The following is a 66,616-nucleotide window of genomic DNA, read 5'->3' as shown; positions in this document are numbered from 1 at the left end:
TGAAAGCTGCTTTCTCAGCATCCACTGAAGTCTTCACCTCGTTACTTCACTGGGAAATAAACAGGGCTTGGACTTGCCCAGGGATGATCCTTTGAGCTCTAAGCTCCCAAGGAAGGTGAGCACATGCTTGTGTTAATCCTCTGTTTAAGCACTTTTCTGAGCCTGGTTACAGAGCTGAGCACCTTGCAGGGGGGATCTGCACCCAGAGGAGGTACATCCACTTATTTGGGGATCTTTTCTTTTATTGCTGAAGTCTGTGGTGTTGGCCCAGGGATCAGAGAGGTCAGCAGTGCCTGTGAACCTCCCTCTGAGGGCTCTGAAACACCTCCTGCACCACAGCAGCTCAGCTGACCAGAGTGAGGGAAACTCTTGAGGCTGCACTGATAAACCGACACACAGAAATTGCTGTTTTAAAAAGTGGCTACAAAGGTAAAATACAGCCTCTATTGGAAGGCAAATTAGTAGCAGGCTCTCTCCAGCAAGTGTTCAGGGAAAGTGTACAGGGCCTGTGTTGTTATTACTCTCCCAAAGCTTCCTGCCACACTGAGAGAGGCACAGTCAGGGCTGAATAAATAATACATCATAATTTTCAAGTCCCAGAGAGGTGACTCGGAGGCAGTTCAAAAGTTCAATGAATTATCAGTTCCCCTTGGGTTCATTATTTCTTTTGCAAAGGATGCTATCAATCTCTATAACTCACAAGCTACCAAAAATAATAATAAGTAAAAGATCATTATGTTGAAATATGTGTTGTAAAGCAGCATAGCAATTTGGAAGATTAATTCAGTCCAGAAGGGGCAATAGCTGCTGGCTGGAGATGGGCTGGACACCAATTACTGCTCTCACTCATTACTTCCATGGACAGAGATTGGGAAAACACCTGCAGTGCATGAATAATTCTCCTTGAGTTAATATGCTTTCAGTGCTGATTAACTCTATTTATACCTCATCTATAGTGATGCGAGCAATGTGATTCATTCCTTTATTTCTGTAACTCTCTGGTAAACTGCATTTATTTGCCACCTCTGACCTCCTCATGTGCATGCTGCCCATTAATCGTTCTCAATCCGGGCTGCTCTGCCATCCCAGGCCATTCAGCAGCCATCAAACAGCTGCTCCTCATTTTCTTTCCTTCCTTTAAAAGCACCTGCTACAAAAATATGGGTCAAGGGAGATGAGAGATGGGAAATTTTTCTGTGATGATGGAGGAAAGCAGGGGGGATGGGAAGGGTGTATTTTGTGCATGTGGTATTTGGTTCTGTAGGCTCTTTGTCCTATAGGGAAACCTCAAGGTACTTCTGAAGAAATAATGATGAAATGTGATTTGTTTGAGGTATTCAGTCCTGAGTGACCGACAGCTGCAAGGTAAAGCATCCTGGCCATGCTTCAATAAGCAAGGCATGGCAAGTGTTGCCTCTCATGACATTGAGGACTAGCCTGTGTCATAGGATTTTTCTTTTCCACTTTTATTTTTCAGGTTTATTTTAATTCTTATTTCCCTAGCTTCTGATCTGAGTCAGGGCTAAAGGTTCATGACCTAGGGGTTACTCTTGAAACACATTTTGGCCAAACACTGTCTCCTGAGGCTGGCAGGATGAAGCCTGCAAAGTGACCTTGAGTGTATGAAATGTTCTTGCTTCTCCCCCATCACTACCCAAACCCAGCAGTAAAACTGGTCTTGAGCTGGGATGTAAAGTAAAAGTATCTGACTGCTTGAAGGAAGTAGAGATGTTCTTCTGCTCTGATGGAAGTGGAGGTGCATTGCCCAGTGGAAATGTTGGCTGGTAGAATCCTTCACATTCACAATGGCAGCAGAGACCCCAGGCTGAGAGAAAACTGGGAAAGTTTGACTTCTGTTTTATCATTTAACCATCCTTGCAATGAACGTTTTTTCTTTACATGTAGTATCTTATTTTTCACATATTTTTCCATGCCACCCTAGATCCAACACTTGGGACCTGCAGCATTTCCCATAACCTAGGCAAAAGGAAACTTTGCCTATCTGTTAAGCCTTGCTCATGTTCTCCCTTCAGCACAAATGTGCTTTCCTGGTGTGGGACAGGCTGGATTCCCTGGAGGAGCTGAAATACCTGATTCTCACCACTGAGCTATCAGTCTTTTTCCTCTGACTTTCTGGGGGCAGGTTCCTCATTTACATTTTCCTTTGATCATTGTTTTAAAATCTTGAGGGATTCAGCTGCCTGCTCTGTTTATCTTGCTACCCTTTTTCTCATTCAAGGTCTCCAAACACCTTCTCTAAAAATGAGATAAAAGCTTGCACTGAGACCATGGCAGTTTTGTCTAATTCCCCAGTCTGCCTGGATCTCCTCACTGGCTTAATCAGGCTTAAATGTCATTGTCCTTTTGTGCAGATGCTTCAAGATAGCTCACTGTCCTCCTTCTCTGTGCATTTCAAACCACACTTTTATTTCCTGTGTCTAAGGTCTTCCCTTTTCTCAGTAGAGATCTGTGCTCAGCAGGCCACTCTGCTCTCACAGCACCTCAGAGCCAGGTCACCCTGCCCAAGCCTCTGGTGAGAATTTATTGCAAGTGGCCTCCTGCCACTGATGGCTGTGGTTCAGATGTTGTCTCTGCTGGTGCTTTTTGTCAGTATCTGGTACTCATCAAATTACAAGTGGACAGTATGCGGGAGTTTGGGGACAAAAGGGTCAGAGCTGGCCAGGGTGGGTTAAATCCACCAGTTATACCAATTTGTGGTGGCCAAGACTGAGACCTGCCACTTACTCCTGCCCCAAGCATCTCAGTGCCTCCTGCTAGTGTGAAACAGCCCCAAGTCAAATGAAGACACATTGCATCTGGAGATGTTCTCTGCCTCCAGAAGATCAGCAGGATATCAAAGGCTTAAGTAAGAAAGAGGAGGCCCTCAATGAGCTTTTATAGCCCCACTGTTGTGTTTTGGCATGGCAGAGCAATGTTTCAGGCAGAGGTGAGGTCAGATAACTGCTGGCAGAACATTGGGTGCCAGGTCAGACTTCATCAAACAACACAGAGATCTGGACTTGGGGAAAAACACTGTAATTTGAAAAAATTCATATAATTTGCTTTTCCCAGGCTCGCTGTTGAAGGAAAGTCATCAGCACTGAGAGATGGTTGGATGTGAGAGGCAGCACAACAGTCTGCAGATGGATGGACATTGGAGTCAGGCTGTATGGGGATTAATTGCTGCGAGTCCAGAAAATAACCGTAAAGGGATAACACAGCTGCTGCTGGAAAAAGCAAACCTCTTGGCTTCTTGCACCACCTCCTGCACAGTGTTCCCCTCCCCTCCATCTCTCCCTGCTCCCTGTGTGCTGCCATAAGGCACGTCCTGGAGCCGTGCTTAATGGAAAAGTGATTTGTCTCATAACTGCAGCTTTACACAGCGTGCTACTGTGGGCGTTACAAATTGCTAAGCAGATTTAAAGTGTTCTTTGAGTTGCAAACTGCAGTATTTCTCCACGTAGTGATTATTATTCATCTTTGCCAAGACACCGTGGGCCTGATCCTGCAATCTGCACTCCTATTAAAGTCAGTGCTGTGGGAGTACTGCTGGCATACAGACGGCAGGAGTAAGACCCAATTAATTTAGCCGCAGGGAAGAGTAGGGCAGCAAACCTTTTTTCCTTTATTTTTTCCCTTTTCCTTTCTTTTCTCTTTTCTTTTCCCCCCTGTGCTTGAATGTGAATTTTCTTGTTCTGTGGCCACTTCCAGAAAAGTGTCTGGGTGCAGGCTGCTAGCCAGTGCAGCCCAGATGTGCTTGCCAGCTTCCCAACTCTCTGGAGACATGTCCCCTTCCACTCTGCCTCCTACTTTCTGTCTTTCTCTTTGGTCAGATGACCAGTAAGTCTTTTTCAATGGAAATGTCATCCAAACTGAGCTGTGAGCATGGTGGAAAGTGGCACAAACAGATAATTAAAATGCTGTCTGGAAAAGCTGGAGATCTAAAAATGTGGTGTGCATGTATGCCTTGAGCCCTGACCCACACCACCAACCCTGCAGAGGGTGATCCCCACCAAGAGCAGCCCCACATGGGGTGCTGCAGACAGGATCTATGGGTCTGTTCCCCACCCAACATCAGGGTCTGTCCATGGGCAATCTGGAAAAAAACCTCTGACACTCATTCACCCTCTTCTCCTGGGGATGACAGCTCAGTGCTCTTCAGAAAGAGAAGGCAACTCTCCTTCAGTGACTGGCCTGCTGTGCTCTCCCTGCCTAGAGGTGATGGCACTGAGGTGGTGAGCTGCTGCTGCACTGCAAGGAGCCTAAAACCCAGGATGGCTGCCCTACTGGCCCTTGTGTCACTGTTGCCTCCATCCCAGGAGGAGACCTTGCATCAGGCACAGTGAAAGCGTGTTGAGGCAACACTGAGCCTCCTGGTGTGAGGTGTTCATGGAAACACATGTTGCTAAGCAAAGAGGATATTGTGCTTTGGATCAACTGGAGTGTTTTTAGCTTGTGAGATTGTAGGGCTCCAGGAGAGTTGTAACAGCTGAGCCTTGGAGCAACAAAGACATGGTCTTGAAGCCAAGGATGAGCTGGAATCATCCCAACAGGAGGAGGATGTTTGTGTGACTGTGACACTGGGACACTTGGTGTCCTCAGTAAGGGCTCCTCAAGTCCTGCTGGGCTTTGGATGAGAGCTTTGACCATGCAGGGAAACCTGTGTTTCTTGCCACAGATCCCAGCAGCACAGGGAAATGCCTGGGTGAGAGAAAACATCTCCCCCTTGCTTCTTTATGAAAACTTTTTGGGATTTTTTTCCTGGTCTCATAGAAAGCCATGACAATTCTCCTGTCCTCTCCCAGGGAGGCAGTGCCAGCCAGGAACACCTTAGGCAGTGAAAAACACTCTGTCAAAAACATAAGAAAAAGCCTGTGGAGAATATTCATGATTTCTTGCTTTTCTGCCACGTGTATGTATAATAACAAACCTTGGGAGTGAGGTCATGTTAGCCCTAATTACAGCTCTTTAAATATTTATATAGCTTAATCTTCTCACCTTGCTTGTTGGCCCAGTCCAGCATATCTGTTGGGCTGCACTTTCCAGCTCAGCCCAATTCATATATTGCACAGGCCCCTGGGTAGCTATTACTTTGCTTTCTCTGAGAGGGGGAAACAGATCCCATCAGAAGGGTAAACCCCAGGTAACAAGGGTACAGTGTTAAATAAAAGCAAGAGGTATAGATGTGTTGTCTTGCCTGCAAAACAGGTTCATTACAATCTCCTCTCTCAACATCAGTTATGCAGATTTTTAACAAATGCAAAACCTGCAGATTTCAGGAAAATTAGCCATTGGACATGCCTTGAAGAATCAACTGAGACAGCCACGCTTATTTTCCTGTGTGACCTCCATCAAATTGTAAATGATACCTTCAGCAGTAACAGACTAGTACATTAACCTCCTCTTTCACCTCTCAATGCTTCATTACAATGGGTCTATTTGGATGTAATAGGAATGGCTGGGACATAGATAATATGCTCATGGCCACGATGTGGAATTAGTTATGTAACAAATCCCTTCTTTAGCCCTTTTCTTGAAGTCTTTCTTCAAATACATTTCTTTCAAGAGACTTAGGCATCTCAGGCTCATTTCCAAAGAACTATTTGTAAACTAGAGGAGTGAAAATCCAAACTGATGTTAGTGAATGTCCTCCAACCTTGGATCACACTCATTCCCAATCTCACACTGACCATCCAGGGAATAAATCCATGTAGTAATTGTCCCACAGTAAGTCGGTGAGAAAGTAGGCAAATTATGGACAGTCCATAACACCACTACTGAAATGGCCATCAATATGTACAGAAGAGCTGGGCAGCTGTCAGGATTTTCATCACCTTGGCAATTTGAAGAACCTCTAATGTAGCATACTTCATCCTGAGCACTCTTATGAGCCTGTTATGCAAGCAAAACAACACATCTGTACCTCCTGTTGCTTCCACAAAACCATCATTCAGGAGATGTTACACCAGAGGGACTAAATTAGTTTGCACAAAAAGTGCCTGATGTCCTCATGCTGCTCACTTCCATGCCAAATTTGCTGGCTAGTCTAGGTCTGAAATAAAAAATTAAATCAAAACAGGGACCATTCTCTGATTCTGCAGCCAAGTGACACAGATTAGCCATTTCCAGCCCATAGTACATCTGATTCTGGGTCTCATCTGAACCCCTGTGCTGTCCCTATGGCCTTAATAAAGTATTCTTAGAATTATCTTTTTATTTACTTCCCCCCTGCCCCCACTTCTAAGTGTCTGAAATAGTATTGCAGTTGAGCAGGGTGATATTTTATTTCTGTGAAAACAGGGCTATGGAAAAACTGTGGCAGTGTGTGGGGATGATAGTGCTGAAACTGCTGCAGTCTATCCCTCCCTGCCTCTAATTTGGGAATGTCCTCAGTGCATGCTGCCCTCCATGCCATGCCAGGGCACTGGCTGGCACCAGACCAGGGAGGAGGACCATGATTAAAGAGCAGGGATGATGGCCAGCCCCTGGGGCCTTTTGTTTGCTCATGGCAAAGGACACACAGAAAACCTCCATGAACAGGTGCTGGTTGACTTCCCAGTGAAGTCATTGGGTGTCTAGGGCTCCTGAAGGCTCATTTCAAGCTATGGCTGTCTGGAAACTTTCCAGCAAAGTTCAGGGCCAACAGCTGCTTTCTTCAGGACTTGAATGTCCTGTATAAAATGACTGAGGTTCAGCTGAGGCTCTGGGGTGCCTTCCTCTGGATCCCTGGCACTATCAGTGTGCTGAACAGATTACATCCCAGCTAGGACTCTGGAGGGACAGGCTGTTTTCCCAGAGCCACCCTGTTGCCAGTGAGGAGCAAGACAAAAGTAACCTCCAGCATCTTTTTTTTTACCTCAGAAGTGCCCCAAGGTCTGCTAAGGTGGACATTAGCAGAGGTAGCCAGTGAAGGGCAGAGACCTACCAGATTTGAGCAATGCTCTCAAATGCCTTGGGAAGAGCTTCATCAAACACAGTACAGAGACAGCCCCCAGAAGCAGATATGTATAAACACATGTAAACCGTAGCATATATATTTGAATATTAAGACAATATATAAAAACTCTGTTCTCCAGGTATTGACTCTTTATTTGCTTCACATTCAACACTCTTTCCTCCTGTACCTAGAGCCCCAAAATCATTAAGGTTGGGAAAGACCTATAAGATCATCAAGTCCCACCATTAACCCATCACTTTTGTGTTCACTAGTAAGTCATGTCTCCAAGTACCAAATCCCATGTGTTTTGAACACTTCCAGGGATGGTGACTCCACCACTTTGCTGGGCAGCCTGTTCCAGTGTGTGACCACCCTTTCTGTGAAAAAATGTATCCTTATATCCAGTCTTAACCTCTTCCTGGTGCAACTTAAGGCCATTTCCTCTTGTCCTGTCACTTGTTACCTGGGAGACGACACCAAATGCATTGCACAGCTCAAAATGAAGTCACCCAAGACTTAGAGGTTTTCTGCCTCCTACCATCACCCTGCAGCTGTTACCTAGGCTGGCTGCCCTCACATCCCATTCCCATGTTGCCAGCTGTTTGCTCAGCTCTGCACACCTGCAGCAGCTCACACAATGCAGGGTTCAGTGACCAACAACACAAAGATCAAATAATTAATCACACTGCGTGTATAATCCCAGTATGTGTATAATAGTAATACATCCCAGGCAGAAAAACTCTCTAGGAAAGGTTCTCCAGCTCATTATTTCACTCAGCTGATTAAGAAGATGAGCTGTCAGCACTAAGCTCCAGCAACTGAGCTCCCAAGGCTGACTAAGGTGCAGGCAGATTTTAGGGTGCTGTGAAGTGCTTAGGAAGACCTTTGTGAAACTCAGCTGATTTGCTCTGTAAGTCCTGTATAAGGGAAATCAAAGCCCAGATGGCACAGCACATCCCTGCAAGGCAAAGATACTCCTCTGTGAGACAGCTGGCTCCCCCTTTCCACTCCTGCAGGCACAAAAAGAGCTAAGCTGACTCTCCTGGTGTGGTCCTGGAGTGATGATTGCATCTTCAGATGAGACCTGTTTGGGTCTTGGGAGTTTGGAACAAGGTGATGTCCCAGCCACCCAGTGCTGCTCCATGCCCTGTAACATCTGTCCAGGAGGCATGGGCAGCACTGAGCCTTTGCCACAGGGGTCTGTCCCTGAGGAAGCAGAGGGAGCATTGCCTCCTCCTGAAGGGAACTGAGGAGTGGGAAGAAAGGAGGTGAATGGCATTCCTGAAATGTGGGAAAAGAAATGTTTTGTCATGGTTGCCATGGAAACTGGGAATGGACAATAAGTACTTAGATGTTTTGTCATGTCCCTTAGCACTTGTAGCATGCAACCTGTGTGAAAAGAATCATTAAACTGCACAGGGAGGCTGACAGGTACCTGAATGGAAAAAAATTTGTGAGAGAATCTGTGCCAGGGCATCCCAGCAGAATGCATCCTGGCGAGGGGCTGCAGAGACAACATGGAGATGGCACTTCCTGAGGTGCTCCCAAAGAATGGGAATGAGGTTCCCTGGAAGGAAGGACTGTATGGGGACTGCAGAGTCAAACATCTGGGGAGAATTGGCATGGAGAATCCCATGGAACTCAGGGCACATGCTACCCTGGGGCTCCCATTACTGCCAGCCCCACTGTGGCACCTTTCTCTGATCCTTTATGTCCTTGCTCCAACCAGACACCTTACTTGCAGCTGTTCTGTTTGTGTGCTTCCTTGATTCAGTCCTTGAGTTCTTATTCAACACATCATGTATTACTTTCCTCACTCAAATTCATTTTGGTGCCTTTGACTGGAAAAGGTCACATAGATCCAGCTCAACCCCTAAATGACAGATCATGCCCACACACTATCAATACTTCAAACAGCAAGACATTTCCTTGGTTACAGTGCATTCATAGGCCAAAAATCACTCTATGTCCTCAGCACACCAAACATCCAGTATGTTGTGGTCATGATTATTTTGGTCATTTTGCTTTCCCCATCTGCCTAAAGCATTAAATTTCTTCCTCCTGCTCCCACTCACATTCCTCCTCCAATATTTCCTTCAGGAAATCTTCTTATGGATGTGCAAAAAAATTGCAGGCACTTATCACATGAAGCACATCATGATGAGAAACACCCACCCTTCTCATGAAGTACCACCTCCCTCCTATCCATCTTCCTCAAGTACATGCCAGTGATCATCTGCAACCACTCTGCACAAAGCTAAATAATTCTTCCTTCATGCTGAAACCACCAACAATGAGCCTCCTTGGCCAGGGAAATAGAGCATTCACTGAGTCCAGATGCCCAGAACAAGAAGAGGAACCATAATGTTCATTTCTCTAGAAGCAAATAGTCCCTTTCCATTCCAGCACCCAGGCCAGTTTTGACACAGCATCACAGAGCTTTCCACTTCCCATTACTGTCAATGAATATTTCACAGTGATCAGTCAGCCTCTGAAAACCCATGGAAAATACCTGGTCCTGCTGGAAAAGACGAGATATGTGTGTCTGTCATTTACAACCCTTAAAACCAGCTCCAACTGCACATTTCCAGGCTTTTGACATGACAGAGCAGAAACTTCCCCATTTCAAATCCCTGTGACAACTGCTGTAGCTGATCTCCCAAGCCCAGCTGGTGAGCTCCTGATCAGCAGTAAGATGCCAGAGTAGGGTGGCACGGCTGCCTACTTGGATGGGCACATTCATGTTCTTCTCTTGTAGCTCTGGGCTCTGCTCACAGATCGAATTGGTCTTTCTCATCCAAAAGCTTTGCCACTAGCAGTTTCCATCCAGTTCTGAACCACTACCTGCTCTCACCAGTTGTTGCTGCCTAGGTGAGCCCTGAGACAAAAATCTCAGCAAGTAAAACTGCTTCATGCAACTTCTCCACAAAATTCTATCTCACCTTCCTACTGCTGTATCACCTCTTCACCTCAGGTCTTCAGAAACCCTGGATGTAAATTCTTCTGCTTGCCCAACTACAAACGCCATGTGCATAATCCCGTCTGTATTAATGAATCTCATAATCATAGCACTTAGCAGCATGTCCTCCATCTGCCAAATAGTAATTTGAAAATGGTGCCAGGAACATTAACGGGTGTCAGGAAAGGATGTGAATCACGGGAGTTTGGCGGTTTAATACACTTACGCCTCCAGACCAGTATTCCTGTAGTTTTGGAAAGGCATCCTACAAATTACTGCCAGTAAATTTGTAGAGTACAAAACAGAGCAAGGGACCACTGGAGATCTCCCAAGTGCTGAGAAAATAGTGTATGCACAAGGGTTCTCAAGAGAAGCACCTTAGGCTATAATAAATAAGCAGGGCACACCAGGGAGTTTGATGTAGTGTGTACAATGTAAATATATATGTACTGAAAAATACCATCCCTGTATAGACATGGCCAAACCTCTAAAAAAGTCAATGTCTTTTCTATACATGGCACAAAGACATCCTTAAAAATCCAGAGATATATGTGAGTACTAGAGAGGGAGAAAACTGCAACCTGTCTTCCCTATTGGTAGGTGGGATTAAATCCAGAATAGTTGTTTTTCCCCATGGAGCTGTATGATTATGTTCTGACGAGCATATTATTTGAATCTACTTTTTCCTGGTGGTGAGAGACATAGTTCAATTGAATTTCTGTGAGAGCAAGTCCTCTCTTTGGCTATATTAAAATACATTCTGCACAGCAAACACGATTTGAAGCAAAGGTCTGTAGAGAATTAATATGCTAGATAAACGCTTGGGTTTTGCCTGACACAGCACCAGGATGAATGGGCTGTTGTTAGGTTGAATTCTTTTCTTGTTACCAAGCAGGTCTCCCAGTAGCACTTGCAATGATAAGGAGATCAGATCTCCAAATTCAGTGTGAAAGCTGATCACTGAATCATGATGGAAATTTTTCTCTTGCTTTCAAAGTATCAGGTAGTGGCCATTACTACAGGCTACTGTGTCAGTTTGGAGACACATAAAATACCCTATTTTCTTCATCCTTAATACCAAGATTGTTGCCACTCCATTAATATGCCCTTTTTATCTTTTCTCCTTCATTTGATATGTAATGCTACACTTTGCCTTGCTTGGTACTCTGCTGTGTAACCTACATCCCAAGCAGAACACAAGTGACTGTGGGTCATATTTGTTTGGTGGCAGGTCTGGCTGCAGATAATTTTTCAAGATGTCCATACAGGATATGTAGCTGGTTGGCATATAACCATCTCTGCCTTGTAAATCTGAGGTCTTCTTTATCATACTGCTTCACAGCAGAGATAAGTTTGCATAAAATGCAAGCATATTTCTGTGCATCTGAATCTTTTTATGGGTTTGCTTTGACTGTGTTCCTTCCTTTTTTTGTGTTTGCTTTCCACAGTTATCCTAGGGAACACATTTTCTGGAAGGAATACTCACCAAGTGTGAATTTAGCGTGAAAACACATTTCAGACTCATAATAACAGCCACTTACATCACAAAATAATTCCAGAAAGTTACACTCACCCACTTAGGAACAGAAACACATCACATCATCAGAATATCAACATCTCCCAAGGAACTGGCCGCAAATGAGACACAAAGCACAGATTATTCCAATAACTTATTTAGCAAATAAGTCTGAGCAAAAGGTCGATACATAAATATTGTGATCTCAGATAATCTACAAAGATAAATGATTTAGCTATGTGTCAGATGAATTTTTCAGCCAAATACTTGGAAAATAAGTGAGATGCAAACATTTGTTCCTAAAGAAGTCCTTTTAATCAACTAATCTTGTCAGCTTCTGACACAGGAAAAATGGAAAGAGAATGAAGCAGAACAGTTTCTTCCTGAGGAGCATTGATTATATGTCAGCAACATCCTTGTTTTAAATCTGGAGAAGAAGACTTTAAATGCTAGTAACTTTCTTAAACCTTTCTTCAAGTTTGTAAAATTATACATAGCATCGAGATACTACATCTCAAAACTTCTGCAGAGATGCTCAAGGTCACAGTCAACAGATTTCTCAGAGAGATTCAAGAAATTAGCAAAAAAAGATATTTCAAGCAGCTCTGTTTGTTTCCTCTGTTGGATCACAAAATGTATTTCCTTCTTCTTGCACCTTCCTGAGCTTTATCACAGCACCCCACTAAGGAAAATATGAATACATCTAATGACTCTCTCTTTCAAAACCATATTGAAATGCTTCTCCAAGAGAACCAGCCTGCATCCCCCTTGGGCAATGAAGTCTGCCATCTGGTAGGTTTGTTCTTTATAGTCATTTAGAGGATATTAAATCTTCTTTTGTATGCAGAGAATTAGGTGGTAGAGGGACTTGGCATTCTACTGAAGAAAAAAAAAATGGAGAAAAAACAGTTCATAAAGGCATTGTGTCCAGAGAAGAATATTAGAGAGACATTAAGTAGAAAGACAAAAGGCAAGCTAGCATCAGCTCCTTTGAAAGCTGTAAATCATTCCAACTCCTCGGGTGGTTGGTTAAGTTCATTGTTAGTTGGGTAATTATTATCCTTCGTTACAACCTAAGCTTCTAAACATATTTTGAAACAAAATCATCTAAAAATAAGCTGCCAGAAAGACCTCATGGTGTCAAGGGGGAGTCATGGAAAAATGTGTTCAAACAGAGCCTTTAAAGAAACCCGCAACTTTTCATTTACATAGCTAAATTGTTTATCTTTGGAAATGAGGGCTTTTTCAAGCTGTTGTCTTTGGTCACTGAGCGAGTGTTGAAGGTTGCAGGCTCCTTAAGGGAGAAAGAGTCTCCAGACAAGGTTTTTGGTATACCTTGGGGACTTTCACTGACCCTCTAACCTGCAGACTAATGGAGCAGGCTAATGCTTCCAAATGTGTTGTTTCAGCAGATGCCAGGAGCGTTTGCCTGGCTGTAGGGCCCCTTCTGTGAAGCAGAGCCTGTTGGCAGACTCTTCCAGCTGGAGGGATCAGGTAAATCCCAAAAGAGAGTGAAGAGCTAGTGAATCTATGGGCATGCTAGAAATTCAGAGTAGTGCAAGGTCTAAAGCAAATACTGTACAATGATTGATGGCATGATATTGATTGATTGACTGATTGATTGCAAAGACATAGGAGTTTCCAAAACAGCCTTCACAACTCTAGAAGGTTTAACTACGTTAGATTCAAGTTAATTTTCTTTTAATGCTCATAGCTGTTGATGCTTTAAGCATTCTGCTTGTGAGGATACAAGAAAAAGTTAAGAACACTGAGCTAGACAGTGTCAACACAAAACACAGAATGGCCCTGCATTGAAACAGAAACCCACTGTAGCACCTGTGCTGGGGAAGTGCCCAGTGCCACACAGAGCAGCCCTGAGCTAAGTTCTTTTAGTAGCAGCAGTCAGGAGCAGCATTTTGTGCCATCCTGTAGTCTCACATTGCAAACTCATCCAGACTTGCAGGACACAGCTAGCCCAGCCACCTACCTGGGACTATACAGGCTCACGTAGGTCAGAAACTCTAAAATGGGAACTCAACTCTTCTTGGATCATGCCAAAAATACAAAAAGCCCTCACAAAAATACTGTATACTCCTGAGAAGTGCTGACCAAGCACAGGGCAGCACCTACACCACAAAGTAGATCCATGCAAGCCAGCTGGAACAACCAGATGTAAATTGGAGGAGCCCTCTGGCTCACATTGCTACCTGTAGGAAAAAACAACTCTGTAATGAGCAGCAGCAGCAAATTTCCAAACCCCTCCACTACTTCTCCAGATTCACAGTCAGTTTCCTACCAGACTCATGTGTCAGCAGGTCATAAAAAGTTTCAAGTCTCCTTTTCTTTTTCTGGCGTTCTGGAAGAAGTTGTACTAACAATGAGCCACTGCTTGACAGCTCTGAATCCCAAGCTGTTGGGATACAGTGTGACTTCCAACATATTGCTTCCAGCCCCCACCACCCACAGGGAATGGCCTGGCAAGGGGAGAAGCACAGCCTGTTAGGAGGAGCCTTCCACAAAGAGATCCCTCATTCCCTGCACTCATCACAAGGGCAGCATCCACATCAGGCGATGCAAAGGAGCCAGTTCAGCTTCTGGCAGGTCAGGAGGTCACAGGAATGGTGATAACTTCCATTTTGTGGCCCAAATCAAAGGGTGCAGAATGAAAGATACCACAGCCAGAAAGGGTGGAGGTTTTTTTCACCTTGAACTGCAGCTACAAAGCCATGGAGGAAAGCTAACCTCAGGGGGCTGGAGAAGAAAGGACAAAATTAAACACCACCAACTGCTGTCATTGGATCTGGCTTTGCTCCAAGGTGTGTCGGAGCTCAGATTGATTAGGATGTATAGTATCCTGGAAACAGTCAGTACCTTCAGCTGATTATAAAGCCATTTTAATTGTCTTGCCACCACCATGGCAACCATACCCCCAGCCACAGCCTCCAGGAGAGGAGATGGGCTGCTGGAGGACAGTCCTGTGCTTGTAGAACATGTCTGATGATGATGCAGTGATTCAGACAGATGAAACCTTGGTCCATCACCAGAAGGGACCAAATTCAGAGAAGGAAATCAGGCCAATACTGTAATAGTAGCTGATTATGATAGCCAACATTTAGCATAAAAATTTAAATGGACATTTGGTACAATAGAGGCAGGCTTCCTATTACAGCAATCTCTGCAGGTCTTATCCCACCAACAACCCCTGAAGTGTCACACACCAACATTGGGGAAGGCAGGGACATGTTCCCTCCACACCAGCAAGGAATGAAGGTGTGTGGCCTTGGAAGCAAATCAGGGAGTGAAGCTTGAGGAGAGGGAAAGCATATAAGGGAGGATGGGGAAAGCATGTAAATAGGAGCTCTGCAGCCAAGGAACAGCAGGTCTTTTTATTAAAAGTAAGTTTTCCAGTAAGTTTTCACTGTTTAGTATCAGAATGCTTTGTGTGATTATTTATTATTTCTCCAGCCCAAAGCCCAAAGAGCCCTGGCACCTGAAGCCTCTGTGATTCCCATGTTTGGTGCAGGTTAATACACCTCACCTTTCCTACTTCAAACAGAACCACAGCGTGACCAGATTTTCTGACCCAAACACCCAGGTGGGAATTGTTTCCTTTAGCTGCTGCCTGATTTGTGTGAGAACTGAGCCTGTCATTGGCCAGCTTGTTGATGCCTGATTGGATTGAAGAGCTGTGCTGCCTGGGTTTTCCTTCAGGAACCTTATGTATTATGAGGTGCTTCACAAAAACAGCTTTCAAAATAATCAAATATCTGCAAATGAATTGGAAACTCTTCTTTCCCCTGTCTCTGCAAGGACATTACTCAGTTGAATGCATCCAGAAAATTGAAGGACTGAGAATTTTCAATCAGGACTGGAGCGATTAATTGTCTCGGAGCACTCACATGGTGACATGCACAGTGAACAAGGTGTGACATCTCACAATTCACAATGAGAGGTGTGTCCAGGAGGGACAGCGATCCACAAAGTGGGGAGAGGTGGGAGAAGAAAGGTCAAATTTCCAACATTAAATTCACAAGGTTAATAATGCTTTAGCTTCATGCATATTCATCTGACTCCTTCACTTCAGCTGAGCCAGCTGTCCCTGCTTCTGATGTTTCCCTACAACAGAGACAAAAGAAACTCGTTCCTTTTAATCTATAGCAAAAAAGGTTTATGGTAAGAGAGGCATATTGTATAGATGAGCAGTTGCCACTGCTCAGCTGATGCACTGACTTGTCAAGGTGTGTGAGAGCAGCAGGACTCACGCCATGAAGAAGCAAGGTGAGAGCTGCATCTCTTGCACACAGCTCTGTGGGAAGATACCGAAAATGGATATGCATGCAAATACTACTGTGGACATCCAGTTCTGGAAATTGTATGTTCGACCTGGGTGCCTTTGGCCATAATAAAAAATCAGATTTTGTCTGAGGCTCGAGGCAGGGGCATCTCTTATGCAGCAGTGCTGGCACAGATCCTTTCCCCAAGTCTCCAGAGGTGGCATCTGCATGGAGTGTCACCCTTGGCCTCAGCACTGGCACTTCTCACCAGGCACCTTGGCCATTGGTTTTCATCTGGATTTGGTGTGCAGGATGTGTCCTTCCCACACCAGTCTTATCCGGATCTAAAAATGCAATACCCTTCTCTTGAGCCAATAATTATTTCCATGAGATTCATTTAACAAAGGCACCTATCCAATACTTGTGGTCTCCTGGCATAATTAATCATGAAATTAAATTCAGTCTGTGTAGTGTTCAGATCAGTTACACAGCAATAACATTGGTTGACTGGCACTTACCCTGTTCATCAAGAGAGCCTTTGCCATACAGCCTATTTTAGAAACTCCAGTGGCCTTCAGAAGCTACCAGTATGGAGCCTCCAAAAGCCCACACAGATGACATCCCACCCATATCCTCTGCTTTCCCAACTGATGTCTGATCAACTTGCCCATGGAGCAAAGTGAATTCCTCACTTGAGACCTCAAGGGTTGAAAACACAGCACCAAAGTTCTCTTGGAGAGCACCAGGCAAATGTTAGTTGCTTCTGAATGTTTACTCTAGCTGCCACGGACACATCTCAAGTCCCACAACACTCTGCAGATCACTGTGGGGGCTGACAGAAGACAGAATGTGCCACAGTGCCCACCAGGCTGGGTGGAGCCTCTGAGTGCCACTGAGACATATCTGCCACCCAGGACTAAACAGATCCTTGTGGTGGAGACAGAAGCTTACTCTTCTCTTCCTTGGGGCTACAAAACCAAAATAAATTGTTGTTTCCACAAAGCTCAAAATAGCTTTAAACCATTGTTTTCTCTGACAGTAGTCCCTGCCTGTCTCTGCTCTCCACCTTGCCTTTTGCAGCTCCTGGTGAAGCAGCTGGGAAAATGCACAGGCAGGAACTTGCTCGTGCAGAGTAGAAGTGAAAACAGAGGCAAAAGTCCCATGAAGGAATTGCACTCTCCCCACCGACCTCCCTGCAAGATTCTGGTGCCCTTAGAGGTGGCAGAAGCAGTAGCAGCAGTTTCTCTGTTTGACACAGAGGAACAGCTTGTCCAGCCCCATGTCCAGATCCTGTCCTGTCCTACCCAGCACAAGAGGTACTTCCCGGATGGGATAACTCCCTGAGAGGGTACACATACACCCTAACATCTCCCTGGGGTGCTGGTCCCAGGGACACCTTCTTAAAGGTTTCCTGCAATCCTGATGTTATTGGGAAGTTGGTTTTAGCATCCACAGGATCAATCTCCCCTTGCAGCTGTTCTGTCCTCAGGCAAGAGTAACCCTGGAGTCTGGGAACAAAACTGTCAGAAACAATTGGGCAGCCCATTGCCACATGGGCTTCATTCTCAGAACACTGAGGTATACACTGAAGCTGTACATTGAATATTAGGATTAAACCAATGACTATGTTTTATATGCACTTGCAAAAGGAGTGTGTAAAAAGTATGTAAAACGTAAAAGCTCACAGTTCAACAGCAGCTCCCAAAAAGCCTACAAAATGGGTTCTTGCATGGCTGTTGAGTTGGAATTTATACCCACAACCTCAGCACTGGAAAAATCCCAGGAGATACACTCCCTATGTAGAGAATGCACTCATATCTATATATATCCTTGGGAAGGAGCTGCCTTCACTCCCAAAAGGGTTTACCCAGCATGGGCACAGATCCCCTCATCTACCATCCTGGGTGCATGAAGAGCTTACTGCAGCTGTGCCAGCACTGCCCCACTGCCCTAATTGCATTACCTTCCATCATTGCCCACAGAAACAGGTGGTCTCTACCCTTAAATCAGCAGCAGCTGACATTTTCACCCCCACCAGCCAAGCATGAATCACCCTGAAATGGAGGCCAAGCTCCTTATTTCCTGACAACTCAATGTTAGATGGAGCAGAGAAGATTGAAGCAGAGGTTACACATTGCTTCCTCTTCACCTGCAGCTGTGTCTGCCCTGGATGCTCCATGCACCCTGAGCCATCCATGCATGCTGCCATTCATTTTGCAGGACCTCACGCAAAACAAATGCTGGGAGCGTTTCCCCTGGTTGACACCCATCTCCCTTTCAGTGTTCCTGCTGCTCCATCATGCTCTTGTGTGCTTGTGCTGGAAGTCTCTTGGGAAAAGCACTTAAGGAAAGGCCTGTTCCAGCAGCCATGGTGCATGTCCCTCCTTTGGGTCTGGCCAAGAGGGGACCCCGGGGGCTGCAGGTCTGCATGCTGAACCCACAGCTCCTGTTGCTGGACATGCAGAGGGAGGGAGGCAGGTCTGGGCCCCCCTTGCATCCCTCAGCACCCGAGTTTGAGCTGCTTGCCATAGGAATGGCCAGCAATGGGTAGGACCATGCATCTGTATACATCTGCATTCCTCCACCACTGCTCCCCAGGCTGCTGCCACCAGAGTGACTTGTGCCACTGAGGGTGTTTTCTGCCTCCGCCACCAGCATCACCAATGCAAGCAGAGCTGCAGATGCCCCCTGACACTGGCTCCAGAGGGTTTGAGGTGAGTCCCTGGCAGGGGGGACCTCTTATGACAGCCCTGGCACAGAGTGCCTGTCAGCCCCAGCTCTGCAGCCCCTCGGGACAAGCTGGTGGGATACTGTACATGCACAACGTGTCCCTGCCGCGGGCCGGGGCTGCAGCTGGAGAACTCACCCCTGTGTGGAGCACCAGCACCCGCCCCCGCAAGAAAAGAGCCCCTCCAGAAAGAACCTCAACAAGTTTCTGCCTCCCGCATTCGACGTTTTCTCAGCAGGGGCTGCTGCAGGGAGGGCTCGGGACACCCGTGTCAGCCCCATGCCCGTGAGCAAAGCAAGGGGAAAGGGGGAACTGCCCCGGGAATGACCCCTCCGGGACCTCCGTCCCGCGCGTGGTGCTCTGTGTGACACCGGCACCCAGCGGGGTCGGGGCCGGGCGAGGCCGTGCGGTCCCACACGTGTCCGCGGAAAGTGTCCCCTCCCCGCGGGGCGGCCGGGCCGAGCCGAGCCGAGCCGGGCCGTGTCTGCGCGCCGCCCCGCCGGCGCTGCCGGGGGAGTGGTTTCTCCGCGCTGGCGGCGGCGGGGCCGGTCTGCGGGCGGGGAGGTGCCGCGGCGGCGGTGCCAGCGCCCGGCCCGGGAGGATGCGGACGCGCTGACGGAGCTGCCGGCTCCCCTCTGCCGCCGTGCATGGGCGGCGGGCGGCTGCCGCCTCGCCTCGCCTCGCCTGCCCCGCCGGTGAGCCGGGCCGGGGTTGGGGGGTCTCCGCCGGGCTGGGGCGGTGCGGGTGGCGGGGTGCGGAGCGGAGCGGCGGAGAGCTGCCACCTGTGAGTGCCTCGCTCGCAGCCCCGCGGCTGCCGGGAGCAGCTCCCCGGGGTCCGGGCAGCGCGCCCGTGGCGGGGCTGCCGGCCGGAGCTGGGCGCAGGGGCGGCGGGTCGGTGCGGTGCGGGTCGGTGCGGTGCGGGTCGGGTCGGGTCGGGGGGTGTCGGAGCAGTGCCGTGCGGGTCGGGTCGGGTCTGCGCGGGGCACGGAGCCCCCCGAGCGCGATGCGGCGGGTCGGGGCGCTGCGGGGCCGTGCGGAGCGGGTCGGCAGCGGGGAGAAGTGCTCCAGTCCCGCTGCCGGCTGCGGGGTAACGGGGAAGAGGGAGAGGCAGAACGCGCGCCTCTGCCGCGGCGTGTTTCTCCAGATGCTTGTTTTTCCGAGTAAAGGGTGCTAAGGAGAATTCACTGAGAAAGAGGATTCTCGTTTAAAAAAACACCACCCAACTCGTTCGGCTGCCGAAAGGGCTGTGTGAAGGAATCCTGATGAATGAGCGCAGCGCTGAGGGAGTTGTTGGTTTGTGGGCTGCGATCGCCTCAGCTGTTCGTTTATGCATTTTTTTTTTTTCCAAGACAACTTTTGAGGCGAGGAAGCGACTAACAAAGCACAAGTTTAAGACAATGGTGCTTTTGCTTGCAGCCGAACTGTACTGAATACTGAAATCCTGCGTTTCCCATCAGGTAGCAAATACCACACTTACGATTACTTTTAGAGAATGAAAGAACCTACTTTGCTCTGTAAATGAGGACTATGTTTCGCTCTGAGCAAGGGGTGTGAGTATTTTCCATCTGCCAAATGAACATACCACAAAAATTTTCTTTTCATCTGGGACAGAGCCGTGTTTGTGCATCTCTGAATACGGCTACAGTCGTGGAGGGGAGTTGGGTTAGCCTGGATGTAGCATTAACCCCTCCAGCCACAATAAGCAATACAGAGAGAGAAATTTGTTTCCATTAGTCTTTTACTGACTGAGATCTTTACTGCAGTTGTACAGTCAATACAGCAGTGGAAGCCCTCCTGGCTATAGGTTCACATCTTACTGAAGGATCCAGAGTTGGTGTTCACACCTGCCCTGTAGCCTGCCTGGCTCACGGCACAATGCCTCCTTATGAGAAGCCTGCAAAGGAAGGTGAAGTGGGGAAATTCTGCCTACACACAACCAGGCTCAAGCCAGTGTTTTCCTTCTCTTAGTTTTAAAGAGCAACAAATTTTTTGCCCAGAAAAGGATCCAGCTCACAGCTCAGGATTTCGATAATTAATACGCCGTTTAAAAAACATGTTTTCAGAGTCAACATTATGTTTACAAAGAGAAAACAAGCAAACAGGGAATGACTTGACCCGGTTTTGTCACTTTCCCATTCTAGCCTGACAATTTGTCAATCAGGTGGAATTTCCTCCAGCGTCTATGGTACATTACTTTAGCAGAAGAAATAATATACAAATATAGTTACTACTTTCCCTCCCTCCCCACAATGATCTCTCTGTATCAAGCGACAGGCTTTTGTGTAGATCAGGTACCAGCTCCAGTGTCACAGGCTGAAGCTGCTCCTTCTCTCTCATTTCTGAAATTATGCCCCAGCTTTTGGGCCCATTTAACCATTTCTGTTTTGGAGAGGCAGAGAAGTCAGTCAGAGAAGCCTTGATCTGGGACAAATCCTGTTATTCAAGGCAGGAAGAGCTCTGCCAGGACTTCAAGGAGACCAGTATCTGCCTCAGCAACAGCCCTTGCCTTTGCTCCTCAGACATGCACATTGCCTGAAAATTCCTGTAGTATAATCAATTTCCTGAATTTTCTGTCTTCAAGAGAAGGCTTTATTGCAAACCCCAGGAAAGCTGCCTGCCAGTAACATCCAGCTAGAATGAAACAGACTGATTGATACCAACAGGTCCTTAAAATCTCATCTCAGTCTTTGTCCCTGTTTGATTGCAAGTCCTCAGGGACCACCTCTCCTTCACGGTTTGGAGAGAGCATGACCAGTCCCTTGAACAGCAGATACCAGTGCTGGAAGGAGCCATGGTGCAGCAGGACAATCCCCCTCTCTCATCAGCATGCACTGACTGATCCCCTGGTGTTTTATCCCATAGTTCCCATGTCCCCATAGGACTAGGAGAAAATATTCCAAGTCCAGCTCCTCTATCAAGACAGCTGCAACTTGTGTAAGATCTAACCTGAATTTTCAGCTCTGTCTCTGACATGCACCCACAGAAAATGCCACTGTGCAAATACTTCGTAGACCTCTAGATCCAGAAGGTGAATGTTAATTGGTTGGCAGGAAGACTCACAGCCTTGTTAATGCATATCTGCTTTTAGTGTTAATGACTCATTAAAAAAAAGCACACTGAATTATCATTTTTTAGTGATTTCTTTATTTTTAGCTGTGTGTTGTCCTAACCCTCCATCTTCCCTGTTCCTACTGTGGTAGGACATGGTGTTCTCATATCCAACATCTTGGGCTAGGGCAACTTCCCATGCTTGGAAATTCAATTTAGGTGACAGAGTTTTCCTGGAGAAAACCAGCTGCATCTCTGGTGTTAGGTTGTGATGTCGTGACACCTGTGGTTCTGCTGTTGATTGCCAAAGGGGAATATTAATAATCACTTAGTCTATTCTAGTAGTCTTTGTTCTCTTAGGAGTGTCTGGTGGGCTCTTGTTTGCTTTTTTTAAAAACAAAAAAATCCTAACACTTTTGCTTCATTTGCCCTACTAAATTCTCCACTAAATGCTCAATATTGTATCATGTTATAGCATTGAGAGCACTGTATTCCAATTTCCCTGAAGTTACAAGGAAATAACTAATTTGTCTTTTAAGTAAATACTATTGTATCTGACTGCACTTCCTCATCTCTGTTACCCAGAAATGAGCCCAGTGATAAACTATCCAGAGTATTCTTTCACGGTGCCAGAAAGACATCAAACGTTTTGCAACCCATTTTCCATGACATTTCCATCTGAGAACAACGTACTCTGTGTTGATGCTCTAAGATGTTTTTTCCCCATTCCTCTGCTTGTGGGACTGTGGCATAAATTCAGGACTATCCTGAAATACCTAGGGAATGTTAGAAAGAAGCACAGGAAGCCAATTTTAATCTGTCACCAATTCCCACGGGTGCTGCAAGGTGAGGGACAATTGTGGTCTGAAATATGAGTGATGATAGAATCTTCATGTTCCAGAGAATATCCCAGAAATAAAACAGTTTCTTTCTGAGAGCCTTTAGTAAGGGTTGCTCTGAGTTAAAAGGAACAACATAGTTATTTGTAAGGTGCTGGCTTTGTAAGGTTGTTATGGGAAATTAAAGCCTATGCAGAATCCCTCTGCTCAGCGCAGACATCTCTGATCCCAAAAGCAAGTTCTCAGATGAGAGAGTATTTGCACAGCAAGTACCAGAAGAGATACCTCTAAAACATTTAACAGCTTGTTGAGGCTTATCTCTAATTTTGATGGAGCTGTTTTCTTAATGAGTTCCTCTCACATCAATTAGCTGCCGAATCTGATGTTCAAAAAATAAATCCAAACTTTCTCTTGGCACATGGTTCCATGAGGGCTCTGTGGAGATTTCCACTATATCGAGGTCTACCAGCAGAGGAGCTGGCTTAGTCATTCTTCCCATCTGCTCTACTTCTTCCTCCCTCCACTGCTCTACACATGCTTCCTGGCTGTCTGCTCCCCTTCGCTATCTCCAAGCATCCTGTCTGGCTGCCCCACCTCCTCTCCTGCCGTACCTATCCCTTGTGGCATCTTCCACGGGGAAGCTCAGGTAGTTGAGTGCTGAGATCAAAGAGCTGAAAGAGATGAGCTGCTTTAAAGCAGCCAGGAGAAAAGAAAAAGCAAAAAGAAGAATCCACCAAGGAAGCACCCATAGCAAGTAGCATTGTAAATATAATTTGAAAAAGCTTTGAGTTGAATCACCCCCAAATCATGAGACTGCTTTAAAACTTGTGATAGTTAAACACAGGCACATTTTACTTCTTTTTACTTCTTCATTGACCATTTATGAATCTAGTTTTTAACTCCTTTTTGACCATTTATGAATCTAGTTTTTAACTCCTTTTTGCCAAGAGGGCCAGCAGGAATTTGGACAGCTACAGCAAACTGGAAGTTGAGGTTTGTGTGTAGCCATGGTGCTCCAGGAGCTGGGGGATGTCAGAAGAACCAGTGGCTCCCCAATGGCTCATTGTGCAATGCTGGGAGTCAAGGAGGTTGAGTTAGAGTCATCTGCCAGCACCGACCCTTTGCAAGCCTGTGTTTTGTAGTGCTGGGAGTCCACGGATGAGTGTCTGAGAAATTCCCCAGGGTGGTATTTACCCCAGTAGCTTCTTTGGAGCAGAAACAGTAAAAACTGCAGTTCTCCGCAAAGTTAGCGGTGAGAGGCAGCACGGTCTGGAAATAGCAGCCTCCTACCCCTTTTCGCTCTCCCAAACTACGTGCTGAGTCTCATGCTGAAATGCCTCAGCTCCTCACTTGGAGAGCCGTTTCATCTCACTGTTTCCTGAGAGAGATCGACATCTTCTGTGGAGCACACGCTGCTGAGGAGAGGAAGGCAGCTTTGGCCTGCGGAGAGCAGAACTCAAGTACTGCGTGGGTGGCCGAAGACAAGAGCTTCTGAAACGAGGGAACAGAACAGATCTCTAATCTCCAGACTCTGACACATATCGCACTTTTCTCAGTTGCTTAGGAAAGAGATTTGCATCCAAAAAGAAGTGGGAGGTTTAAATAGGAGTTCATACATTTATCTTCTGTGGTCCATGCGGTGATTTACATTTTGCTAGTCCCATGGAATCCACAAAACTTTGTAAAGTGCATCCATTACAAACGTGCAACCAGGGGAAACAAAGTCCCTGTCCAAGTTCCTACCCGCAGTGTCCAAAAGCTGAGCTGAGTAGAAGTCAGGGAAACTGGAGGCTGTGTGGTGTCACTGAGGTAAGTGCTTGTTTTGGGTTGTGCCAAGATGCTGAAGTTACTGTCCCACCCTCAGCAAAGGCACTGGGCATGGTCCTGCCTGCGGATGGCTCAGGCCACCTGTGTGATTCTCAGCCACAGTTCCATCCTTGTGGGACTAACAGAAGGCTGAGACATAGAAGAGTTAGATCCACAGAGGCACCTGGCTGTGGAAAATGCCAGCTGACATTCCTTGCAGGGACATGGACCTTCTTGTACTGCGTGAGCACCCCTTCATGGCTTCACCCACCACAGCTGTAGCTCTGTGGATGGGATTGCCCACTCCTCCACCCTGGCTGAACTGACAACCTGCTCTGCTCCAGCAGAGTGGCCTGAATAAGGCATCCTTTCTTCTTCTGGGTGGAAAAACCTCCTTTGACCTGTTTGTTTATTGGGACTTGCTGAGCAGGATTTTCCTGTGACCCATCGAAATTTTCCACTCTGCAAAATGCAAGCAGCTGACTGTTGCTTCTCTCCCACCCAACGCCATTCTTATGCACACCCTGTCCCAATTTCCCTTGTAATCAATAGCAGGGGTTTCTTTTTGTGTCACACACAAAGTCTTGACTCCGTGAATGAAGAAAAGTCTGCATTTATCCAGGGGCTGAGGTGGGGTGAGGGGGAAGGTGAGGCTTGGATGCCCAAGGCTGAGCTCCAGGTTTGTTTGCTGCAGTGTCTGGAGTCAGAGCAAGTGGTGTGTGTGCTGTGATTGCACTGGTGAGCACCCAAAACTCCATCCTTACGGCTCTCCCGTGCACCAGGCTGAGCCTGCAGGGCCATGTGGAGGGTGTCTATCCAGCACAATTTAAGTACAGGGCTGGAAAAGCCTTTGGGATTGTCCCATTGAAATAAGGAGGGGAGGGCTCCCGTTTCTGCCCTGCCAGAAAAATTATAGATTTTCAAGTGTAGCAGTGGTTCAAGGCCAATTTCTGCCTCCTATCTACACTTCGTTAGAAGGTGCACCTTCAATGTGGTATTGTTAGGCTGTTATCACAATATTTCCATGAGTGCTCAGTGGGAAATGATTAATTTGGGAAGCCTGGAAAGGGAGCAGAGTGTCCTGCAGTCCCTGCTAATCTAGCAGCAGCTCTGGCATCCTGAGGTCAGGTCTCACTTTGCCACCCAGTTGTCTCCAGCACTGGGGCAGCTCAGGGAGAAGGGGTGATGTTTTCAGAGTAGGAGGAATCTCTAAATAGAAGTGCCCTTATTTTGGAGGTGTAGCTGCCTGTCAGGGAAGAGCTGGGGGCTCAGAGCCTCTGAAACATGTTCCTTTAGCAAGTGGACAATCTGTGGGCTGCTAGGATTGCAACCTGTGGCCAGTTCCTGTTTCTGTCCTGCCTAATAAAGCATACTTGCTTAAAAAACATCTACTTTGTGATTCACAGTGGATTTATCCCAAAAAGAGGCCTCTGCTACTGTACCTGGTGGAATCCTCTCCCCCCATGGAGAGCAGACTCAGGAGAAACCCCCAGGCTGGGCTTCCCATGCACCCCAGCTGACCAGAACTGCTGCCCAATATCCTGCTTGTGCTCCAGCACCAGTTGTTCTCCTGTGGGTGGTAAGACAACCCTGCTGGGACAGACTGTATCTGTCCTCAGCTTGTAGAAGCTGCAAACATGCAATGTGTTCCAGGTGCTTTCCAAAGTGGGAGAGAAGCCCAGAGAGCACCTTTTGGTGCCTGTGCTTGTGACCCATGCCAGCAGCACAGGTGGAAATTCATCCTTTGTGTGAGCTGAGAGGCCTTGGTCTGGGCAAAGGGACCACCACTGAAGCATTCCTTGGTCTCACTGGTGAAAACTCAGGAAATCTTAGGATTCCCTTGCTTGATACTATGGCTCCTAAAGAGGCAAGACATGACCAGCTCATTGAAGCAGGCTCTAAATCAACTGCTCTTTGCTGGGATCTACAGCCAGGTCCTGCAAGCCCAGAGGAGGAGTGGCCAGGCAGTACCACTGTTCTCTGAGATTTGACTTGGTCACTGTTAATGGCAGTACAGCTGTGTTGGTGCTCCTGCAGCCAAGGAAGAAGCTGGTTATCAAGCTGAGGCAAAGGAGGGCAAATTATTTTGGCAGCAGAAGATGGGTGGGTTGGAAGAGGGTGTGTTGAGCAAAAGGGCTCCAGGCTGGAAAGCAGCAAAGGTGGGTAAAAATAAGGAGAGATAAGCAGAGAAAGGTTTTACTTGGGTAATTTCCAGATGGTAATTTCCATTGCAGTAAAAGCTCATTGCGTGGTCTCTGTAGCTGTGCTTTGTTTTTAAAAGATTAAGCAGTGTCACAGAAGGAAGGGTTTTAGTTTATGTTTCCTCTATTGTCAGCCAAAGAAGATAATCACATCTATTAGGTAGGTAAAGAGAGTTTTCTCTTCACAGAATAAGTGCATTCTGATAGTTCTTCTGTATACTGGAAACACTGAACTCTACAACAGTCTTGACTGGGAAGTTTTCCTGGTTTTAAATATGGCTGTGGTACTGGGAGAAGGGGCATTTCCCATGCTGCAGTCCTGAAGTGATTTCCTTTCTTATGGCAGGTTTCAAGTAGCTGAGCACCAGGGGCTGGCATGCCCTGTCACCACTGCATGCACCACAGGACAGAGCTGCCCAAAACACCAGAGAGGGGATTGGGCTTGGGTCAGTTAAATCCAGAAGTCCTTTGCTGAGACTGGAAAGCAATGGATGTGGGTTTAATTAATTCAGTGCTGCATGTATTGTATACCACTAACCAGTCATCTGAAGATGCCTCTGAATAGCAAGTGGCCTGGCTTGGATTCCAACCAGTGACCATGTGGTGCCTGGTTCCTTATCTCTTCCACCCTTTTGTCTCTCACTGACAGGTGACTCAGTGTAATAATTGTTCTTATTACATCCAGTCCTTTCTGAAGCAGACATTGAAGGTAGATAAGTTTGAGCTTAATTTTCAAAGGTTTAATAATAGCAGCTTTGTAACAGGTTGTGGGATAAAAATCTTCTTCCTAGGGCATTGGACAGCATGGTATCGGATGCTCCCTTGTTTTTATAAGAGAAAAGCATTGAGTGTAGTCATGAATTTTTAAGGGACAAAAACATTAGCTTCTCTGAAGTTGGTTTGGTCACTGGTTAGGAAGGAAAATTGCCAGACAAGAATTAAACCTTCTGAATTGAATCCTGGGGATGGAGAAGTGATTTCCTGCTTCCCTAATTTTCAATAAGCGTGGCCTGTGGCACGAGAAGAAACTCCAGAATGCAATGCACATTTTTTCCTTTGCCACTGTTTTTGAATAAAATCAGTGTGCAGTTAATCCAGTGTTATAAATCTTGGTAGGAAGGCTTCCAGAGCAGGTAGATTTGTTTAATCATTTGGGCTGGAATCCAAACCACTGGAGGATATAAAATATATACACTAGTGCCATTCACTTCACTGAAAACACCTTTTTCCCATCCAAGGAAATAGCTGTGGCTGGCATGAATTTATATTTGGAAAGCTGTAGGGCTAAACAAATTTCTCAGAAAATCATCTCTGGCCAAGATACTGACTGTATTTCTGCACTGTAACTCCTCAAGCTCATCAGCTAAGGCTTTCTGACAGAGAAGTCATCAGAAATCAGTGATTCACACTTTGAAATGGTGGGATCCTCACCTCTGCTCAGCAGGCTCCCTGTCCTGATACCAGTCAAAGTATTACCTTCAAATTGGAGTAGATCTTTCAAAAAATCACCTCCCCTGTGACTTCTGAAAGAACTGTGCAGTAATGCAATCTTAATAGATCCTTCTTTGAGCATATGCTGTCTTCTTTGTGTCGTGATCAGTAGAACCATGTCACAGTAAACAAACTGATCCTGCCAAATAAGCAAATGCATTTTTATTTTCCAATTTTCCAACCAGCAATGCAGTTTCTGTATGGGAGGATTTCAGAGTGTCCCAGTTTCAGCAGTTTTTGTGTAACTCAAACTAAGGAATAAGGTTTAGCATCACAAAGAGTCAGATTGTGAGGTGTTTTACCTGAGAGCTTTAGGTGCTTTGGTACATTAATTGCCTCAGTAATTCACAAGGTGATCTATGAGCTTTGTCCTTAGCGAGATCAAATCCCATCTCGCACAGAAAATGACACAGACTTTCAAAGAGGGAATTTCTGCAGCAAGCTTTCGGCAGAGCTCTTTCACACCAATGCCTGCCAGCGTTGTCCCTTTGGTCACAAGCTCTGACCCTGCTGTATTGTCTCTTCCAGGCACTTCTAGGATTTGACTGAGTTTGCACGACACTTCATCAGCGACGCAGACGCCTGCAGCAAGGACAGTTTTTGGAAGTGACACCCATTGATGTGATTGAAGGTAATGTGCTCTCTTCTGTCATTGCCCTGTATTGTTGCTTATCCTCCATAGAGCCTCACACTGTCCCCTTTGCTGTTCCCTTTGCTGCCCGTCCTGGCTGGGGAGCTGAGAGCAGGATCAGGTCTCGGTTCAGAGCATATCTGAGAATCCCCCAGGCTGACCCTTGCTTCAGGTAGCAGCTCTTCCTATCCATGGCTCAGCTTGTCCCATAAAATGTGTGCTCCTGTCCTTGAAGAAATGCTTCCTTGCATCACACAGCCTTGCCTGTTTTCCGTAAGGTCTGCACATTTCTGAATCCTGAAGCTGGTCTTCATTCAGATACTGTTTCTCCCCCATGAATTTCACAGGTCAGTTCTGCCCTCTGTTCAAAACCTAAAATAAAAATGTGTGCATTGTTGCTGAGGCCTTTCTCATGGGAGGTGGTTTAGCACTTGTCAGGCTATATATTGCTCTGTATGTTACTGACCTTGTTAGTGCCATCATGAGCAACAGAAAGTGATCTGTGCTTTTGCTCCATGCCTCTGGAAAAAGATCAGCATTGTGTGGTCCTGCGACTGTAGCACTTCGGCACTGTATTTAAGATAATCTTCTCTAAATGTAGTTTTCTCACAGAAATGCAAGAACAGATTTTGCTTTTTTTCCACCCCTAATTAGTATATTTGTTCTTAATTAAACCTACGGGAAGTAATGTATCTCTTAATTCACTGACACGAGAATTTTAAGGTTCAGAGTAGATGACTCATCCACCAGAACAGAATTTATCCTTTGTTTGTAAATGCTATTTATTGCCTTGTTTTGCATCACTATGGCTACTGTATGTCATTGGTGATACCAGCATCCACCGTACATAAAATGAATGCAAGACTGCATTTAAGAGCTGTAGTTCTTATAATTGTTTGTATCAGCCACTTTTCTGTTGTATGTCAGTACCTCTCACATTAAAGCAGCACTAAAAGTGGCTTAATATATTTCCATCAACACTGGCTGAAAAGTAAAAAATTCTCCTGTACATAAATCTTATCACAGTTTAAAAAGCCCTAAGCAGCACCACTAAGCCCCAGATTATATGGCTTTATAAACAAATCAGTGCTGTCCTATTGGTGATTTTGAATTTTCATGTGAACTGATTTGCAGTTGCATTCTCAATTATTTTACATCTAGTTATTTTTCATGTTAAAGACCTAGTTAAGCTTGTTAGAGACATCACTGCTTTCACAGTCCATATAGATTCTTCTGCTTTCCTTCACTGTTTCGAAGTGGAGACTGGGAATAATTAATCTATTCCAGTTAAAGCCTAATTATTTTGCCAATTGCATGGCCCCATGTTCTATTCTGAAACACATCAAGTACAATCACTTCTGCCATCCTATTCAATCAAAGCCTTAAGTTGCACAGATTTTCTGAAATGGCCTGGGCTTCAACAGCTTGGAAGCTGATTCACTGAGGCATCTGCTGTAACACTGGCAGGACTGTCACCATTTTTCTAGCCCGAATCATTTGTCTTTGTCATTTGCAAATAATCTGCAGGGTATAATGTGGTCTTAGGGAAGCACGGAGCCCATTATTGCTAAATAATAGAATTTCGTGAGGTCTTAACATCTTTGAGTTCATATGACACATTTGACAGTGCATGTGTGGATGTATATCTCTAATTTCCCACAGAACGAGGACAGAGAAATATTTTAAATATTTGCAATGTATTGAATGGCTGCTAAAATAAACCAGCCAGCTACGAGTGACAGCAGGAGTCTGCTGCTGGCTAGCAGGCTCCAGCCCCCAGGACACACAGCAGTGGGTCATGGCTTATCTGTGGTTGGCAAGACCAAGACTTCATAAATACCAGCCCCACACAAAGCCTCCAAGATTATTTCCATCTAGACACACACTTTCTCATTTCCTTTTCCCTGCCATCCAGGACAGCTGGGCATGGGGCACAGAACCCTGAAAAAGATGCCAAAAGAAAGATGTTCATCTTGGCTCAGAGTGGTGGGCCCAGTGCTCCTCCAGGATCACAGCTGGGTCTGGCTAGCACAGGGTGTGAAAGCCCTGCAAAACAACTTTTCCCAAAGAGTTGGGCTGGCAGAGCATGGTCCTGCTATTGCCTAGTGTGGTCATTCACAGAGGGGCAGCAGGAGGGGTGAAAAGGATCCCCCTGGGAACAAGCAAGAGACTGGGGTCAGAGTGGAGGTGTTCAGATCAGGGGTTTGGTTGGAAAGCCTTTTGCTGGCTTTCAGAGCCTGATTCTGCTCTCCTGTTCTGTGTATGTACCAGGAAGCATGTGAATTAATTCAGTGTTCGTTGGGTCCAAGGCTGTCCCTTCAGGGCTTTTCCCTAAGCTGATGGATCCCTATGGGATTGGGTTCTGGTGCACAGCTGAGCTCAAGTGTCCCATGGTTCTGCCATGCTTTTTCTTAAATATGATGCAGTGGGAGTGAAAGTCTCTGCACTATCATGCTGCTCTGTGCTACAGCTAATTAAAGTCATTGTGAAGGGTTTCGTAGTAATTGCAGATATTGTAAAATTTAGTTCTGTGGGGTAATTGGTAATGTAAGCCTGAAACAAGTTATCCTTAAGATGTTTTAGTTGGCTTTTCTCAGTAGGTGCAGCCTTTACAAAGAAGGCTTTTGTGTGTGCAGCAGGACCAGAATTAATGGCAGCATTTAGTCGTGCCTAAAGGAGTGTTTGCTGTGGCAGGTGGCAGGGCAGTCTAATGGATGATGCCTACATTCTGCAGGAGGCTCCAGCAGCCACTAACTGCACTGCCTGATGAATGCCAGCTAAAGAGAGTGAAAACCCCATGCCAAATTCATCCAGGGCTGGTGTATTAACATTTAAAATGAACATAGCCCCTTCAGCTCAGTGGGTCAGGCTCTGTTTGCTCCTACCCACTTAATATGCATTCTGGAGATTTCAGGCACCCACAGATTTTTCCATGGAACACTGCATCTATAAATGGCAAATGTGAGGAAAATCCCAGTGCCACGGAGACGTGCAGCTGCCTGGCCATGGGCTGGGCTGAGCTCTGCAGTGAGGGCTGCAGCCAGCTCTGTGTCTCTGCTCTGGAATGCTGCAATGCCCAGCAGAACCAGGTGAGCTCCAGGGCCAGCACTGGAGTGCCTCGGGTGCCAAATGCCACAGGGTGATGGTGCTTAATGGGCACATGAGCAGCTTAGGTCCCTACATCCCTGATTTAAATGAGATTTAGGTGCCAAACAGTCCCTGATGCATTTGAAAGTCCCACTCAACACCTCTCCGAACACTCAGGCAAGTAAAGACTACTGAAAATCTGGTCCTTAGACACCAATGCAGCTGGTGTGTCTGGAATTAGCAGTTTAAAAAGAAGTGCTGGCTCATGACTAAATGGAAGAGACATCTGGAAAGAACAAATATTGAAAATATTATGAAGAATCAGAACAAGAATTTAATTCAAAGCTGATATTTCCACTAGTAACTTTTTTTGGTCAACAGATGCAATTTCTGAGCTCATATATCAGTAATAAACTGTTTGCTGATAACATTAGAGGACTCCAATTTCCAGCTGATGACTCTGTGGGGGTCCTCTCTGCTGTTCCAGGGGCAGCTGGGGTCAATGCCTCACTCAGCATCACAACACACAGCAGTAACAGCTGGCTTGGAGGCCAAGGAAACATTGTTTGGACAGTTCAGGAAGGACAGTCTGAAACAGAATTATTTTAACCACTGTGAAAAGCCAATACCTTTTGTTAAATTAGTTAAATTTGCCCAGAGCTGAGTTGTCCCATTCTGTTTTAATATTCTCAGCATGACAGAGGTGATGAACACCCGAGAGCCGGTGATGGAGGAATTCGCGCTCAGCCAGACCCCTGAGGAAGAGGGAGGCCCTTCAAGCCAGGTAACTTCAGCAGAACTAAAAAGTGTCCTGAGTTGCTTATCAAAAGCAATTTAATGCAACCAATAACTGTCCTTTGGGTAGATGCTGAATTGCAGAGCACTGCTGCCAGAAGAACAAGCCCTGAAATACGTGTTGGATCCTGCTTAGGTTTTATTACTAAAAGTGAAGAGTTTGGCTGAGGTGTTTTGTGGGGTGCCAGGTGTGCAGGGCACAGTGACAGCAGTGCCCAGGTCCTGCAGGGATGCAGGCAAAGAGGCTGTTTGTCCCCAAGGGTTCAGACCTGAGCAACCACTGTGCCATGAGGGCATCCAGCCAGTACTGTGCCACAGCTTTTGTACAGCCACCCAGCAATGAACTGAGTTTCCTCAGGCTCAGAGGGAGCTCCCTTTTTAGAACAGAGACCATTGGAAATGATTGGGTAATTCGCAGAAATGGCTGTGGCATCATAGCAGCACCACTGGTCAGGGCCATTAGCTGGCAGGTGCAAGAGCATTTTGTGTCCCCAGGCAGTCCCACACACCCACTCCAACACCAGCCCGTGGTGCTGGTTCCAGCAGGAGGGATCACGATGTCCCAAGCTCCCCTTGTGACAGCCCCCACATCCCAGTTTGCTCTCAGTTTGCTCGTGACTGTGTCACTGCCAGGGACAAACCACGGAATGTGTCCTGGTGGACCTGAGTTGCCTCTCAACACAATGTGTAGTACTGAAAGCAGACTCAGGGAACTACCCTAGGAGCAGCCCGTTGCAGGGGAAAATCATGCATTTGGAAGCCAGGGAAGTCAGAACAGAAATTTTACAAATTCCTTTTGGATCACCTGTGCATGTAATGAAAGACTTTGTGCATTTAAAGAGCATACCATGGGCTTTCCCATGCCTCAGAGACTGCACAGGATGGATGCTGCTCACTCAGGGAGCACATTTTCAATATTATTTTTCCTCTTTCACCAAGTTCTGGGGTTTCAGTGTTGTATTAGTGTATGTTGTCCAGACTCTGTCCCAGCTCCAACTCCACCTGTGTATTCAGGGCTGTTCTGTGGTGTGTCTGAGAATATGCTCCAGACCTTTTCCCCCAGCTGCTTTACTTTTCACCTCTGGGAGAAGGTGCTACCATCCATATTTCAATGATGGCCACCTGAAGCAAAAAAATGTCAAGTAGAAATGAGATATAGCACAAACTCAGTGACTCAGTGAGAAAACGAGGTTCCTTCCAGCAACTTCCAAGCACTCTGCCCAGGAGACCAGTCCTTCTCTTCCTGCAGTCTCCTGCCCACTCATCACACGCTCCAGCTTCTGCAGAAAAACACAGCAAGGCCCAACAGGCAGCTCTGCTTCCTGCCAGTCCTGACTCATTCCTGGAGGGACATGGTAAATACTGGGCTCTGGTGGAAAAAAAATTATGTGGTTGGTGTGAGAAAAGACCATAAGAGAATGACACAAACAAAAATAGTCACAGCTGAGGCCACACAGGTGCCTTTCCTAAATTTTCTTGCAGCTGTAATAATCATCTCTCAGCACATTTTTAGATCTCTCCGTGTCATTTCCTTGGGCTTCAGAAAGCAGATGAAAAAGCAGAATTTTTGTTTTATTGCATCGCCCATCGAGGGGTTGCCAGCAGGCTTGGGGATGGGGTGGCTGTCATGCAATCCTCTGCCACCCCTGCAGGCTGCACAGTAGCCAGGGAAGAGCTCACTGTCACCTGCCTGTGCAGCCATGGGAGAAAATACAGCAATTTGCCCACAATTTTATGGCTATTTCTGCCAGCTGAGCCGTGAGGCTCAGGGAGCTGAGCTCTACCATGGGTCTGCACTGCTGCTCAGGGGGTCTGTAGGCCTGTCCTGCCCAAAGGAGACTTTGCCTCATATCTGGTTTCCAAGTAGCAGGATTGTATTAGCCACTTCTTAAAAATTCCTCCCAGTCAAGACAACTGCCTTGGAAATGTCTTTCCAAATTATGAACAGCTCAGCAGAAGTCTGTGTAATGGGAAGCTGAGTGGCTCTTTTCTGATAGGTAGCAAAAGCAGCATTGCTTGGCTGGGCTGAATTATAAACTGTGGGTTCAGCTCAGGGTGGCATCAGAAAGGTTTGCCTTTAGTGATTCACTTGGTCTAATTGTACTGAAGGGACTTTCTCACAAAAGAAATCTCTTCCTAATTGTGTCATTTTTTAACACTAATATGCAACATTTCTCACCTTTGTATGGATTTGCAAAAAGTATTAAATCTCTACAACACTACCAATGGAGAGCAAGGGTGTGAGGATGAGGGTTACTGTCCTTCCCCATCTTCAGAAATCAGATACAGGCAGCACAGCAATGTTGAAAATGTGTTTGCTGCTTCCTAGATGCACAGCCCTTCCTGAGGTCTTGCCTCCCCATGCCAGCTTTGATGCCAAGTGGGACAGCTAAATCCTCAGCCCTTAGAGAGTGCAGCTGCTGAGATGAAGGAAGATAGCAAAAGCCATGGAGCAAACACTTCCAGAGGGTTTTGACACCCTCCAGATCCCTGTCAGTGTGCTGGGGGCTGTGCCCACCTTTACTTGGTAAGGAATACCTGTGTATTTCTGCCCGTGCTCACAGCAGGAGCTGTGCTGAGCCTGTCTCTCATAACCAGCAGGGCTCGGTCCAACCACAGACCCCAGTTCAGTGGTGAACACACTGCAGATGTGTGGGGAAGTTCCCAGCAGCACACAGCAAACCCATGGCAGTGTCTAAAGTTAAACTGGGATCATTCTTGCTCTCAAGTCCTAGTTCAGTCCACTCACATGCACCTTGATTTTATTGTTAGAAATGAAATGCAATGAAATAAAAGAAAAATTTAAGTCAGTGAGCAGGGAGAGATGTGTAGCTTGTTAGCACAGGTATATGGAAGTTGAAGAATTCAGGGGAAGAGGTTTCAGTGAAGCAACAACAGAGTTTCTTATAATAATGTCCTGGAGGAGCTGGAATGATTTTTCAAAAAAAAAAAAAACAAAAAAACCCAACTCAGAAAAAACCCAGTTCAAAACAAAGTACCCTGAGAGATTTAAATGATCCAACTATGTTGAAAACAGGAAAGCACTTCTACGTGTTACAACATCCTTCACTAAAAAGCCCCTAGTTCAGCTTCAAGCTATAACCACTGCGTAGTGTTTGACCTGCAGCTTCAGTGTGACAAATGAAAATAAATAGCTGGCATCATCCTCTGTGTAAAGATGTTCTCTGGGGCTGCCTGTTTTGCATGAATGCATCATGAAATACAGTGTTTTACATTGCAGAAAACAGCTCTGCAGAATGGTGGCTTCTTAATAAACTGTCACTGCAAGAAAACATGAATGTCATACCAGAGCAAAAGGACAGCAGCCAGAGGGGCTGCAGCACCCATTTAGCTTAGCATTACAGCAATGACTTTTGTGTCCTAAAAACCCACCTGAACTGAGACACGAGTGTTTGGCAGCATAACAAATTTTGTCTCTCAAGTCTCCATTTTCACTGCTCATGTCGGATCACACAAGTTAAGGAAATCATCTCCTCAACACACTGACAAGCAATGTCCCTTTGCTCAGGAAGGGACAGCATGTGCAGGGAGAGTGTGCTGAGACCTACAGCCCCTCTGCTCCACCCTTGGCTGGCAAGGAGCTGGGTTCAGCTGCTTTGAAATCCTGCCTCTGCAGGGCTGTTGTTCTGCACCAGTTGGAAGAGGATTTTTTAATGGACATATGAGTGCATGTCAAATGTAGGAAGGACATACTGTGCTTGCTCTGCATATGCATTTCCGGGCAAGACTTTGATATACATTCCCCAAATGTCTCACCAGGCCTTCCCAGACTCACGTGAGAAGTACCCCAAGCTGTCCAAAAGATTGCCTTCAATCGTGGTGGAGCCAACCGAGTCCGGGGAGGTGGAGAGCGGGGAGCTGCGCTGGCCTCCTGAGGACCTGAAGTCAGCAGAGGACAAGGGTCTTCATGGGGACCAAAGAGTCTGTGTCCAGCAACAGCAGCAGCAGATGGATCTGGAAGGTCTGAAGGAGTAATTTTCATCCTTGTTCCCCATAGCAAAATAGCTGTTTCAGACTGTGCTGTGCGCTGCAGTTAAGAGTGAGCCAAAGAACTGTAGGTACTTGAAGGTGCCCAGAAAACTGCACTGGAGGAGTCCTGTGGGCTGACAATTTCCTTGCAGCTTTTGAGCATCTGCATCAGCCACTCACATGGCCAACAGGCAGCCAGTGCACTGCAGATGAGCAGTTCACTCTCAGGAACAGTAATCCTAGTCAATAGCATGTATCTCTCCCTGTCTGCTAGCCTAGAATTGAAGTGTCTGACAGCTGCACAGGATGATTTCCAAAGCATCCTGGTGTCTCAGGAGTGTGTTAGTGCAGCAGGAGCTCACAAATACAGACCCCTGACTAGCAGCACCACTGTGGGGTAAATATAGTTAAAGGTAAGATCTTGTCTAAGTGTAGCTTGGACAGGGAGTGCTCCAGTATGAAACTGGCCTATTTATTTCCTTTTTTTTTCATCTCAGTGCTGTCCTTTTCTCTTATAGAGTGACCTGGTTTCCATTTCAGTGCACCAGCATTTGCCACCCAAACGCCCAGACACAGCAGCCAGGACAGGGTGCAAGGTGCACCTTCCCTTCCCCTCAAAGGGGCGATGACAAATGGTCTTGAAGTGTAAAATCACCTGCTATTCCAGTTTCTGGCATTTCTGGGTGGTGACAACCATAGGGTTTGATCATTCAAGAAGAAACATGAGCCAAACCTATTTCCTGACTTCCAGGTTACATACTGCGGTTTCTGTGTTGGTTTTGTGCCTTGATTTAGAGTCATTATGTCTTCAGGCCTGACAGTTTAACCAGGTTTCAGAGACCAGGTAGCCTTCCTATGACCATGGCTGTCCACAGGGATCACCTCATCTCAATGATATCTGACCTGAGGCTCAGGTTCCTTGTAAAGCCAGACTGTGATGCACTCAGACTTCCCTATTCCAGGTTTAACTAGTGGTTTGCAAGCAGAGAAAATTTCTTGTATCAGGTCTGATCATCCTAACATGCCAAGTAGAGCAGGGAATCAGACAAAGGCTGAACCTATATGGGGAAATAAATACTGATTAGTTGTTTCTTTGCAGATACTTTAGCACACCCAGCTCAAGAAGTGGAAGACAACAGAGATACTCTGGAAAGCAGAACTGAAGAGAATGAGTAGGAACTCCATGGCCTCTGAAGTGAAACTTCATCGTGAATGTTGTTGGAAAGCTAACACACTCTGAAGACATGTCAAAGTAATCTGTATTTAAATCTGCAAGGGTTTTATTTAGTTAGTACCTGGTAAGAAGCATCTGGGCTTTAGAACTGTTCTTCTAATATTTTGATTTTCAGGCTGGGATTCATATAATTTGTTTAATTTCCCCTTGGGAAACAATGGGATGTGTTAGGAAATATAAGGCTGTCAAGGAAAAGATGCTCCTAATTTTAATTAGTGCATTTCATTGGTTTTATCTTTTTCAAGAAAGACTGCTTTCAGGTATCAACAGCAGGACTAAGGGGTTGCGTTTCTACAGGAGGAATTTCTTAAATCTAAAAACTTTCTTTTTTTAGCCATTTAAAACTAGCACTGTGATATTACAGACAATAGATGTAATATAATGTCACCAGTTGATTTTGTAACTTTTGTATAGAGACACAAGGGCAAGATTTGCCTCCAGGCTGCTGCCCTGGGGCAGCCCAGAGCAGTTCTCTCCCTTTGGCTAACCTGTGCATATTTGGAAGAACCAGCCTTTCCCTAGCTGCCTTTTCAGTAAGGCTGATGCCTTTTGAAGCTCTTTCTCACTGTACCTTGACGAAGCGATGGGCTGGTCGCTGGTGTTTGTGGAGAGGGGCTGTGTGTGGTGGGCTCAGTTGGGTGGATTGTGCTGTTCATGCACCCTTCAGGCCAGGTCCAGCTGCAGTATGGGGCACACTTCTCACCCTTAAAGCCTAAAAGTGAGATGGCTTCAGCTTCCCCCAGGGCTGGCTTTGTCCCACCTTGTTCATAGAGATCCTTGTGACATTACTTCTTTGGTATGTTTGGTGTATAACGTAGGTGCAGAGGCACAGCTGCTCCTCCCTTGCCCTGAGCTGGGTGGTGGCAGGGGGTAGGTGACAGGAGCTCCATGCACATCCCAAACCTGTCCTCCATTCTGCCTGGCTCCAGGTGTGCCCTGAGCAGTAGGAGGGGTGCAGGAGAGCTGTGGTGGAAGGACAAACACCTGCCTCCCTCCTGCCCAAGCTGGCACTGCTGGCAGGAACACATGTGCCAGGGGGTGCCCTCCTCACCTGTGGCACAGCCCTGCAGTTTTGGTTGCACCACCACCTCCTGGAGCCCAGAGCTCCTGATGGGACAAGCTATCTCTGGACACCTCTGCCCTCCAGTGTATTTTTCTTGGGAATTTTGGGGTCATTTTGACAGGAGTGAATCCCTTCCTGCACAGGGACCTCCCAGAGGCTCCCTCCCACTGTCCCAGGAGAAGCACCTCAGCCCAAAACACTACCCATTGGGTGGGCTGGTGGGGGTGGATACTGCCTGTACTCAGAGGGGTTTGACAGTGTCAGTGACGAGTGTCCCATGAGCTGCAAAGCTGGCTTTCTCCATCTCTGCAGGGCTGGATGGGGTCTGTACGTCCAATTAATGTTGCATCCAGAAGAAGCTGCTTGCTGTAGGTGAAGTGAAATAACAGGATTTCTTCCAGCATTAGCTCCTAAGTTGAATTCCAAATGCTTTCTTTTCTCCAGTAATAATTTTCGCTAAAACAACTTTTAATTGTGTGATGGTCGATAAAATTTACTGGCCAGATATATTAATAAGTTTATACCTTCTTAGCAACCAAATTTAATATATTTACTTACAAAGAATTCTGTGCAATGAATGTTTATTACAAAGGAAAGAGACTATTTTACTTCAAAGCAACATTAATTTATGTACAAAACTATAGCTCATTATTTGAGGTGTTTGGGATCTAGGACCCTTTTTATAAGCAGTGTAGTACAGTACAATGTGATACTTAAGTTAAACTTCGCTCTCGCAATCTATATATCAATCTGTTTTGCCTTCTTGATGTAGACTTTCTTGCCTACACTTTTAGAATTACTTTGTTGGATGAGTGGGATTCTGGTCAGAGCACCGAATTTCACCAGAGTAACTGAAGGTTCCAAGAGCACCTTCTAAATCTGGCTGCTGTCCCTGTCACCCCCTTCACTGGTGACAGTTTTCTGGTAAAGCCAGTGCGGCAAGAGCAAGCTGGAGCTGTGTGTTGGCACAACAAGTTGGCACACGAGCAGGGAGGGGAGGTCCCCAGCTTGGACCCACCAAGGAGGAGACAGGAGGAGAGCTGTGCTGCTGAGGCAGCCAGGCTGATGGGAGGTGCTCTTTAAATGCTGCTTTTGCATCGACTGTCAAGAAGTTTTACAAAGCTCTGGGGAGAAAACAACAGCAGTGACGACATATTTTTAGCTGTGTGATTTCCTTCCAATCTGCATCTGCCCAGCTCTGTGAGGAATGACGTTAGATGTATCACTTAATTTGCTTTTTGCTTTATGAAAGGAAAAACAGTTGTTTGAAACACTTCCCCCAATTTTCTGTGCTCTCTATCTGCTTTCAGACGCTCCCTCCCTTCCTGCTCTGGATGGCCCTTATCCTATTTCCACCTGAGGTCAATGGCACTTCCCTAAATATGTTTCCCAAAGAAACAACTGAATTCTACATACACCCTGAAAAAATGCCATGCAAGCACCACTACTTTTTTTCCTCCTTGTATGTAAAGCTGCAGCTGGTATAGAAATCCCAGATTTCTTTCTTCCAGCCTAATTGCTCCTCTCTTTACTTTCCTTTCCCCTCTTTTGCGCTGCTCCCCTGAAGTATTTTACCTGAAGCAAATGGTTGCTCCAAACTAAAGCTTTCTCCTAAAGCTGCGTGGCCTCAGTTTAACAACCGTGCAAAGCCAAACTCCTCCTCCCATTTTTATTTTTCTGACCATGGGCCAGAGGCCCTAAAACAGGAGAGCAAGATAGAGAGAAAATTGTTTTATACAAATAAGCCCTATTTATTCAACTTGCAGGTCTATGAATGTCCACTTACTTTGTCTGTGTGCAAGTGTTGTCTCTCTAATAAACTCAATAGTTGTTTTGTATTTTTTTCTGGATTAAAAGCTTTGTAGAAACTAAAAAGAAAAAAAAAGACATTCAGTCATATTTTTCTAGTCTAGCTTGTAGAATATTTCATGTAGTGCAGAAAGGAAGTTTTATGGAGTAAGACATTGTTGAATTTTGCTCTATTTCAGTTCTTTCTAATTTTGTAAAATGCCACCTGTACATAATACTCGACTAATGTATGTCCTGTAGATGTATTACACCATTTAGCCTATTAAATGCCTATACTGAACTGATTGGAAGAAGCAGTGTATCCACAGTGTCTTTGTTTAAACATGGAAGGGGTTATTTGTGGTGGTGTGTGTCCCACCACTAATGCAGGGAATGAAGCCCTCTCTAGGGCTGCCTTTGCTCCATGGCATGCAAATCCACACCCAGGCACTCCAAACCTCATGCTCCTACACAGATAAATTCAGATTTACATCACTGGCAGCTGCCATTGCCATCTCTTTCCTTCAAGCCCTTCCTTAACCAGGCAGCTCAACACTCCCTGCTTCAGTTTTGGGGTTTCCTCTGTGCCCTGCTGGCCTCAGTGCTGCCCTGCCTTGCTGTGCTACCAGCGAGCCCTGCTGGCTCATCTTCATTCACCTTTTAATGCAATGCACATTTTTAACGTTTTCTGGAAAGGCAATTGTGGAGCCCGGCAGGAACTCACATTACTGGAAACCTACACCCTGTGCAAAGAGAGCAGGGTCATGTGGCAGAGAAGATGAGAGGCAGAGATACTCTGCCAGTGAACAACCAATTTTTTCCCAAAACCTCAAGCTGCCAAAAAGCAAAGGATCAGATAACTGGGGGATGAAGCTGTGTCTTACCTACCCAGCTCAAAAGCAGCTGCTGCTCTCTGAGATGGGTAAATCAGCATGGCAAAGGCACTGCTGGGGGTCAAACCCAGTTCCCTGCCACTGCAGGGCTGTAGCCTGCTGGGCAGTGGTGGCACAGCAAGGGGAATTTGTGTATCCCAGGCTGTCAGCCAGCTCTGACACTGCTTGCAAACCTGATGCTCAGTGTCACTCAGCAGTGGAGTTTCCATGCACCATGCATGGAAAATCTCATGTCCAGGCATACATTACTGTGAGGGTGGATGACAGAGGGACTGACACTGCTGCCTGCTCACCTCCCTAGGAGCTGCCTCTTCCATCTGGGGTTTTCCTGCTCTTTGTTCAGCCACACAAGGATGCAACAGGTGCTACCTGATGGCTCCAGGGCATGCCATTTCAACTGGTGCCCACTTTATGTTGCTGTGAGGTCTGTGCTGAGTCCTGGCTGTTTTCTTTCCTTCAGTCTGAAAGCAGAGGGAGTTTATTTGTAATTAATTAAATAGTATGAGCATGGGAACATGGTTGTCTTGCTTCTAACATTTGTGTTTTAAACTTATATCCACTGGATCTGCAGAATATTCCATTAACTGGAGACATTTTCACTTATTTTTAATCAGACGACTGCTTAGTATTTTTCTTTTAGATGTGTCCTGCTTGACAGTCCTATCTAAAGAAGCAAATAACATTTTCAGTGGAATTAGCTTTTATTTAAATGACTAGTAAGAGATGAAAACTGACTTTTTAAATCATGGTAATCTGAAAAATGTAACATCTAAATTTAATCAAGCCTAATTTGTGTTTTTATCATCTTTTTTTTTTTCTTCTTTTTTTATTTATTAAATTCAAGTAATTTTGTGAATTCTTTTGGGAGAAAGGTGGTGCCTGACAGCCACAGAGGGTCGTGACTCCCATAATAAACAGCATATCCCTCACTTTCATGTTATAAAAGCTCATGTCACATGCAGTGCTTCCACCACAAATTAGAGCAAGACACTCTTCCCTCTGTCTTTGAATACACATGGCTTTCGTTTCAGAGACAGTAACTCTCCATAGTTAAAATTCACTCAGTTCTGGAAAATTAGAATTTTAACTTTTTTTTTTTGGTTTTCTGTCTTAAAAAGACATTGGAGAAATTAATTTGAAACATCAAAAAGTTGCAGTTTTCCTCTAAGAATGCTGGTAAAATATTTTCCTTCATTTTCTCCAACATTTCTGCCATAAAAGAGATGAAAAACTTCACATCTAACCTTAGCAGACCGCCCTCCTGGAGACCCTCCCTAAGCCCACTGGGCAGGAATGGAGAGGCAGGGGTCTCCAGGGAGGTAGGGATATGGACCAGGGACTGTTTTCCTCATGCTCAGCTTTCAGACCCCAGACCTTACACCAGAAAGGACAAGGATCTTTACATCCTGCCAGAGGATTTGTGCCCACACAACAAAGAAAATCTGTTTAAAATGCCTATGATTGCAGTGAGTCCAGCCATTAAATAGATGTTTGCAATCAAGCTAGCATTCAGCTTCAGCGTGGCTCCTGGAGTGTGACAAATTCTCTTTATGAATTAGTCATTTAATTTGTGAAACATAGGTTGGATATTGTCACACACCCACGTGTCCTCCTCAGCCCTGACAACTGTACCCCCACGCATTGCTATTCAGTAGGACATAAAGCCATGAAAACCCTTGGGACTGGGATGCTGTTGGGACATACAGCCAGACTTAGGATCTGGAGAAAGCTCCAGATTTCCGGCACTGGAAACCTAAGAATAACCTATTGTTGCTGTCAGCTATTCACTAATGATGATTTGAGCAAGAAGAAACAGCACAGGCACCTTTCTCATCAACTCAGCCTTCTCTTGGCAGCCTTGTACATCCACCTTCAGGCTGGTGAAATCTGGCAAGAACAGAACTGCAACCAAAAACACAGAGAGGGAACAACATAAACTGAACGTGGCATGAAAGCCAGTAAGTCAGCTGGCTTTCACTGGTGTGGGTCTACAACACCTAGCTTAGGAGTGTGATGGGAAGCAACTCGCCTTTTTCCCCCAAAATTTGCAACTGAGGCAGGACAAAGTGAACTGAACACAAAAAAGGTCTCCACACAGCTGTGAAAGCAGCATGGTTGTTTCTTTGATTCTCAATGGCCATGGCCAGACAGCAGGACACATGTGTGGCTGGGGGACAGGAGGGGTCTCCCCCTCCTCATGAGCCCACAGGCTGAGATCTGCTGCAGAAAGGTTTCTCTAAAGCTCAGGTGTTTCTGTCCATCCTGGTTTTGGTTCATGTGGCCCAGGGGTGTGGTGTGGAGGTGCTGGGACAGCATCCCTTGGCAGGGCAGGAGTTCCTCCCACTCCTGTGAAGGGTCTGCAGAGGGGGAAGAGTAACTCTTGGTGCTTTTTCCATCATGAAACCCTCAAGGTACCACAGGGATTAACTAACAGTCACTCTCAAAGCGCTGAAACCAATTCTGCTCCAGTAGGAACAAGAAAAAAAGTAAAATGGATTTTGGGATGTTAAATGCCAGGAAGACTTGGTGATTAAAACACTGAACAACCAGAAAACACGAGCAAAAGCAAAACAGCTTGTTGACTCCTGCTGGCCTCAGCACCTTCTTTCTAGCCCAAGGTCTCTCTCTGGGCCACACCTGGTGCCCTCAGTTGCCTTTAATGACCTCTTAGTGCAGAGACACAGATTGAAGCTGTGCCCTCAAGCAGGATCACAACTGAGGAGGCACATCTGAGCTCCCTAGTTCACACAGAGGCTAAGGTGCTGCTGCCTATTAATAGCCAGATGGGTTAAATAAAGTGTCTTATTCATCCCTGAGGTTTTAAACAAATTCCAGAGAGGACAAAGGGCCTTGTGTCTTTTTCCCCACCCATTTTGTTTTGGCCCAGTTTGTACATGCAGAGCTAAAACTTGTTCCAAGATTGATTCAAAATAAGACTAGAGAATTATTTGCTGGCTCAGCATGAACCACTGTCCTGCTAGAAATGATCTGTATGGTTTTCATATGCATTTTGTGAAAAAGAAGCTATTAAAAAATGTAAATTTTGGTGTGTGGGTACAAACCCTGCTTGCAGATCCACTGATAGTAATCCTTTCAATTTGCTGGCATTGCTTAAGGTTCAGTGCAGCTGAGGGATGAGTTTGGGTATTAAAGGGAAAAAGATTGATTAAGATGAGGGTATTTCAAATCCTTGCTTTATAGAAATGTTCAGCAATTTATTGAAATAAACAGAACAAGAGAAGGTACTTTTCACGCTACGCTGCTGTCCCAAGCCAAGCCAGCTCGCTGAGCCAGTTCACTTTTTATTGAATTTTTCAAAGTTTTTCGGGCTTCTAACAGTGATGTGTGCCCTTCTCACATGCAGAGCCTCACCATGTTTGGGCAGGAGTGCTGCTGCCCATGCCTCACTCTGGGAACAGCCCAGCAAACTACATTGCTTAGGTGGTTGCATCTCATTCCAGCAAATAGGAAAGAACTGATTCAACTCACAAATAACCCAGATGTGTAATTACCTTGTTTTTGCAAGAGGAGATTTTGTCACAGCCTGGCATCTGGCTTGGGTCGTGATAACCACTGATCTAACCAAACCAAAGCTTTCCTTCCAAGTGACTTGACTTTAAACTATTTAGGGAAGCAGCTACCTTTTTGGTTCTTTTGTACTGGAGACACCTTAGGTTTTTTGGGTTTGGTTTTTGTTTTTTGAGGGGGGGAGGGTTGGGGGCTTTTTTTGTTTTGGTTTTTTTGGGTTTTTGTTGTTGTTTGGTTGGTTTTTTTGTTTGTTTTTGTTTTCTCCAGAAAAGCTCCCATATATTTATTCACAGACATAAAGTGTTTCTGCTGTGCAGAGCTCTGCCAAGAGCTGTGCTTGTTATTCCAGATTTACAATAAAAATGTCATGCAAATGACCTAGATCCACAGAGCACAGCTCTTAAGTGGGGATTTGGCTAAATCCAGCATACATGTCTAATCAGAAAACATCTACAGGCTTGGGAAAACACCATTATGGGATTTTACAGAATCGTAATGTACAGGTGGTTACAGGTTACATGAGAAGAGACAGGCAATACTGCATTAATGCTGGAAACTCTCTGTTTTGTTCTGTAACATCTGGTGGCCAAAGGAGAGAATGAAGAGCATCTTGAGATGTAAATCTACGTGATCCACCAGCTCTGTGCCTGAAGTCATTTGACCTCTTGAGTCTTGCTTGTAGAAAACTGGGTACAATGCTGATTCCCAAAATGAGAAGCAGATGCTGCTACATTATAGCAAAATCTTCCTGCTTGTGGAGCTACTCTTACTCAGAAAGAAAAATTCCCAGGCAAAAATTTTGTGTCTCAAACACGAGATGAGGTGAGCCCTAAGCAGATACAAGACTTCAGATGGCAGGATAAGGCCCATGCTTTACACCAGAGCAGAACAGAGCTCTCACCATAACCTGACCCTGCCTGGAGTGTTTACAAGCAACAGAGCTTCTGCAGCAACATATGCTGTAGGGGTTGTATCACACTGGGTAGGTTTGTAAATGCTGTACCACTGCAGAGTAGTGAATTTTCACAAGTTAAACACACAGAAAATGAATGAGACATACTGGCACAAAGCACATAAAGCCAAACATCAAATACTGAGCTTTCCTAGGGTGACCATCAGCTCTGCTCCAGGGGATACCATTATCCTCTGAGTTATGGTTTGCTACCAACTCAAAGCAAAATGCTCTGCTTACAGTGTACAGGACAGAGCAGGAATACCCAGTGTCTAATGTGAAAACAGCTAACACATACTCAACTTTTATCACAAAGGCATAAACCAGCCCCAGCTGTGTCCATGCTGCTGGGCTAGGTCTGGTGAAGTTGTACTCATGAACCTCAAACCCCATGTTCCTCTGAGGTCAGGTATGTACAGAGGTAATTCCTGTGACTTTGTAGACCTGGTTCTACATGGGTAATACACTGAATCTGGATTTTTGGACTGTAACTCAATCTTGCTTTTAAAGTGGTTGTGGCCCTGTTCATCTGGTGTGCATTTCTTGGCAGCTTTGTTGGCCCTCCACTGAGCACTTTCCTCAAGTGTCTTCTTGGAGAGATCAGGTAGCTCAGCCAAAGGAAGGATTAAAAAACACAGAATAGTATCCCTTACAGTGCTGGCATGTTTCCTTCTCCATTTTGGAAAATGGAGAATATTGCAAAAGGGAATGTTAACCCAAGCAGGTCCCTTCTGCACCAGAGGCTGGTGGATTTGGCCCACAGCCTGGAGAAGAAATCAGCTAATATGCCCCATCTTTGTTCGGCAACCTAGTTTCTGTCTGAATTCCTACATGACTAGCACACAGAGTGCATATGAAAGATTAATGCAAAAGACCCTGCAGACTGGAGCTTCCTGAAAGGCATCATGCAGCAGGGCTTCATCAGCGCACGAGAGCAGATGGACACACCCCAGGGGGCTGACAGCACACGCAATGCCTCTCTGCACTTCCTTCTTCAGCCTAATGCCTCTGAACTTCATAAGCAGCCTCAAAGCATCCATAAATGATTTAGAAGAAGATGGATTAACTGAGGGGGAGAAGTGTCTCTTGCTGGGTCGTAGGAGACCCTAGACCTCTGTTCTGGTTCTTGTTCCACCACAAACACAGGTGTAGCTTCTTCACCTGTCTGACCTGAAGTTACACACAATTTATACAGTCAGTCCCCAGATTTTGAACCCCTCCATCTTTTACTGTCCTGAGAGTATCCTCATTCTTGTTCTGCATTTTTACACCTGACATCCACAACTGCTTACACTGGTGGGACTGAAATACTTTGTCATCAGTGGGGTCTGTCCAGGAGACAGTGCCCTCACAGACAGGCAGGTTTTGGATGCCTCTTCTTGGGGTAGGAGGAAGGTTGCTGAGCAGTTTTTAGGTGTTCCCTGCCAAGAGCAGAGCACTGAGATGAAATGCTGGTTAAAAGCAGTGGCACTCCTATTGTTTTTCCTGCTTCACCCCAAACTAAAAAGCAGCAATTTATATGCCTAGCATTTCAGAAATGTTTAAAATTACAAAAGACTACCAAGCAATGCCCACACAATGTGATACTGGGCACTGCTGCTTAGCAAATTGGACGAGAATCACACATGATGTAAGAACATGAGTTTAACAACAGTGTTTTCACTTGCAGCTCCTGGAGACAGTAACAGTTTGCATAAAACTTACTGGTGAGGATGGCATGATTTAGGGATTACATCTTCAGACTAATGGGTGGAAACATACATGTAGTTACCAGGAACTGTTACTCTTCAGTTCTTGACTCTTCTTTTTGACATTTGCTTTTGTGTTGCATTTCTGGTGCTGACACCAAGATTTGTACATGAAGAGTGAAATAGCTCAAATATTCTACATTCCTATCAGCAGTTGCCTGATGTTGCTACACACCCATCTTTCCTCTCCAGGACACAGCTGCCTCTGTTGGACATGAACAGCTGAGAGTTGAGGAGCCAAACCCGTGGCTGCAGTGCTGGTCACCCAAGACCTGCTGCTGGCAGTAGCCTTGCTGCCTGCCCTGAGCAGATACCAGTGCTCAGCCCTCCCCAGGTGCCACCAAACCTACACCTTCAAACTGAATTCTTGGCCTTTTTCCACCCACACATATCTTCACCATGGCCTAAAGCTTCCTCATGTGGGAAAGCAGATGCAGACACACATCTCTTCTCTGTGGTGACCAGTGACAGGAGCAGAGGGAACGGCCTGAGGCTGTGTCAGGGGAGGTTCAGGTTGGTGACAGTGGACTCAAATGCTGACACACAAGGTGATAGCAGGCATCAGCAATTTATGATCCCCTGGTACACCTCTTTATGCTCTTTCTTCATATGCATAACAGGTGTTTCTTACTACATTAACGTTGGGTAATAAACTATCCACAGGTGCTTTTTCTAATCAGTCACAGACGTCCACATTCTCTGCTTCATTCTCTAACAAAGCTGTTTACCTCTCTTGTTTAGGGGCACAGCTGTAGCTTATTTAGGTCTAGGTTGCCTGTAGCCTTTTCCTATCTTACCACAGGTTGGAAATTAGGAACAGGTTCTTCACCCAGAGGGTTGTTGGTCACTGTAACAGGCTCCCCAGGGAAGTGGTCATGGCCCCAAGCCTGGCAGAATTTAAGAAGCTTTTGGGCAACTCCCTCAGGCACATGGTGTGATTCTTGGGGCTGTTCTGTGCAGAACTAGGAGCTGGGCTCAATGATCCTTGTGGGTGCCATCCAGCTCTAGTTATTCTATGATTCTGTGCTTAATACTGAGATTTGTATCATATGGCATTCAGTCCCACCACTGCCCAGCATCCTGTCTGGTGCCACCAGCCCCTCAATTCCTCTGCTCCGTGATGACTCCCTGATCTGCGAACTCAGGCAATGGCAGGTTGTTTTCTGAACTTGAATCTAGTTTTAGCAACTCTATACCTTCCTAAATAACCACTCAGCCATGCAATTTAGCACGAAGCCTGCAGCATCATGCAAATTAATTTTTATTATCAGTTGTTCAAAAAGGAACTTTTTTTTTGCAGAAGAACATATTTCAAAACGTCTAAAAATCTCCACTTTCTTCAACACAATTTTTCCAACTGGAAGAAAAAAAAAAATGTACCCAGCCCAGCTTCCAGAAACACACTGCTCACCATAGAAACTATAAACTAAAACAATCCTACGAGTGATTACAACCTAATGGAGCATTTTAGTTAATAAGTTATTTGAGTAAGAGGAGTATTTGCAAAACATCACTGCTAATCCTGCCATTTGCTGTATGTGGAAGGGCTCCAGGATTGCTGTGACACTCCACCCATGTGGACTGGGGAGCAGAGTGAGGGACACAATGAGCCCTTGCCTTTTTCACCAAAATAACCTGTCAGCAGCCACGTTTCACTGTAAACCAATCAGGAATATACATGGCACTGTTTGTCCATAGCAGTTTAACTATTTTTTCCTCTCTCTGTCCCAGCAGAGTTGTTCAGGGTTTGCTTTCACATCATCTACACTGGATGTCCATCACTGCCTGTGGGGTGTGCACAGATGAGTGAAATGGTGGCACTGGGCTCACACACAACTAAACTCTACCATTAAGAGCATGTCCTTCGGATTTCTCTTTCTGAAGTCTCACTCATTCGATTTAGCACAGGTTGATTTATACCTACCCATCCTCTGTTTCCCATGAGAAGTCACAAGCTAAGTTTTAAAGGCAAGCATCTAAATAAATTTATAGGCTGCATCAGGATTTTCATCTTGGAAGAAGCAAAGCCATAAATTCCCCATACATATTCTTTGAAAATCATGCCCTTTTTTGATTCATTGTTTTTGAAAGCCTTTCTGAGCCAGAAAATGCAGACCTCTTTGGGATATTCATTTTGAAAGCTGAAGCATCGTTTAGGAAGTCTGTTCAACACTCCAAATGATGAGCAACCCAAATATGCAACTGCATATATTATCTTCCTTCTGACCGAGTGACAGCAGCCTCTCCATCACACAGACAAAAAGCACATGAATACATCAACAGGGGCCAATGCTCAGGAATGTGAATGTTCAAGATAACAATTGCCTGTTTCAAGAAATTGGAACAGCTTTTGCAAAATACATTCCAAATTGAAGACACCTGTATCTGTACAGATATTTGCAAAGACTGGGTGGTCTAGGCACAAGAACCTCTGAGTCATAGAATTGTCAACTCCAGGTGTTCAAAAGTTCTACAATTTTCACTTAAATGTGGAAGATTTTAAACAAGTAGATCTGGGCTCCCCAACTGCTTTTTACAGCAGGGGAACAGGAGAGGTACTGCATATTCAGTCATTACTGCACAAAGGGCTGAGAACCACCTTTAGAAAATCCCCAAATTGCAATTCTCTGATAGTCTCATGACTCCACCTACTAGATTTCCAGAGAGATAATGTAATCTGGAGGGCAAAAAAGTTAGTGATACTGCCTTGGAAACTCATGTTCCATCACCATTTCAAGTTGACTCTGTTATGCTGGGCCAGTCAGTGAGTCCCTCTGTGCCAAACCAACACAAGGACATCAGCCTCAGGGCCAGATCCCTGTGCATCCTGCAGATTCACCTAAGGGCTCCCAGCAGCTCCCCAGGAGGCAGAGGGGAAGATGCAGTGCTTGGGAAGCAGGACTCATTACAGCCAGCTTCATACACACCAGGAAGCTCAAGTTGTGCTACAGGAAATCCTGAGGAAAGAGGTGGTTCTAGTCCAGCCTCTCCCAATGACTTACACTGGTGTCAAGGGGTGTTTGCTTCTGCTCAGCTCTTGCAGCCAGGAGCCTTCTTGGGGCTACCTCAGCTTTCCCAATTTCCCAACATGACACAGGGGCAGCCCTGCAGGGAAAGGAATCCCAGGGCCTCCCCTCCACTAGGTCAGCTGGAAAACACAAATCTCAGGGACTGACTGGTATCTGGGGAGATCTGGGGATAAGGGGAAGTGAGACTGCAGGATTTCAACCATTTTTCTAGTGAATCCTCACTCCAAAATATATTTTAATTCACATTTACCTGCCAGCAGGCTGCCCTGAGCAGCAGCAGCACGTGGGTTCTTTCTTTTCCTTTTGCAGATGAAGAGCTGTTGTTGCGTGCAAAGTGCAGCAGGTTTTTTGCTTTTTAAGGTATAGAAAATAAACTGCAGCCTTGCAACTCCCTAGTGCCTTACAGAGCAATCACCTCTGAGGCAGGAAATGAGGTCAAATCCCTCAGGCAGACATGAAAACTCCTGAGGCTTCCTCACATCCCAGTGTGTGCACCAGACAGCTGAGCCCCTGGGCCTGACAGCTTCATCCTCATGCTGCCTCCTGGGGAATCACTGAGCCACTCAGGCAGGATGGGGAGCATGCCAGTGACCTTTTTCAACTCAGAATAATTGTGAAATAATTTCAATTGGGAGGCATCTATAGACTTTATTTGGTCCAGCCCTGCTCAAAGCACGGCAAACTTTGGTGGTAGAGGAGGCTGCCCATGGCTGTGTCCTATTGAATCTTGAACATCTTAAAGGACAGAATTACCACATGAGAATGTCTTTTTTCCTTCTGTCCCATCCCATTCTCCAATATGTGATTGTTACCTTGTGCCCTTTCCCTGCACACACCTAAGAAGAGTTTGCCTCTTCTCCATAACCATTCACTGCTGATTAGACATGACAAGACAGAAGGAAGGAAGATCTCCCTTTAGCCTTCTGTGGGTTGGAAAGGTGGGCTTAATAAAAAGATGAACCATTGTCCCAGCCTGGTGCTCAGGATGTCTTGGCTTAGTGACTTACCCAGCACCAGCCTCCCTGACCCTGTTGGCAGGTAATCAGAGAACGTGGCTACAAGGTGCCCAGCTCTCAGAGAACCACTTTGTTTTACTAGAGGAGGTCAGTTTCTCACTGCTGCCATCTGGACACTTTGGAGTAGATTGTTTTCCATGTGGTGATCACCTGCCTTGAAGATTGTGCTTGCAAATGCAAGTGTTTCTTTGGCACCTAAATAGAAATTTAAAAAAAAAAATATATATATATATACTGGATCTGGTAAGTGTGGAACAGAATGTCTGTGAGGTCTCTGTGCTAAACCTCTCCAGCCAGAAACTGGATAATATAAGACTTTTTCTCTTCCCTTCATCTGCCTTCTGCAGGGACATTTTCAAGGTCTGCATGTAAGAACTGTCTTTCCTGGGTCCATACAATGTTCAGCAAATGGCAACTCTGGTTCTGTTTGGGTCTTGTGTGAAATTAACTCTAGAAAGAAAGCAGGTGGGACTTTCTCTCCATGGTTGTTGCTGTAGCTGTGCTACCAGTGACTCACAAATCAATACGCTTCGCTTGCACCAGAATTTTCAAGGGTAAGGGAGGTGTCTCCACAGCACAGATGTGGAGGAAGCCATGGTGACAGTGTGTGTGGGAGGAGGGCTCTACAGGTGCCTCAGCTGCTCCTTGTCACACCAGCCACACTGTGCACTGGCATTGCTGAAAAGCGGTGGATGACAATAGCTATTGCTATTTTCTCCTGTTGGGACAAGTACTCCCTTGTTTAAAAATCCACACCTCTGTGCACACCTACACAATACTCCAAATCGTTGCAATATATGGGCTACAATGATATGAATAACATAAATATTCCTTTATACTTGTTAAAGGATTTAAACTCTCCCCTCCACCCACCCAGCCCTGTATGCCTCTATATATCTGATAATATGGGGTTATAAAACAGTGCTGTTATTCCTGTGGGGTTTGGTTATTTAACATTGTACTGAGCAAAGTTATCAGAGCAATCCTGACGGACCAAAATAACTCTTTGTTTCTGATGTGGTGTTTGCAAAATGGGAGCCAAAAATAGCTATTGGCTGGTTGGCTTGAAACACTGCTGACCTTTCAGCACACCCAGCAGAATCCGCCAGCGCAGAAATCCCTGTGCTCTGGGTGTGCAAGCAAACCACCCTCTACTCAGCTCTCCAGCATTTGACTCCTACTAAACTTGGGTCACTTGAGTCCAGTCCCATTTGCTTTCAGTCCCCTTGGGACATGTGCTGAAGGGGAGAGAGGTGTCAGCTCCACCCAGGAAGACTGTCCAGTGTCTCAGGAGGGGAGAGGTGTGTAAGAGCACAGCACCACCTGCCCCATTTCTGTGACAGCTTTAGGTGACCCAGAGCCAGTCATGACTCTAAATATGTTTTGAAGTGTTCCTCCCTCCACACACAGAGACAGACCCAGACCTGGATTCCAGATGGAAGTCAGGAGACCATTCCCACTTGTGCTCAGGCAGGGTGTCCAGCTTTCTGCCCTGTATGCCCCCTTTTCTTCCCTGGCTTGCACTTCTCCATCCTGCTCAGGACTTTGCCAGCCAATGCACTGACAAACACCCAACAACCCTGCAGAGTCAAAGTGTATTTGTCAAAGGTGCCTGGGAAAGGCCCATGAAACCCCAATCCCTGCAATTATTTTCTTCCTGTATAACCAACTCTTCTGTTCCTCCTGTGGTTTAAGAGCCTCCTGTGATTAAAGACCATTTTATCCTCTGTCTCACTCTGAACCTACAGTCCCACACCAAAGAGCAGGGACTTCAGAAATTCCTGCTCAGGTCTCACACCCTCTTCTCCTCAGCCACACAGAAGACTGTCAGAGAGTTGCCTCCTGCTCACCTCGACTCTTTCTCACAGAGCCTTCTGTTCATTATTAGTCCTTCTCACCATTCTCCCTCCTGCTTAGCTGAGAGAAAAATCCCAGGGCACACAGGAATGAAGGCACCTGATAAATCAGGGACCCAACTGAATGTGCAGAGACATCAGGAGCAAGTAAGGGCATTCCCCAGTGATAAGGGGAGATGTGCTCCTTTTCCAGGGGTCTGTTCCTGCCTCGACCCATGGAATCACCAGTGGGAAAGTCCAAGAGGTAGAGAAGACTCTGCCAGGCTGAGTCACACTCAGAAGAGAAGCCTTGCATCTCCAGTTTTTCCCTAACTACCCTTCCTTGACTTGACACAAGGCACGGTACTTGGTTTGCAGGATACAAAGTGATATAAGACACCATTATAAGGCATGAAGTGAAAAATCCCTTTGCTGGCTATGTTTGAAGAAAATATCTGCTCCTGCTGAATCTTGAGGGAAGCTCCAGACTGGACCCAGAGCTCTGGTGATGTGCAGAAGTGATTGTGAGGAACTTAGTCTGTGACACTGCTTTGAGTTTTGACGCAGCCTTCCCTGCAGTGCACAGAGCTGTGGAAAGAAGAGGCTGAAGAAATCACCTGTGAAATTCCTGAAAGCTTTTCCTGTGCAAACTGTGAATATTTGAAAGCTCACTCACTTGGCTTCATTTAGGGGGACTTTTTACAGAGGAATACCATCTTGGTACAAGACACCCATCAAATTTCAAATCACTCCTGCAATTCTTTCACAAAATGTGCAAACCTTTATGCTTTCTTATGTTTTATTCTCAGAAACTGCTACTTTATGCTAATATTTTTAGGTATACAGTAAATATATTCTGACCTGTCTCAGTCAGAATGCTCTCATGTTCCATTTTACACCAAACAGGAAAAGGCTGCAAGCTAAACAAAAAGAAAGAAAAGGGTCTTATAATCAGAAACTTCAGGAAAGCAGCTTGAATAACAGGTAGCCTTAGCAGGACAGCCCAGAGCAGAATGCAGGTGGGCCTTTCCAAGTACAAGAGCAAGAAGGAGGAACCTGAGATTATTAATAAATTCTACTGATTATTTGGATATTGTATACTCTTTCTGCATTCTACAAGAAATGCACAGGTACTGGTTAGACACTGAAAAATACCTTACTGTGTACCTGCTGGGAAGGAACTAGTCCTGATTTTAAATAATTTCCTAACAGTGTTGGGATCAGACTCATTGTATAAGGGATGTTATGTGCCAGCACCACTAGCCTACCTCAAATTTATTTCCATGTAAAATGGACAAAACCTGTGGGAAGAGAGGCTGAAAGCAGAGAGATCAGCATCTAACGTGTGAAACTCAGTTTCAAACCTGGTTTGATCCATACTGCTGCTGTGGATCACTGTGCAAAGTTGTTACTTCCCATCTAACCACTCTGCTGATACCAGCGGGGGTTTCACTTGTAGAATATGGGCAGCAGATATATCTTCAATACAGCCTGGGTCTTCTATTAACCCTTTCAGTGGTTATGACAAATTCTTGCTTTGCTGCTTGATCACAAGTTGTTTTCAGGAATTATCTGCAAGGGAATCTGGCTCAGGCAGCATTGATCTCAGATTTGACCTGCTTGTCTTTTGTTACTTCACATCCTTATTTTATTATTCTTCAAAGACAAGTGTATTTTCCCTGTAACAAGACCATCTTGTAGAGGGTTAGCATACCAAGGGCAGATTATTGGAGAATCAAGAGCAGAGCCCTTTGGGACACTTGTGCAAATTGCACCTGAGGCAGATGGTATTTAAACAGAACGTGTGAGCACAATTAGGGGGGGAAGAGAAGCCACAGAGGACCTGGAAGGCAGACTGACAAGATCTTGTAGCCTTGGAAACACCTCCTCCTGATTGCCCACATCAAATGCAGGGGATAGGGCATGAAGGGGGTCGCTAATCAAGTACCATCTTTGATGAGCTTCTTAATTTCTGCCATTCTGTTCTGAAGGGCTCCTGCCTTTCTCCCAGCCCATGGAGAAGTGCTGTGCAATTTGCCCAAGGGAGAATTGAGCAGCTTAATTACCACAACAAATAACTATGGACCTCCAAGTTGGTCCATGAAGTACAGAGGACACACAAACCAAAGCTTTGAGATGTATCTGTGGGCAGGTAGGGCTTCCTTCCACCTAGTTTGCTCACTCCCTGACGCGTGGTGGCATGCCAGGTGACACCAGTCTATTCTCTTGGAAGTCAGTGGAGAAAAACAGGTGTTTCTAGAGGAAGATACATTTCATTTTTGAGTGGATGTTTAAAATTAGGGTAAACAAAAAGTCTCACTGCATAAGATATGAAGAAAACTACATGCAAATCTTGTGGCATCAGGGTCTTGAGGGATTTAAAAATAAACTCAAAAGAACATAGAAATATTTTCTCTCTACCCTCGCTGGCATAAGCACATTGGGTATTACACGAAAAAACATTCATTTAGATGACAGAGGGATGAAGTTTTTAATTTGATGTCTCTACTTTTCAGAATAAAACTTTCTGTGACACCTGCCAACTTACCTAAAATGTGAAGCAGTATTTTACCTACAAAAGTGCTTCTAAGGTTTGTTAGCAAAAAAAAGCAGTGAATAAACAACCTAGACTCTAATGTAAGTAACTCTTATTACCCTGGAATTGTAGGAGGAGTAAACAAAAAGGAATATCTACTGCAAGAGTAATAAGCACTTGAGGGGGAAATGGGTAAATATGGAGCTGAAAAATCCAAAAGGAAAAAAAATTCAGTTATTTTCAAAATCCTCCTCAACTTGCAGGAATCAGTTGCAGGGGATGTGAATTCAGCTCCCTTTTGCTGGCTGTAGTCTCTGCAGGACCAAGCAGCCACTACTCTTTACCTCTGCTCTGGTTCTTATGGTCCAGAACCTTCTGGCCAGCACAAGGACAAACCTCTTGCATGAGATTTCCCCAGACATTCATTTTTCTTCCTTCAGCAACATCTGCCGCAATCTGCTGCTTTTCCTCCATAAGCAGCACTTTCTCAGCAGCATGGATGAGCACCTTTTGCATTCCACAAGTCTCAGTCAGGAAATCTTGGTTGCATCTGAGCTCTGATCTTCACTGACACTTTGGTCTCACCTTTCAGGACCCTCCTGCTGCTCAGTTTTACAAGGCTTGGAGAAGCTCTGAGCACACCTGTACCCTCCACCCCCTCAATACTTCAATGCTGGAGCCACACAGAGCTTCAAACCAAGCCTGTGAACATTCTCTAAGAGCCATTGTGGCTGCAAACAACTCTTTTTCTCTCCCATTATGGACTATTGACACAGCTGTTCTCTTTCATCACTCAGCCTATGGAGAAGTATAATTTCCACATGAAAAGAACGTTAATAAAATTTTCACCTCTCCTCACTGAACTGCTCTCCCATGTTAATGATCTGCAGGGATAGACTTGAACAAGTGTCAGTGCTTGCAACATCTGGAGCTTGGAAAATGCAGGGATCCCTCCCCAGGCAGCTGGGAATGTGATGGCAGGACAGCATGGGAGCGGGGCAGAGGAGGAAAGTCTGGAACACCTCATACAGCTCAGGGCCTGGCAGTGCAGGGTTTTTGGAGCTTAGAATCCAAAAGTGCAAGCCGACACTCAGACACTGAGTCCGGTTTGGCTTGACCAGGGAGCTCAGCTGTCCGTCGCAGCAGTGTCGTGGGGCTGTGTCGCAGGGACAGGATAAGGATGTGGGCGATGTCAGAAGCTCGGCTGGCAGGAGCAGCTGCAGCAGCCCCACGCCAGAGCTCACCAGGCGGCTGGCAGCTCACGGTCACTGCAGCGAGGCCAAGCCGCAGCTCAGTTTCTGCAGGAGGAGGATCCGAGAGGCACCGTGCACCCCACTCTGCCTCCCCTCTCACAGCAGCTCCCAGGCAGAGAGCATCCCTTCACTCCCTGGGCACCTGTGCTGCCTCACACAGTGCAACATCTGTGTCTCTGTCCCCAAACCGCGGTGACGTGCTGGATCCCCCGGGAGCAGGAGCAGGGCTGAGCCGGCACCGTTTTCTTGATATCTTATCAGACTTTTTATTTTTAAAATATGAGAATAATATTTCTCTTTGCCTGTGTCGTGAGCGTTCTGGGTGGGTTTGCAGCACTGCTTCTGGGAGAGCATCCAACGTGCTCTGCCGTGTTTGGAAAGGGTGGCTCCCGCCAGCCCCGCCGTTGATGACATTGGCAGCTGCGGCAGATTTGGCCCACGGACCTTGTTCTCCTCGCTGGTTTTCATCCCATCTCTCATGGTTTTTTCCACCCGACCTCCTCCCTCCAGGACAAAGATAATCGTCTCCCCGGCTGCTCCTTGCGGTTGCCCTCGCTGTCCCCCCAGCAGTGGGTGCCACGCATGTGTCCCCGCCGGAGCCACCGCGTTTTCCAGCGCTGCCACCAGCCGCGGGACGCAACCTGAAACCCGGCAGGAAGCTCCCGCCTGTTCCCATCCCTCCCCAGCCGGGAGTCTCCTGTTTTCAGCGGCTTTCTGCACGGCCGTGCTGTGAAGGTAAAGAACAGCCTCTCCCCAGCCCAGGACCGTTCAGGAATCCCATATCTCTCTGGCTTTAATGGTGTGAAAATGCTCACAGCAGCCGGAGCAGCCCCATCCGGGCAGTGGCTGGGCAGGGAGACAGCATCCCTAAGGCTCTGGGAGGAGGCAGAAGGCAAATTCTGGTGAAGCGACCTGCAGCCTGCTCCGGCAGGGAAGGATGGAGACGTGCTCCCTGCAGGTACAGTGCAGGGAGGGAAACCAGAAAAAGTGAGTTAGCTCCTATACCCATGGCTCTGCAAGCCCCCTGTTAGAGCATGAACATGCTGCCTTCTCGAGACACTGGAGCTGTGTCCCAGCAAGCACACACACAGGGTGGCCAAGTGGGCCCTGAACAGGTCCCTGCTGGTGGCACAAGTGTCCTTGCAGTCTGGTTGCTCATGGGGCTCCCAGCCACTCCTGTCCCTACTGGTGTCAGCGCCTCTCATGATAGACATGAGTAAAACAAGTCTTTGAGGAACCCTTCTGGCTCTTTCCCCCACCCTGAGCTCTACAAATACACAAAACTTGAGAGCCAGGTTTTGCAAGCAGAAGAGAACAGAAAACCCTTTGGTGTAGAATCAAAATTATAGTCAGAATAGAAGTAAATTATGTTTTCAGTTCAGACTGCTGCTGCAGAGATGGTTTTTCTCCCTGGGTTTTCCCAGCCCAGTGTGTGTTCCTGCATGGAGACCAGTCCTTTCTGGGGACCAGCTCTCAATCCTCATTACCTCCAAGGCTGGGCTGTGGGCTATCTCTGTCTGTATCAAACAAACAGAAAGCTTTTTTCTGTCCTCCCTCATACAAATTTATAGGAATATAACAAGGGAACAGACAATTCCCTAAGAAAAGACCATAAATCTCCTGTCATATCTTTGCTGCATCTCAGCACAGATTTAGCGTGATACCTGTTGGTATCTTGGCCCCCTCACCAGTGTAAGTAGTTTCCTGTGTTTGCTGCTGCTTTGAAACTACCTAATTCTCAGATGTTTGCATTTCCCATGAGAGCAAACCCAGCTCCTTTCTTTCCCCACCTTGGCACTCAGAGCTGAATCAATCCATTGGTCAACATTGTCAACATCAATCCATTGAAGTCAACATTGCTGTCCCATGTTTCAGGGCCAGCCACTTCTTGCCACCTGTTTAGAGCAGCTCAGCACCTCCAGGCTCATTCACATCTGATGTGCAACAGCAGCAACACTGAAAGTCCCAAATCTGTCCTTCAGATTTGAGGAGGTGGCTTGGAAAAGTCCATGCTTTGGGATGCTACCCTGGGTGTGATCCAAATATACATTCAAGTTCTCATAAATTTCATTTTAAAAGAAATGAAGCTTCTGGATCTAGGATCTGAGATTTTAAGGAAACAGTAAATATTAAAATCACAAGACAGAGCAATGCTCTCATTAGTAACAGCCATTTTCTGAGAACACCAAGTGAGTGGCTGGGCAGCCAAAGGCCAGGTTATGAGATCTGTGTAGAAAAGGCATCACCCTACTCACAAAAACACATCTTTCATAACTCCCTTTTGTGTGCCAGTTGGAAGAATGCTCTTGTAAGGAAGATACTTACCTGGATTGCTCTACAGCTCAGGATCTGATTTCCAGCTCTGCTGCGGTTTTTCTCCTTGGACTCAAAGAACTGATGTTAAAATGTTCTCTACGTCAGTTTCCCCATTTGAAAACTAAGGAAACCAGTGATCTCTCAAAATGGCCAAGACTCTAAAACTTTGTTTTCTTTTATTCAGGTTTCCAAAGAACTTAGAAAAGTCACATAGACAGTACCGTAAATTACAAAGCATTGTTTTCCATACAAACTTTGTCTTGAACCGAACTCTCCTCTTTGACTCACAGTCCTTAATTGACACTGGCACATTCTTTCCTTCATGCCTTTAATTGCTTCAACATAAATTAATTAAAATGTAAATTAAATTATAGCTTGCAGGGAGATTGCAATTACCATGATTTCATCTTTCACTGTTACATCCAGTGGTACCAACAGGTCTGTGCAACAGGTATGCCAATTAATAGCAGACAATAAAGATGTCTGCAATCACTTACCTCTCTGCTTCAGGTTATTCAGTAAATGTTGTCTTGCACAATTAGTATATGAGTATCTATCCCAAATCTCTAGCTCCATCAGATTGAGAGGTGCAAGAATGAGGTCTTCATTCTGCAAGAAAAAGAAGAGAAAGATGTGCAAAATATTGGAGGAACCCTTAAAAAACCTTACAAAATTATTTCCATGTGGTAAACAGATGGTTGTTGAGATAGTTAAATGAAGCAGCATATTTAAAGTTTTCTTTTTTTACTCTGCACCTTCATCTTGGTCTAGCTGAGAATGGATCAGCCTCTCCACCATCCTTGTGTGTTCAGAGCCACTGAGTTCAGCATGTCTTTAGGCTGAAATTACCAAGTGTCATAAAGAATGTCAGTAATTAACTTGATTATTCCAAATCTGAAGACAGAGATGGGGGAATCATGTTTTTGCTTGCTTACCTAGAAACAGAAAAGACTAAATTTCTAACAGGTACATGAAGAAAAAAAACACCAGGCTATTTCCAACAGCTCTGAAATAACTGCAATTTATCAAGAGTCATCATAAAATCCATCAGTTTGTTTGAAAAACAGTGCTGGAAACTCAAGTTGTTTAGTGTCAGAAAAACCCAGAGCTTGTGATCTTCACTGACAAGCCCTGGGAACAGCCATGGAGCTAGCAGCCAGCCCTCAGCAGGCCAACAGCCCTGGGCACTGAAAACATGTTGCTCAGGGCACTCAGGTTCTGAATATCTTCAAGGGTGGAGACACCACCACCTCCCTGAGCAACCTCTACTGGTGTTCAGCCATAGTCAAGGCTGAACTCATGGGATAGTGGGAAGAAACAGCTGCCTTGTGTTCAAGACATGAAGAATCATAGAGTCACAGAATGGTTTGGGTTGGAAGAGGCCTTAAATTAGATCATCTTGTTCCAGCCCTGTGCCATAGCCAGAGACACCTTCCAGCAGGCCAGGTTGCTCCAAACCCTATCCAGCTGTGTCTTGAACACCTCCAGGGATGAGGCATCCATAACTTCTCTGGGCAATTTGTTCCAGTGCCTCACCAACCTCCCTGTAATGAATTTCTTCCTGTTTCAGTGTGGCAAGAAGGGTCCTGAAATCCACCCCTACAGCCCTCCTTGCAGCCAGGGAAGCGTGGGGAGTTTTCCTTGTGGGATGTGGACTGTAGGTACAGCCACAGCCTTCAGTGCAGGGCATGCAGGCAGCTCCAGCCCCATTTCCAACAGGTCAAGCCCTCGGTGTCTCTGGGTGCATGTGGAAAATCAGTACTTGTGCCATGGTGCTATCTCCGTATGCTGCAATTTGTCCAGTTCCTGCAGTCCAACAAGCCTATTTTTGTAGGGTTGCTGAAAACATGGCCCTTAATTACTGCCTTCAGCAGGGAGTGGGATTATCCAGAGGATGAGATTAGCAGCCTTGCTGCTCTCAGGGATGACACATTGGCCAGCTGAACTCCAGTCAGCAGTCCTGCTCTGAGTCACAATTTGTGCCATCTCCAAAAGTAATAGTGCTGTTTTTCAAATTTATGGGAGAGTTTATCCCTTGTACTTTTGTAATCAGTTCCTTCTTGGCTCTTTGCATGAAATGTTAAGGGAAAAAAAAAAAAAAGGACTGGCTTTCATATTGTGGCATTGTCACTGAAAATGCTTACTACTGCTGTGGTATGGAAATGATGTACCTAGTCCTACAGAAATGGGACAGAAAGCTACAGAACCTGCTCAGGGCAAAGGAAGGCAGGGACAAGGAACATTATCAACCCTTTTCAAGTGGTGAATGTGTTTAGACATTACCAAGTCAGAGCAGAACACTTTCCCTTTCCAGTCTTTTAAGGCATTTTGCTTTTGCATTGCTTTCCCTTCTTCCCTGTTGCTTGCTCTTGGCCACTGAGTGACATTAATGCTAGTTTTTCCTAACTAGGACTCTCTTGCTTGTGTCCCTGCACAAGAGTGGCCCAACACATGTCCTAGAAAAATCAGCAATTTTGTTTACACAGGGTTTTTTTTCCATTCTTTAACTTATCCAAATTGAAGTTTTGAAAGGTTAGACAGTGGAAAAAGGAAGATTTGGAAAAAATATCTCAACATTGTACTTTCCCTGGCAAGCAGATGGAGGAAAAGTTGAGGGGAGATGATGATGAGGGTAGGGAGTGGAAAAGAAAAACTTGACTGAAAGAAAAAAAATAAGGATTTTTTTATTTTGAAAATTGACTAGTGGAGATAAAATCAATATTTTCACATTTCCTGAAATTTCTCATGAAAGTGCAGTTTTGCCAAAAATGAGACTTTCTGATGAGTCCCCTCCCTTTTGTCACAGTTAAGTGTATTTCCATTGGAAAATATATGCGTATCAAATCTGGGATGAAGAACAAACTAATGCTGGAGGACCATGCCCAGGGCACAGGGTGGATGCACTGGTGAGTTGGGATAGAAAAGATGCTTATTATATTTGCAAATAGCTCCAGCATGAGGCAGGCTGCTCCATGCTGGATCATAAGTGAGTGTAAAGTTACCCCAAAAAAATCAGAGAAACATTCTGAAAAACAGTAGGATGAAATTCAATTAGAACAAATTCAAGCTCTCAACTACAGGAAGGAACAGGCTTTCCTGCTTATGGGAGATAAGAAGTTCCTCTGCTATCAGCTGGGTAGGAAAGGAGCTGAAGGTTTTTGTGGGTCACAACTTGACTGCAAATCAACACTGCTGTTGTAAAAAAAGTCAGATACTGTCCTGTGACATACAAACAGGATTGCTGCTGATAAGACACATGAAGTAATTCAAGTCTGTTTAACATCAGTAAAATTTTAGCTTCAACTACTGCATTCAGCTGGGAGGCATTTTAAGGTCTTGAATTTGCTGGAGGGAGTTCAAAGGAGACAATAGCTGGGGTGAGCAAGGACCCAAAACCACAACTTGACCTTGGGAAGATCAGAAGAGGTGTGTATGTTCTTCCTGGAGAAGAGAGGAAGAATTCAAAGGATGTAAAGAAAAGCAGAAGTACATTTCTCCCCATTACAACTGTGGGCAGGACAAAAATAATGTGCTCAAGTTACAGCAGGGGAGATTCAGACAAAACCCGGCAGAGCTATGGGTTGGAGCTGCTGGGCAGAGACATGTGGGTCTCTGTCTCTAGATATTTAATAAGAGATTGGGCAAGTACTTTCAGAAGTGGCACAGGCATGGCATCCAAGATGGCATCTTCTCAGTGCCCTTCCACCAAGTTTTCTGTGATTTTTAACAGTTCAGCAAATAATGATTTTTAAAACAGCTCTCAAAAGACTTAGAGCTTCCTGAAGACGCCCAAACTTCTCTCTTTCTGCAAGCTTTTCTCTCTGCCTGGTATTTCCACTGGTTTCAGTGGAAAGAGGGTTTGCTGGCTGCAGCTCTTGGACCACATCAATAAGTGCTCACAGTCAAACATTTAATTTACCTCCCAGCCACACTCAGAGCCTTGGGAGTGAACAGCTATTTTTAAAGCCACCATCCTGCCACACTGGAACATTTGCTTGTCAGTAGAGAGTGTGCTCGAAGAAATAATGACTGCCTTTTTATCCAGAGACTATTATAACTTATGTTTAAAGTACACTAAAAAGCATGTTTCTGTATATTTGTATGGAAGGTATATTTAAGGCAAATGTCCCTTCAACTCTACTCAATAGGCAAAGAGCACACAGCAATACTCCACTCCTGACATTTTAAAAGCTCTCTGATGTTCTTTTCTTTCTTTAACAATGGGGCCAATTTTCCTTTCCTAGCTGCCAGCCTGCCCTCACTTTTTCTTTTAGCACCTCTTGAAATTACCTTGACCTCACTTTTAAGCACTCCCTTCTCCAGGACACTGAGCTCAGGTGGTGTGGGAGGTGTTGCTGATGGAGGAATGAAAGGGCAGACATCACCGTAAGATGAGAATTTTATCAGCACTTGCTCTAATGAGGACCCAGCAACCCCCTGGGGCCACCATTAATATTGACTGATGCCCTGTTGCTTTCTAGGATTGCAGATCTCTGATGCTTTTTGGCCATCTTTCTCCATGAAGGACTGACTGACTGCCCCTGTGTTTGGGAGGGGACAGAGTATGGACCATGTTCAGTCTAAGCACCTTCCAGCCATCATCTTCATGGCACAGTTCTGTCTCTTGCTGTTTTGCTGCTGAGCTGACAAAGACAGATGTAGGCTGCTGCTGCCACACACTCATCCTCACCAAACAGAAGGCACCCCACTTCCCACAGCTGAAAAATATGCACTCTTCTCCCCTCTCTCACCTAGAGCTTTAAATACACCCACAAAAAATAATTAAAAGCTTCCCTGTGACAAAAATAGAAAAGTCATTTACCTGCCCAAAACTGTGAGCATGTCTGGGCCAGGGGAACTGCACTCCCAGTTCATAGGTACAGAGGCAGAACAGCTCTCCAGCTGCATCAGTTTCACTTCAGGCCAGGTCTAACACAGGTTTGTCACTGCCCAGGGACAGCTGGGTGATGGACTTTGAGACCAGGAGCAACCAGCCATGCTCTACCCATAATTGCTTCAGTAAATCACTGCACTGAGGTCATCCCTTCATCAGTAAGCCCTGACACATCTTAAAAAAAAATTGGCTTCTGAAAAAAAATGGCATAGCCCCGAAGCTGGTGAAAGACTTCTCCTTTACCATCACTATGAATGAAACGCTCTATTTCTCCCTCTGACACCACACACCACTGATCCAAACCTGTCAGCACAGCTCATCCTGCTACAGCAAAGGCTCCCCTCTGGAGTAACCATCCCCATTGGCTTCTGGCCTGATTTCTGAGCCATGCCTATACTTGAAAGACAAATTAGATTCAAACAGAGTGTTAATTTTGAGTGCAATCCCCATTCTTAAATATCACAACTCATCTCAAGCGTGTTATGTTAAAACAGAAAAGGACATTCAACAATTGAATAAAATGTCTAATGCATAAAAACAGATAACTGCTATGGAAAAAGCTATTCCTGGGTAACTCCAGACCAGCTCTGAGCATACCAGAGAACTTGGAAAATGGCACATTTAAGACATGGCAGAAAGCCAGAAAGAAGATCCAGCCTATATCCATGAGACTGAAGAAACTTTGTTGGCCTGGAGGAGAAAGGTTCTGCACCCTGCTAGCTTACAGTCAGTGAAATTCTGAAGGGCACTGTCCTCACAGTAATTAGCAATTCCCACCTTGTCAAGGCTCAGACAAGTGGGTTATTCAATTATTTTAACATCCTGGCTCTTCTGAAGTACAGCCTAGGGACATTGTCTACAGACAACTCCTGCAGCTGGTTGAGCTTCCAGCTGGTTCAAATGAGCAAGGAGAGCCGGGAAAGCAGCAAAGCCACTTTGCTTCAGCTGGCTGTGCAGTAGTGCTGTGCCAGCTGTGGGACCAGGGGTAATTGGCTCCTTTCTAGTGAGAAATTCCTGCACCTGTGGCTGCCACTGCATTTGGGACAACCTTTTTGAGCCAAGCCATCTCCAGAAGGTTTGTATTTTTGCTCCCAGATGAGTGCCAGGAGTTAGCACAGCCACCAGCAGCACAGGCTGAGCTGGGCCATGAAACTACAGAAGATGATGGGAAGAGGAGAGAGGACAGAGCCAGAGATCCAGACAGGGCTGTCACAGCTGCACAGCCACTTTGCCATGCCCTCAGCTCTCACAAGGTGCTCGAGATGCAAACATAAACACTGCCCAACAGGCACAGGGTCAATAGTCCCACAGATAGGAAGAAGACAGAAGACCTTGAGAGACTGGGATATCCACACAGGATGTGTGGTGTGGGGTAATGTTACACCGTGGGTGACAGCAGAGACATGTTTTGAGGAGACTTGAGCAATGAGACTTCTGTAGGTTGATGAATCATCTCTCTTTCCAGTAGACAGAGGCAACACCCCACTCCTGAGAGCTCAAATTAGGGCTGTGAAAATAGCTGACATTTTTTGGCTTTAATCCCAAATCAAAATATTTAAAGAAATCAGAACAACCTGGAAAAAAAATTGTTATTCTTTTGGGCTAAGTAGGCTGGTTTGAGCCACCCATCCCTCTCCTCCTGTACAGTGATACTGCAGAAATATTTGTGTATAGAAGCACTTATTTTGGCTCACTTGAAGAAAATGGGGGGAAAAAGGAAATAAATAAAAGAAAGGGCTGTCTTTTCCCCTGCTGCAAATAACTTCAGGAGACTTCCCTCCCTGAGCTCTCCACTGCAAGTCCTGGGGCTCTTGGTCCTATCAAGATGTCACCACGGTGCAGAGCAGGGTGAGGAGCACTCAAGCCAGGGCTGAACTCACAAGCACACAGAAGGTAATGGCAACCTTGCAGGGAGTCCAGACAGAGGGAAAAACCAAGACTGAGCCTGTGATTAAAAGGAATCCTCTGTCTCACTCATCCAAAGAACAACAGGGTTTGTTCTGTCATGACCCAGGAGTCATCACAGGGTGATTATACAGGAGCACTGATGTGAAGAAGTCAGAACTAAGCCACCTGAGGAGGAGAGCTTGCCAGTACCAGGCAGAAACCAAAATTCTCCTTCATAGAAACATCCTATTTAAAAATCTCAAGAATAGACCAGATTTCAATCAAAAATTTGAGTCAAATACTTAACAAAGAATTATTGGTCATCCATTTTGATATAAACCC

The 66,616-nt window shown here is 45.8% G+C and overlaps 1 protein-coding gene across 1 annotated transcript; it reads left to right on the top strand.

Annotated features, from left to right (window-relative positions):
- The first annotated feature begins 18,974 nt into the window (after positions 1-18,974).
- Positions 18,975-40,701, top strand: LBHD2 (LBH domain containing 2). Its single transcript, XM_085061300.1, has 5 exons — positions 18,975-19,109; positions 28,328-28,430; positions 32,211-32,301; positions 36,093-36,294; positions 37,402-40,701. The coding sequence occupies exons 3-5, from the start codon at positions 32,212-32,214 to the stop codon at positions 37,476-37,478; spliced, it is 369 nt and encodes a 122-aa protein (XP_084917426.1). The 5' UTR covers positions 18,975-19,109; positions 28,328-28,430; position 32,211; the 3' UTR covers positions 37,479-40,701.
- Positions 40,702-66,616: the final 25,915 nt, after the last annotated feature.

Source organism: Lichenostomus cassidix, chromosome 5 (genome assembly GCF_008360975.1).
Source record: "Lichenostomus cassidix isolate B80296 chromosome 5, HeHo_3.0, whole genome shotgun sequence".
NCBI lineage: Eukaryota > Metazoa > Chordata > Aves > Passeriformes > Meliphagidae > Lichenostomus > Lichenostomus cassidix.
The sequence above is the reverse complement of the archived record's forward strand: the minus strand, read 5'-3'. Positions and strand labels throughout refer to the sequence as shown.

Coding starts and splice junctions, on each gene's coding strand:
- LBHD2 (XM_085061300.1), top strand. CDS start 32,212: ATGACAGAGGTGATGAACACCCGAGAGCCGGTGATGGAGGAATTCGCG. Junction 32,302..36,092: donor AGGGAGGCCCTTCAAGCCAG/GTAACTTCAGCA, acceptor ATGTCTCACCAG/GCCTTCCCAGACTCACGTGA. Junction 36,295..37,401: donor GCAGCAGATGGATCTGGAAG/GTCTGAAGGAGT, acceptor GTTTCTTTGCAG/ATACTTTAGCACACCCAGCT.